At 42.4% G+C, this 72,089-nt stretch overlaps 1 protein-coding gene across 4 annotated transcripts; it reads right to left on the reverse strand.

The window, feature by feature from the left end:
* Positions 1-6,119: 6,119 nt before the first annotated feature.
* Positions 6,120-43,124, reverse strand: Vldlr (very low density lipoprotein receptor). 4 transcript variants are annotated; one of them, XM_085834179.1, is made up of 20 exons: positions 43,025-43,124; positions 42,461-42,614; positions 29,886-30,005; positions 25,293-25,415; positions 23,840-23,962; positions 21,798-22,169; positions 21,590-21,712; positions 21,376-21,498; positions 20,494-20,613; positions 20,265-20,390; positions 19,599-19,770; positions 18,786-19,004; positions 17,140-17,258; positions 16,439-16,578; positions 15,996-16,137; positions 14,654-14,800; positions 13,657-13,740; positions 13,243-13,323; positions 12,321-12,490; positions 6,120-11,221 (listed from the first exon to the last, which is right to left on the reverse strand). In XM_085834179.1, the coding sequence occupies exons 2-20, from the start codon at positions 42,540-42,542 to the stop codon at positions 11,186-11,188; spliced, it is 2,622 nt and encodes an 873-aa protein (XP_085690305.1). In that variant the 5' UTR covers positions 42,543-42,614; positions 43,025-43,124; the 3' UTR covers positions 6,120-11,185. The 4 variants fall into 4 exon arrangements, with proteins under 4 accessions (XP_085690305.1, XP_085690306.1, XP_021006980.1 ...); XM_085834180.1 differs by lacking the exons at positions 23,840-23,962; positions 43,025-43,124 and having other exon boundaries at positions 42,461-42,783; XM_021151321.3 differs by lacking the exons at positions 13,657-13,740; positions 43,025-43,124 and having other exon boundaries at positions 42,461-42,778.
* Positions 43,125-72,089: the final 28,965 nt, after the last annotated feature.

The raw sequence follows: 72,089 nt of genomic DNA on the forward strand, positions 1-72,089 counted from the left end.
AAGGTGGAGAAATGGAGAGTCAGTAAGCGAAAGGAATTTACCAGAATTGTAAGGCAAGTAGGAAGCAGCTAAGATCAAAACTCGCAGCTTTCAGCCCAGACTCTCATGGTCGTACCAGTGTGGTAATTTCTTCACAATGAAAACAGACATTATAGTTAAGGGTTCAGTTTGAAAGATCAAAATACACCCCAACCCCTAAGCCACAGTGAAAGCCAACATTTCACTGCTGGAGCTAGATTTGTTAATTTCTCTCACCAGCCAGAGGGATCTGGGTGGGTTTCCTGTAGCAGGGATGTGTCCCCTCCTGTGGAATGGTCCTCAAATCCAATCAGAAGGCAGTTAGTGACCTTTCCCCCAACCCCCGCCTGCAAAGCACTCATACCACCAATGGCACGGTAGGCATATCTTGCTGGTACGTTAATGCTATTGCACAAAAGCTTCAAAGCTGAATAAGATGCGAAGATTCTCCTCCAGCATCCTGCACAGCCCCTTCTGATTCTATGGACAATGATCGCCACGGAGGATGCTTAACAGCTCAGCTCCACCCTGATTTCTGTGTCCTTTAACGAAAGTATGTTGTTTTGTCAATGTAGAATTGGAGGTTTTGTGAAATCTTCAATTGTTACACCTATATACAGGACCCCCCCACACACACACACAGTATGCGTCACAAAAGGTACTGATTCTATGGTTGGCTCTATCCATTTTGGCCATCTCAGGACTTATATATTGTATCTTAGGAGTATGGAAACACTAAAAGAAAATATGGAGGTATTGAGATGGATGAATCCCAACTCATATATTCATTCTAGCCTGAGGTGTGCACATCCTTAGACTTCATAGGGAGACAGCAGGAGATCCCAAGTCACTGACATTAAATGTGAGAATTTGTGTTTCAGTCATCCCTCAGTATACACCAAGCATATGTCCCAGGATCCCTGTCTGTTGAGGGCTTTTGGTGCTGTTTCTAGGAATTTGGCATTTGTCACAGGGCTTGGACAGGAAGTAGGCTCAGATAAGAATATTAGAAGCAGTGTCCATGGGGCTTTGCTTACTATTTTGCTTACTATTTATGTGATCTCTTTGCTTACCACTTTACTTAATTATGACCTTGTGTGACTCTTTGGCTTTCTACTTTGCTTAATTACTATCTTGGGTGATCGCCTTGATTTCTACTTTGCTTGACTACCTTGTCTTTGCTCTAAGAACTGACCGTGGTTTTTTGGATGTACCTAGAATGATATAAAAGCAGGCTAGAGAGACATAGAGCTGTTCCTGCCTCAGCACTGGCTGGAGCCATGTTCTAGTGTCGTCTAATTGTTTTCCTTCTTTTTCAATCCTCACTCCCTCCCTTGAGACCCTGTTGACTGACTGAGCTGGCTTGGTCACCTGTCAACCAAATTTCATGGACGCCAGAGTTTCTCCTATGTTTCCTTGAATGGTGGTACTTGCACACAACCTCTGCCTTTCCTCCCATGTACTTCATCATGTCAAGATTGCAGGTTGCGCACCCATAACTCACAAACACGAAATAGAAACATCTTGATCTCTAACATGATACCAGAAGAAGAACACTTCACATCACGAACCTTGCTTCATATATAACATGATTGAACTCTTTGTGTGACATCACCTTCAAGCTACATGTATAAGGGCTCTTGAACCATAAATGAACAAACCTTCTTGGACTGCACGCTCTCTTGGGCTCTATGCTTCTCTATAGATGAAAGTTGTTCAGTTAATGTGTTGCCTGGGAACAGCACATCCCTTGATGTGCTGACACATGTGCCCAGCTCTAGGACTGCTGTTTTCTTGTACTTTTCATCAAAAGCCATTAAAGTAAATTTTAATGAAGGAACACACACACACACACACACACACACACACACACTCAAACCTGTGTATTTCACATTCTTATTGTTTATTCAAGGCACAAATTTCTACTACCTACACTTTGGTTCCACCTTACTCTCTGCCTGATTTTTTTTTAAAATAGATTTTTGGATCAATGGATTAGCCCAATCCCCTGACTCAACTCAGGGACATTCTCCAGTAAGTATTAAGATTTCCCATCTCTACAGCAATATAGAAATCTCCTTTCCCAGGGACATTATGTTCCCAGGCCTTCTGCCAAGGCAAGAGCAGATACAGTTCCACCCCAATTTTACTGGGTTTCCAAGAGTCTGAGATTGCACACAAACTAGTATGCCACTTCTGATGAATTGATGCTATTAATTAGGCATTGAAATCTTTATCTGTTTCCTAATGGAAACAGTTCAGAGTGTTGGGAACATCGTGTCTGCTGCTGGGGAGAGGCTTCGAGGAGAACTGCACGAAGTCTCTATTCTCAGTCCTGCACTTTCTTCCTGGAGGTCACCAGATCCAGAGATACTGCGAGGCAGGCTTGCTTTTCTGAGTGAGACTGGTACTGGACTGATGTGTGGAAAGTGGCCTTCTCTTTCATAAGCTGTTAACACTTGGATTCTAGCAGAGGGGCAGTTTGGAAACTCAGTTCCTATATTAGCATATTTAAATAAAATCCTTCAAATCTTAGATCTTAGGAAGGCCTTATTTTCTGAGACAATTATACTCTCTTTCTGTTTCTGTCTTTCTTTTTGTTTCTGTCTTCCTCCTTCTTCCTTTCTTGCATTTCTTTCTTTCTCTCTGTCTCTGACTCTCTTCCTCCTCCTCCTTTTTTTTTTTTTTTTTTTTTTTTTTTTGTATCACAAGGGCATGAGCTGTCAGTGACTTTGTGGCTTATGATAAGAATTGTTACATTGTGGGTGGCTAGAAGCCAGTCTGCCGAGTGGGTTCTTTGCTCTACCAGGGCTCTGTCACGTCCTCCTTTATCAGGTATAAGGCTCAGTGACTTAGGGTCCTCCTTAACTCAGAAGAGCAAGGATTCTAACATTTCATCAAGGAAATAGTTCCGATGGTTCTCTGAAGCTTTTAAAAACCGAAGTGGCTAGCAGAGACATGAAAAGCAGCTGGTGTAGAGAAAAGAGTGTCTAAAGCTACTGTGTTATTAAAGAGAAAAAATTGCCCATATACAGGTGGGTGCCCAGGAGCTCGGCTATGGCTCTGTTCTCCAAAAAAAACCTCATCCAAATGTGTCCCTAGAACGACTTCACCTGGAAGATAGAAAAGGACAGACTGACATGTTGAGGCCTCTGAGCTGCAGGCAATGATCTCTGCTCCTAGTGCAACTAGATTCTTCTAGATTCCAACATCCTTGGCTCAGGAGCAGCGCCATTCATGTTCTTCCCACACTGCCTGCAGAATTGCTAGCTTTTCCATGGATGTGGTTTATGCATTGTAGACAGTTAGGGGAGTCAGGTTGGTATCTTCAGGCAGAGGACACAGCTGAGCTAGGAGCCTGCATGCAGGGGCGTGTTACACTCCATCATCCATTCAGGGAGGTATCCAGTACATATATCTTCCTCATGTAATAAACGTGAAGAGTAGCTTTCTACCAGCCCCACCCAACCTATGAACTTGGTCCAGATCTATTGTCATAGTCCTCTAACTCACACCCTGTTTGTGTGTTTGCTTCCTAAACGAAGCATTCGGTGGAAACGTTTTAAAATTGGGTGTGTTTCTGCTGTGTCATCCCATCTCGCGTTATTCCATCGCTTAGACATTCCTGAGTTCTAACCACCATCCTTGAAGTTGACAACACTTGGTCCCTGTTGCTCTCTCTCCTCCCATCCTCTGCCTTTGCCTCTGTGGCAACAAAGCCACCTTGCTTTGTCTGTGATAAGTCATGCATGCTTTTCACTCAGAACCTGGCCCTTACCCTAATAGACTTGCCCCACACTTCATCTGTTTTTGTTTTTTGCTTTTTGTTTTTTGTTTTTTGTTTTTTTTTTTTTTTTTTTTTGCTCCAGTCACCTCCCTGGAGCGTGTCCTAGAAATGTTATCTAAATTAGATCACTCTGTGTTCCATGGTTTATTTTATTTTCCTTCATAGTTCTTGTCTCCACCTGTGTTGGATCAGTTCCTGGCTCCCAACTAGAATGAGCACCATGAAGGGTGTGGCTTTGTCTGCCATGGTCTTATTGGGTCCCCAGCATCAAGAACAGTGCCTGACCCATAGGACATGCTGAGCAAATGAAATAAGGATAATGCATGTGATGTGGTGTGTGAGTGTGTGTGTGTGTGTGTGTGTGTGTGTGTGTGTGTGTAGATGAGAATAAGTAACTTATGAGGTGTAGGTCTGTACATCTTAGCTTAATTTCAAGTTTTGCATTTTGTCCTAATTTATGTTCCATCCAGAATCTGCCCATCTTGAAACTGTCCTAGAACCTCTGAAAGACTGTCACTACTATTCCCCTGAGGCCCGAGGGAGAAACACTGTGCTGTCTAACTACCTTACACTATCCTCCACTGAGAATTTTTTCTCTGAAAACCACAGTCCTATTCATTTAAAGAACTAGACCTCAGAAAACATCACACAGGGGGCTAGAGTGATGACTCAGCAAACAAAAGCACAAACTGCTATTGCAGAGGACCCAACCTTGCTTCCTATCACCCATGCCGGGTGGCTCACAACTGCCTATAACTCCAGCTCCAGTGGAATCTAACACCACTGGCTTTGATGGGTACCTGTACTTCCACGGACATACTCACACATAGACATACACACCTACTCATAATTGAACATCATCTTTTAAAATAAAGAAAACAAATATAAGGACTGAAGGCTTAAAACACATTCTGCCCCAGAATTCAACATCCCAGCCTTAGTTATCCAGACTTAACTCTCTTTTTCTTACCCTGAGGACCAGACTTGTCTACTGAGCATAGTCACTCCAGAGAGTGTGTTAAGTTCTCCTTCCCAAGTGGTGTTAAGGTATAAGCTACCTTTCCCAACTGATTAAAAAGACCTTGCTGTATAACTGGTGAACTCTAGCCAGGCACTTGCATTTTTTAATCAGCACAATGTCACATGTGAGACCTTCTGCAAAGCCAATAAGTACAGGACAATTAATCTTCTTGGTTTTTTTTTAGTAAAGGTCACTAATGCTAGTGTTTCAAGGACAGAATTAGGAAGGCACACTCATATGGGTGATTAATTCAAAGAGGCAGATCAGAAACCAGGTCCCCAGGTGAACATGAGTAAAAGATTTTAACTTTACTGAAAAACAAGCAAACAAACAAAACACCAGCTAACCAACCAAAACAACATCAAGCCCCACCCCCAAACCAAACCAAAACCGGACAACGACAATGATGATGATGTAGGGAATGCTGTAAGAAAAGCTATAGTCATTATCAGATCAGTCTAGATCTACTTGCCTCTATCTGAGACACGCATGGTGGTGGCTGTGATACTTTTCAGAAGAATGTATTAGTATGACCGTGACCAAAGGTAGTCATGTGGTGGGAGGGCGGTCCCATGTGTTGTGCCTCTGCATTCATTACGAACTCACCAGAGTGAGTGAACTTCAAAATTTCAAAGAGTCCTTCCCTCCTCTTTTTCATTTTCTTCCCTCCCTTCCCCAGCTGTGTCCCCTTCCCTTTCTTCCTCCTTTCCTGTCTTCTGTTTTTGAGTTTCCCTATCTTCCAATTAGCTCCTTCTGAACTCAGTTTACACCCAGGATAATTCAAACACTCAAGGCCCATTTCTTAGAAATGTCCCATGTGGATTTAGCTTTATCACGAACCAATTCCAATAGACCTTGGGAGAACTGATGAAAGCTCAGAATTCAAGAGCAATTCCCTGCTTCTCAATGTCTGTTTTATCTCTCATCTCGGAGCATCATCCCTTCAGTCGAGTGTGGTCTGATCTGTGAGGAAGAGCTGGTCTAACAGTCTTTCTGGAAGACAGCACTGACTTTGTTTCATTCAAGGGAAGAGGAATAGGGATGGGGGATTGTGAGGAGGTGAATAAGACACTGTTTCTCATGGTGAGACCCTAACTGTCCTTTTTAGGGTGGCAAGACAGGGGTCATCTTAGCCTGACCAGCTCAGATCTGGACGATTCTTGTTGTTTTCTTTAAAGGCCAACTGTGTCATCTTTAGTTATTCAGCTGAGAAAAGATGGAAGATTTGAGCCAATGTTTCCCCAAGAAGGTCTCTAGAAAAAGTAGACTTTGCAACAGTTATCTCAAAAATAAATTTTTATTTAAGATAAATGTACAGTTCATTTAGAGAAAAATAATTATCTACAGGTCAGCAGGACTGGATGTGTTCCAACATGTGCCTTTACAACAGTGACAGTACTAAGACAGCGGTCTGGTGTGCGCCTGGGCCTTCTGAGACATCATGTGTTCTTAAGCCATATTTCTAGTATCAAGTGTAACGTTTAAAAGAGGCAAGACAGTTTTGTGAAAGTTAGCCATTTTTTTTTTCAAAGACATTCTTTTCTCTCCAAGTATACACAAGTTGAGAAACAGCCCAATGTCCCAGCAGATTCTAGAATACTGGGATCACTTTTGAAGTCACAGTAGCATCATTCTGTGAACAAGCCATATTTCCTGTCTCCTGTGATGTGTTCTCCACTTAGTTGCCTTGGAAACTGAAGATTATTGTATGACAGTTTGCTTTCTCCTAATATGCTCTGCTCAGGAGTGATGCCGTATCTCCAAATTCCTTTAGAGAATCTGCCTTTTTCTTAAAGCTACTCCTATTTCTACTCAGATGGCCAAGTAAAAGGATTCTACCAAGTCTCGAGTCTTGAAGTCATGGCTCAACTGAGTTATACTGTGCTATTCTGATGCCACACTACTGGCTTTAGAGTTCTGTGCATCATCATCCTGGTTAGGTAGGAAATCTATAACAACTGAGAAACTGCAGACAGGCTCTGCAAACCTATAGGAAAAGACACTCAGCAAATATACAATGTGATATCCAACTTAACATTTGCACAGGACAGCACCCTCTCCCTAGACCATGGCAGCAAGCTTATTTGGTTTGGAATCTCACATGGTTCATGGTCTTAGCTTTCGCATCTGCAAAATCTAGATAATACTTGCCTATTAGGGTTTCTGAGAAGCTCTAATAAAAGGCAGAAAAGCACTTATTTAGCACAATATTAAGCATATAGTAAGAATTGAAGGACCATTAAAAATTTCAATAGCCATTTAAACACTCTGGAGGTTCCAATACTTGTTTCCATGTCTTAGCAGGAGCAAAGACAGACACACACTAGCTATGACTCCAGAGTTTAAATCATAGAGTCCTTTAAGGATTTTCACCTGTATGAATTGAGATCCTCAGAGCTGAGTACCCTTGCTACTCACTGAGTGAAGCTACCTGCCATGCTCGCTGGTGAGGGCACTTACCAGTTCCTGGGCTGTATAACAGCACACACTGACAGTCATAGTCAGTACATTTGCCCATACACACCAGATGCCAGACACTGTGCTGAGCTCTTGGATGCCACTGCTATATCATGCCATTGTCTCAGAGAATTCCTATCATCTCCATCCTACAGAGATGCTTAGTAATTTGCCCTCTCTAGGACACCTGGGACAGAGAAGCATGTGTTATTGACAATTCGTAGAGCTCTAAACACACACCCAGCTGCCCATCTGACTTTGCTCCCAAGCACAGCCAAAAAGAAAGCCATCCTTGAAATATCCCAGAGTTACTACCGAGCCCATACTCCCCACACTCTTCCTGTCTCACACTTGTCCCAGGGTCAACACATACACACAACAGGGAAACTTAAATGGATTCTAAGTCTGTGGCCCCACTTCATTCCTGTGTCTTGGAGGAACCAGGCTCAGAAACACTAAACAGATTGAAGTGACACTGTAAAGAGATGGGACCTCTGATCACAACCCTCAACTTAGGATTCCCTAGTCCTTAGGGCAAAAGACTTACAATCAGCTCTCCATCGGTAAAGGTCGATGGGAATAAGATTCCTACAAACATGATTATTATCCTTCCCAGGAAGCTCTTGTGAGCTGGAGACCTCTGTGCTGGACATGAGAAAACCAAGTAAACAAACAAAAACCAACGACAAAACCCACAAAGACTGTCTCATCTTCAAAGCCATTTTCCTTTCTCCTTGAAAGCAAAACACTCTTGCAGAGTTTTTTCCATTTCTGGAATTTGACAAGCTTAAGAGTCTACACTATGGACGAAATCAGGCCACAGTTCTCAGTCTTTCCAAAGAGGGCAAAACATTGGCTTTAGAAATGAAGGGCACAACATCTGAACCAGGAGTAGCATTTTGTTGTTGTTGTTGTTTGTTTTGTTCTTGAAATTAGGTAAGCAAAAGGGTGTATGATTTTTTTAAAAATTTGTTTGCTTTGCCACAGGTAAAAGAAAGTAGTGTGATGTTCATTTGGGTTTAAGGGAACATACTGTTCTTTGGGGAAAGATTTTACTAGGGAAGAATGCTTAGAAATCAGTTCTCTTTAGCAATGCGATGCACAGGAAGCCCACTAGCAACTTTGAGGGTGGAGCGAAGACAGTTAAAAGCTAGGATATGGGTGGGTCTCAGATTTCTGCAGGATCCATGACAGAAAAGTGAGTCTTATAACTGGTCAGTAGTTAAGCTATCTAAAACCTGCCTGCTCACTTTGGAGAGGGGATATCTGACTTCCAATAATAAAAGGAATAAGGCAAGTGCCCAAGTTAAAGCCTCAAAGAATTAGTTTTGTCCTCTATTTACCCAGAGCCAAAGGCTCACAAATCATGACACATCTTCAGAGTAACTGGTAGAATATCCTAAGTGACCTGGTGATATGCAAAGCCTGCATCTTAACAAGGAGCATGCAGCTTGCATCAACTTCTTAACCTTTTTCACTGAGACTTGGCTGAATTTCTTTACCAGGGTCCATAAATCTGTTGATTTTTCTATACTCTGCAGATACTTCTCAAGTTTCCAGATGTTCCACTCACAGTTGCCTCATGACAGGCTGTTTTAATTATAAATATCCTTTTTAGGATTTGATATTTCATATTTTACCCCTTAATGAGTTATCTAATACATTGAGCCCTAGAGCAGTGGTTCTCAACCTTCCTAATGCCACAAGTCTTTAATATAGTTCCTCAGGTTGTGGTGACCCTCAACCATATGATTATTTCATTACTATTTCATAACTATACATTTGATATTGTTATAAATCATAATGACAATCTCTGTTAGCATATCTGTTATGTGACCTACCCACCCCCAAAGGGGTTGCAGTCCAGAAGTTGAAAACTGATGCTCCAGAGACTCAACCAACTCACGTCAACCAATCTCATAGAGAGTTCTTGTTTGGGTGATAAAGGCCAGGGTTCTCATTCTGTGTGAACTATTATACACTGAATCAATTAGCAGTCTCACCAGATAACTAGCTACTCTAGCAATACTCAACAATACTCGGTCAATATTTAATCACTTCATTTTTTTATAAATGACTTTGTGACTTTTAAATTACAGTAAGTTCTACCTAATGTTGGGTTTTTACAGAAGAGATAAGGTTTTTTGTTTTTGTTTTTAAATGAAATGATCTTGACTGTTTCAGATGCTGGCTCAGTTCTTTCATCCCAAGAAACCAGCAACTTTTCTTCAGTGACCACTTCACGATGGAGTCAGAGCATCTCATCTGAGTTTTAAGCTTTGTGTCTTCCTTCACTTCCAGGAATCTTGAGACTTCAGTCAGGATGTGATGGCCAACATGATGGAAAACTCACAAAAATCTTCCCTTGACACAGTACCACTTTTTCATCTCCAACTCCTTCTTTGTTCTCCACACTACAGTTCCACAAATTCTCCACAGAAAGACCATCTCTACATATTTGATGCCACCACACTGACAATTTTGAATACATTACAGTTACACCTTCCATAAAAGCCACATTAGAATAGCTTTTGTCGAACTTTATGTTATATTCAAAGTACATGAGGAATTTGTGAAAACTGTTTCTGGTCTGTATTACTGGGGTTTCTGATTAAGTAGGTTTGGGGTGAGAACCAAGAATCCTCATTTCTGTTAAGTTCCTAGCCTCCCATGCTGCTGTTCCTGGGACAGGCTAAGAACCACAACTTAGATTGTTCAGCAACGCTGCCTACCTAGTATCCTTCCTACCCATCTTCATAGTTAAGACAGGCCTGACTCTTATAAGAATAAAGCCCTTTCCCATGCCATAGAAGGCACTTGTCTTTGACCTACAAATAAAAAAAGAACATGGATGACAAAGTAAGAAAACTCATGAGAATCTTGGCATGTGTTTCTAGATCATGGGAAAAAAAGTAAGAAAAAGAAATCTGTTAAAGAAAGGAATTCTTGGAAGACAGTGTCATTTATAAAATAAAAGTACATAGGCTGGGTGAAGTGGTGCAGCCATGTAATTCTAGAAGTTGAGAGGCTGAGGCAGGAGCATTGCAAGCTTGAGGCCAGCAAGGAAAGAAAGGAAGGAAGGAAAGAAGGAAGGAAGTGATAGATTTGGGGGAACAAATATTAAACGGTACCTAATTGTTTAGCTAGTTCTTGGTTGTATACCAACCAAGATACTAGCTCGATTATGGGCTTAGGTATACAACATCAAGAACTAACTATAGCTTAAATGTTTGGGACATTTGGTGCTCCTGTTCCCAGAAGCTCATCTTAGAGGAATAATCAAAACCATGGTTAAACTGCTTGGTTTAATTTTTTTAGCACTTGAAAAAAATGTACAGTAGTTTGAAGTCAGTCTTTGCAAACCTCGACAGAGGTCAAAGATTTCATTCATACGTACAAAATTAGTTACAAATTTTTTTTTTTGGCAATTTCATCTTAGTAACCCGTTTTATCCTATTGCCATTGTCCCAACCATTGAAAAAGTTTACAATAATTTACATAGAAATATCTTCAAAGTGCTTAAGAATAGTGATTGTTCTCTGGGATATGTACAGGTGGCCTATACAATGTATGTACAGGTGGGAGTCACTATAGCACAAGGTTCATTGCTGGAATATGGCTTTCTAGGGAAAGTGCATATTTGGCCAGAGATGGCAATACTGTCTAGGGGCTCAAGGGTTACAGATACTTGGTAACCACATCCAGAGCTGAAGTAGAATGTGGCCAAGAATATTTACAAAAGTAATATAAAAATGATCAAGTACTCAAACTTGATCCACAAAAAGATATCTTGATGTTCTTCCAGATGGGAGGAAGAAAGGAGACTTCAGAGCTGGCTCTGTTACCATTCCAGAGTAGGGTGTTATTGGTGTAGACCTCATAGACCAAGATTTGTTCAGAACTCAAGCCAGATCATCATCTGTGCTTACAACTGATATCTGCAGAGAAGAAAAAGGTTCAGGTGAGCTTGGGGGTTATTCTACGGAGTGGACTTTGCTTTTGAGTAGGCCATTTAAAGACCAAAAGAGTTGGAGGTCAGAAACATAACATTATTATTATTATTTTATGTCCCCAAGCTGAAAATCTAAAATTCAAAAGGGGATTCCAAGCCTAAAATTTTCCGAGTATAACCATGACACTACAAAAGAAAAATTCCACATCTAACCTTATATTATTGGTTGTGGTCAAAATGAACATACATCAAAATATCGTGTAAAGTATATATAAAATAAATGGATTGTGTGTTCAAACTTCTTATGTATGCAGAAACTTCAAAATCCATGTCCCTCTTTAGAAAAATTTACAAGTCTGAACACTCCTAGCACCAAGTATTTTAAATAAGGGATATTTAACCTGTACCTACTTGGTTGGAAAAAAACTTTGACTGATTCTGTTTACGTACTATAAATCTTAAAGACAAATGTGAAAAGATATATGATATGCACTGAACCTTATTCCCTGTTCCACCAGAGATCATGCAAGGACACTGTTCATGTTCATCATGGTTCAGTCAGCATGGTCCTGAAGTGGAGGTCAAATATGTACTTGGGTTTTTAGTGGAAGAACAAGTGATTGCTGTTTTTGCTCTTGTAGAAAGCTGTCTCTCTGGGTGGGATGGAGCACCTCTCCAAGGAAAGCACTTATTACTTTTGGCTAATTGAATCTTACTCAAGCTATTGACTTTCAGTCAACTCCTCTATCCACAGTTCTCATATGTCCACACTGATTTACCTTTAGGTATTAGTATGCAAGGAATCAAAGTTTACAAAGGAGCTAGTTGGTTCATACACTATTCATATGTCATTTCTATAATCAAAAGTAAGGCCAGGTAGGACTTACCTCCCCTTCCTCTGTGGGTTAAATGCTTATTAACTGACTGCTCTCATGGACCAGACATTTAGTATTTCACAAGCAGTCATTGGATAAAATGTCTGGGATTTAATGCTTCTCCCCAGCCCAGGTAGCCATAGCTAGTGATTCTAGTCTCCTTGGAAGCAACTGATGTCAGGCCAGTGAATACAGACAAAGTATACTTACTGCTGGGTATGTGTGTCCTACAGAAGCGCTGTGTCTACCAATGTCTATCGACAGGTCCTCTTCAGTGGTCTTCAAGTACACAGGATTGTCAAAGTTCATGCTTTTCATGTTTTTATGTTGCCAATTCCTCCACATCAAGTAGCCACCTACTGCTGCCATCACTAAGAGCACTGATAAATAAATCAGAGGTGACTAAGTGGAGTCTAATGTTTATGGATCTATGGGAATTAACACTAACAACAGTTAGTGTTTAGGGAGCTTGGACAACTAGAAGTTGTAATACAGATGAGACAAAGTTTTGAAATAAATTCAGCCCAGTGGTTGTGTGAATCTTTGCACTGGGGTGGGGGGAAGTACACCCAGGGAAGTACAGAGTCCTGAGCCCCAACCTTAGGCCAGCTACATAAAAAATTACAGAAGCCTTTGGCATGCTAGTCAAGTGGTTCTGGTGTGTTAGGTCAACCAGTAAGCTCAGTCAAAGAGGACAGTAAAGCAAAGTGCCTTCAAATTCACATGCTTGACAGTGGCTTTAGAGATTCTTTTCTCTGAGTTTGAAAATACTTAACTACTTTTAATTTACTCTTCATGAATTCTACAGCTCATTCAAAAGGCATTTGACCTTTTGCTTCTCTCCTCTTTGTGAATGACTGTATACAATAAATGGGACTAGAAGGAAACCCTTATTAGAGATACTTCCTCTAAGTAGGGATAAGCAAGGTTAACGTGTTCAACAGCCCATAAGATCTTGTAGATAACTGATGGATATTCACCATCAAGGGAAAGATGACACTGAAGAGTAGGTGAGGAGGTAAATGGAATTCAGTGTCTCATGTGTTAGGACAGCAAAAGAGACCACTGGAAGGTGGCTGTAGATGAACGAAAACTGTCCATAAAAATCTATATGAGAAGCAAATTTACTTACAGAGAGGAAGGATGGCCCAGGCAGCTGAAGTCCCTTTTGGGGGAACACTGACTTCTGATACTGCTGTGGTCACATTGATCCCTACAAGGGCATACAAGTAATCAGTCTATAAGGATTTGAATTAAGACTTAGACATCTACTAATTAGGTAAAGATCCTTATACCTTTGTACTTAATATTGATTTCTAGTATCCATTATAATTAGATATCAGAAGAACTTAGGATTATAATTATTTGAGTTACATTAAACCTATAGGTTTAAATAAGTCAAGAGAAATCCAGGATGTGCAGGGTCTAAATCTTTGGGCTTTAGGCACAAGTAGCCAGTTGGGACAGAACCAGTAGTTAAAAGCTGCACTAATTATTTAAGCGGCAGTTAGTTGAGATTAACAGTTTGCAGTGCTGGACCCAATACCTCCAGGAACCAGTCCACTAGTTCGTAGAATGTCTGTTGTGTTGATATCTTTTGTCTCACTGTAAGTCACAGGAGTTGAAGTACCTGGATTATAAAAACCAAGAACCTGGTTAAGGCCAAGGTTCCTGAGTTGCTGACTGTGTAGACCAGAGAAGTAATGCTGAAAGGTTATTTTAATTCCAGGTTATAAAGACAACCCACTGCAGAATTAACTGGTAAAGTGGACATATCTGAATGGACAGAAATAGCCAGCTTTGTGCAAAGAATCCAGAAATGTAGGAAACGTTGGGCAGGGCTGTCAGCATGTGGAATTTGACAACTCAGAAAGATTCAGACAAATGGATTCCTCTCAAGAAAGCCCCAAGCTCCTGAAATTTCCACAAATTTTCTCAAAATTACTCTAGCATGCAGTGCACACCAGGGGGGTCTTGTACCTATTTTCTAAGAACACTAAGTGCTTATTATGGTACTACATAATGAAGCTAATTAAGACATCACTATGTGAGCTACTTGCTTACAATCAGGAAGTTCAGTTTGCTCCTTAATCAAAAGCTGAGAACAAACTATTAAAATTCAAGTTCAGGCTATCCGTGAGTTTAAACTTGTGTCATCTACTGAGGCTAGTAGCATCCTGGAACCATGGCCTCCTTACTCAAGTGCCTTCATATACTGGTTTAGCTCTCTATGGAAGACTTTAATTAGCTAAAAATTGACTAGCTCAGGGGGTGTTATAGAGCAATGGGGACAAGTTACCATGTGGTACATTGATATTTTTGTCCCCTCTAAACTCAACTGGTGTTGAAATGGGTCACAAGTGAGCCCCAAGGCACAGATAGAATGAATGCCTGCTATACAACCGTAATACCTAATCACTTATTTTAAAATCAATTTTAAAGGTTAGCCACAACAGAGTCTCTAAAATCCAGGTAAGTTGTAGCTGGTGTCTTGCAGTGCTCGTTCTATATCTTGCTTGTGGTTGAAATGCTGAAAGCCTTACTTTGACACTCTCGTCCATTTTCTTCGAGATTGTACCCATTGGGACAGGAACAGGTATATTTTGGAGAGTGGTCATTGATCTGTGGTGCTGGCAGGCAGAGATATTCACATCCTCCATTCTCCATATCATCTTCACACCAATTTTTACCTAGTTGGGAAAAAAAAAGTCCTTTAAAATAAGCACTGTCGTGTTAACTACCTGTAGTCTCTGTGGAGCTTACGTTTGTCTACTCTATCATTTCTTCAAGTGAGCCGAACATCAAAGAAGAATGGGTATCACTGGTGTTGAATGGGTATCAATCAATGTACTGGAAATACACTCTGAAGATACCTGATTCAAGAGGCTTCTTGGCAGTAGAGTAAGAAAGAGTTATGTCTTCCATGAGTAGGTGTGAAGAGACCCAGACCTGGCTCATACTGTTTATCCAAAGCTCAGAGCAAAGACTCAGAAGAAGGAGACAAATCATAATTTCCTGGCTTTATATTGACTTACTCCTACAAAGTGTAAGGGAACTCAGCCACAGAGAGGTGTGAGGGTCTCATTAGATAGACAAGCTGGTGTTCTGGGCAAGAGAAAAACATGACTAGATACAATTGATAACTTGTTAAATCCTATATAAGATGTGTCATGGTGAAGAAAAGGTGTTACAGAGTAAGCTGTGTCCCTCCATAAAATTTGCACATTGAAGTCCTAACTGACAATATCTTAGAATGTGGCCTTAGTTTCAGATATGGTATTGACAGAGGTCACTAGAGTAGGTCTAAACCCCAAGTGCCCAGTATCCTTCACAGAAGATGAACTATGGGTACACACATGTACCAAAAGGAGATGTGAATGGATACTGTAGGGAAATGGCCATTTTCTAGTAAAGAAGAGAGGGATAGAGCCTTCCCTCAAGTCTCCAAAAGGAACCAAATTACCAACACCTTGACTTTATACTCTTAGTTTCCAGACCCTGAGGCAGCAAATTTCTGTTGTTGAAGGCATCCAATTTGTGTTATTTTGCTTCAGCAAACCTAGAAAACTAATCCTGAGGAGTATCTGTGGCCTGAAGGTTACCATGGAAACTGGTACAGCAGGTACAGCAAGGAAGACCCAAAAGATGTAGATGAAAGCTATGCCACTAGGGGTTGGAAGGAGCTAAGAGCTGACTCTCAAGCCATTTCTTTAAGATGGCTGAAAGGAGATATCAGGCATCAAGTGTGGAGTTGGGCCTAGGGTTCAAGAGGACAAAGGTTCCATTTTAAAGGGAGTTGAATTGCTGAGGAGGCAGTAAGTAGTAAGTTCAGGATCATAATACTCCTTTAGGATGGTCTTTAGGGAGTAGGCACCTCCATGTTACCTGACGGCTGGACGAGTTCATGGTAGACAATGATGTCTTGGGCATCATTGAGATTGTTCACTAGAGTGGCCAGCTCTGACCCAGTGAATTTATTGGCACCATACACTGCTTCATTTTCTCCATCTATCCAGTAGACGCGATCCTAAAACAGAACCCTAAAATTAGCATGTAGACCCAAGACTGGCACAAATCACAAGCTAAGATTATCATGATTTACTTGACATTTAACGGTGCAAGGTTACTAAATGATTCTTTGGAATACTGCGTACAAGGGGTAAGAGATGCAAGTTCTTTGTGGACTTAGCATCTAGTACATACCAGGCTTTAAGCACTTAGTGTCTAATGTATTCCAGGCTTTAGGTAAAGGTTTTTCAGTTGTCTACTGCTCTTTTCTCTAGAACTGTTTCACAAGTGTCCACATAGACATGAGGCACAAGTCTTACCTCAAATATGGTGAGTGCAAGAGGATGAGCTAGGAACTCCAGAGACTTGAGCACTATCCTACGATCTTGACCATTTAGGTCCACACTAGAGAGCATGTGCAACTTGGAATCCAGCCAGTAGAGACGGCTTTTGACAAGGTCTAGGCAGGAAAAGAATTGACATGATATGAGCTATTGCTGCTCTGGTTTCTATTTAAAATACCCAAAGAATCTATTCTACTTTATGGTTTCCTCTCTATCAGGAGCTCTTAATGAGGACACTATAAATACTTGTGAAGCCACCAAAAGAATATGTGTCTGCATTCCCTCTGTGGGGGTCAATGGGATTTCTAAGACTCTCAAAGTCACTCAGGATCTACTACATTAGAGAGAGGAGGCTTGTATTGTGTATTTCTTCCAAGATAATTCAGAAGGAAACAGTTACAAATTACCACCCAGGAAAGACAAAGGCATAGTGTTCCATATGAGAGCCCCAAAGATCCAAGATTCCCTGAGTTTCTGTTGCATATTACATCAACTAGATGACAAGCCAGCGATCTGGCACCCATAATTTGTTAAGTCTGCCATTTTTGTTTAGCTACTTTCTTTTAAAATTTCTGCTATAGGTGGGACTAGAAGAATCATTTCAAATTTATATCAGGCATGCATTTAAAAACTATGAAGGTAGTTAACTAGTCAGTGATGGGGAAGGACATACATACCGAGTGTAATTCCATTAGGCCATTGGATGTCCTCCGTCACCAGAGGACGTCTATCAAATCCATTCATTCCTGCTTTTTCTATTTTAGCTGGCTCGCCCCAGTCTGACCAGTAAACAAAGCTGGGAAGAGTGAAATCAGAGAAGTGTCTTAATGGATTAGAAGGAATAAAGTTTTACCTTAGAACAAAAGCTTAAAGAATGAGCAGGAAACTCTTAAGCTTGAGGCTCTTTAGATAAATACTGATGCTTAAGACTCTAATTATGTTTTGAGTGAATTAAACTTAACAGTCGGAATTCACAAGTGTTGGAGACACAGCTCAGTGGTAGAACATTTGGCCCACCATGTGTGAGGCTCTGGGTCTACTCCTCAGGACTATAGGAGACAATAATATAATTTCCAAGTCATAGCCATGTTATTCTGCGTTGATCTGATATGTAACTATCAGCCCAAGGTACCATTTCCTTTTCAAAGGCACATTCTTTCAGAACCACAAAGGAGATATTTTACTGTAAGCTCTATAAGAAGAGCTTGGGGATTATGTCCTAATGATATTCATAGGGACCAATTGTGATCACTGCAGTCAACTATCTAAGCAGCCTGCCTCAGTGAAACATTTTGACAAAAATCTGTTCCTCTTAATTGAACTTTCACATAATCTGCATTTTTAAATAGAAGCCTTTGAGGGGACAGGGTTATGCAAATCCCATTTCCTGCAAGTCCTAGATCTGAGCACCCAGAGCTAACTAACCCAGTAAAGTGTCTCTCTCTCTGTCTCTCCACCCTCTAACTCCCCCCACTCTACACACACACACACACAGAGAGAGAGAGAGAGAGAGAGAGAGAGAGAGAGAGAGAGAGAGAGAGGAGAGAGAGAAGTTGGGTGGACAAAGGGTTCAGATATGGATTTAGGTTTATGTATTACATGAAGTCTAAAGCATTGCTAATGCTACCAAACAGCTGGCTTAAGAAGGAGTGAGACTGGGAGGGCCCATCACACACAAGAGTTGCTCAGGGAGGCTCCATAGTTTGTCACTCACAGCATTATTTTTATTAGTACACATTCATTATGTACCATGATTGGTTTCAAGAGAATATTTTCATTCAAATTCATCAGGTACACAATGGAATTTTTTTTAGCCATAGAGAAGAAGAAGAAAATTATGTAATTTTCAGGAAAATGGAGGCAACTGTAGGTGATCATATTAAGCACAGAAAGATGCCAACAACAAATATCATACCTTTTCTCCTATTTATAGATCCTAGACTTTGTAAAGATAAATTGTGTGTGTGTGTGTGAGAGAGAGAGAGAGACAGAGAGAGACAGAGACAGAGACAGAGAGACAGAGAGAGAGACAGAGAGAGAGAGAGGGACAGAGACAGAGACAGAGACAGAGAGAGAGACAGAGACAGAGAGAGAGACAGAGAGAGAGGCGAATAGAGATGAGATCAGGGAAGAAAGAGAATTAATGGGGGGTATAAAGGAGAAAAGTGGGGGACCAGGCACTGAACACTGTCATTGATGTCTTGAACCAGCTAATTCTGTTTCTGGGAATTTTTATGATGAGTGACCTCTTTTTGAGAAAAGCTCTCGACCTCTGTGGCTTGTACCCAAAAAGGCTAAGTGAAGGAAAACATAGAATACAAACCCTGACAACGGATCCACAGCTATGGAGGCAGGCTCTCGCAAGTCAGAATTAAACAGGAACTTCCTCTTGGCTCCGTCTAGGGTAGCTACTGAAATAGTCTTAGAAGCCGCATCAGTCCAGTAGATGGTCTTGTACACCCAATCAACAGCAATGGCTGCAGGATTATAGACATTGTCGATCATTTTAAAATGTCTACCAACCTTGTCATCAATTGAGGCACTGAAACAGAATAGGTCACAAGAGATTTAAAAGTTGTCACCATTGGACCCTGAAAAATGGACTTTTCTGCTTACAAAATGTTCAAGGACTTTACTCTGAAAAGACTCTATGAATCCCATCGCTCAGCACAGAAATTATTCAGCCATGTTGCTTGGGGATGGAAAATTAGTAATACTTTAGCTTATCTAGTTGTGGATATGAATTCTAGATACGAGCTCAAAGCCCAGCAAAATTTGGAAAGAGATATTCAACTCAGTAGCCATCATCCCGGGTCTACGGTGTCGACTGAGGGAAAGCTGCTGCTGCTATCATTTCTGTTTGTAGCAAGACAATTCAGTTCACAACCACAAAAGGGGAGAAATTCTGACGTCCTATTCAGGCATAGGCACCTTTTACATCATGATTATCAAAGTAACCACTAATGATCATTTAATAGCTAAAAATAAATCAGTGTTGAATTTAAAACTCCCAACTAAGTAGATGGTAGATAGGAGCCAGAGACAAGAGAAAACCCAAGCATACTCCAATCCTTTCCACAGACCTAATGACAGTGACGTAGATTCCCAGACGTCATGGGGTGCAAGAGGAAGTTACCTGAAGATGGCCTTCTGGCTTAGATCAGCCCAAAACAGCTTCTGAGCTGCGATGTCCGCATCGAGAGCCACCGTGTTCCTTAGTTGTTCTACAAGTTGGATGTATTCCTTTCGCTCTAGGCCAATCTTCCTGATGTCTCTTCGATTAGTGAAGATCAGACTTGGCTCTTTGCCTGTAAGACATAAGCCAGGTTGATTTAGTTTTGCTCGAAGGCAAGATCCTCTAAGTCATCTCCTCTCCACAGCGGACCACTTATAAAGATACTGCTGAACATCTCAGTAGTATCCAGCCTGGATTTCCAGGCACCGCCCCCCCCCCCAGGACCTGCAAGTATTTCCAACCTGTTTAGGAAGGCAGTCTTGGGGTTACAGCATTCGAAAGTAGGGTGGCTGATAAACAAGTTACTTGTTTGACTTGTGCTCAGTTTTAGAAGCAGAAAGGAAGAAACTATGGTGACTATCCATAGTATCCTATGCAAAAGGAAAGACCAAGGTAGATGTGTGGGAGGATGGTTTATTTTCAGCTCTCCTGCTGCACTAGGAGTTTAATAGCATTGCTCTGGGGTGTGACTTTATGTGTAGGTTGACTGTTGCAGTCACCGACTGTACCTTTTAGAATCACTAACTCGAAAAGGTACCAGAGCAACACCAGCCCAAGTCCATTTACCTACTGCCTTGCACACGCCAGTGGCAAGATCCATTTGATAGCCACGACTACATTCACACTTGTAACCGCCTTTTAAGTTGATACAAATTTGACTGCAGATCCCCGGGTTTTGGCATTCATCAATATCTAGGAGGGAAATTAGAATTAGTCTTTTTCTTCCTATGCCTCACTAGATGTATGTTGCCCTTTCCCATGTCCGCCAGGGGCCAGGCTCTTTGCTTCAACTCACCTCCACAGGTTTTCCTATCTATCAGTTCAAACCCAGCTGCACAGTCACACTCATAGCCTATAAGTAGGTCTTTGCAGATATGGGAACAGCCACCGTTATTGACCAAGCATTCGTTGATATCTGGAATAAAAGGGTAGCAGAGTCATCTGATAGCTTATTTATTTGCTTTAAATATAATGCTTTAGATTTATTCTTTGAGACTTCCACATACAGATACAATGTATTTTGATCATATCCAACACTTGACACTCCACCCAACTCTCTGAAGATGCTGCACAAACATCTCCCTCCCAATTTCCTAGTGTTCATTTTGTTTTCTGTTTTGTAAACCCAGAGTCCAAATTAGTATGACATCTTATTCTTTGTTTTGTTTTTGTTTGTTTGTTTGTTTGAGACAGGGTTTCTCTGTATAGCCCTGGCTGTCCTGGAACTCACTCTGTAGACCAGACTGGCCTCGAACTCAGAAATCCGCCTGCCTCTGCCTCCCAAGTGCTGGGGTTAAAGGTGTGCGCCACCACCGCCCGGCGACATCTTATTCTTAATTGTTAGTTGTCTTATTCACATTCAGTCTCCGGCTATTGGTGATGGCCTTTCTAAGATTTTATTATGTGTTTGGGAGATATACATTTCAGGCTGGATGGTAGTTAGTTATTAAGGATTTACTCAAGTTTTGCTATGACTTTTAGCTATCTTAAGGGGTTTCTCAACCCTGAGTTAGTTTGTCACTGGCTAGAGTTCCCCTTTGAAACACTTTATCTTCAAGCTTAAGTATTAAAAATTAGCTCATTCTGAGTTCAACAGAGAACTAAGCTGGGTCCAAAACAGCATTAGGGCTGAATGGAACCTCTCAGCTCTGGCCCTGAGCAAGCCTCTCTCACTTACGGCATTCCTTCAGGGGCTCATCACTCCAGTCTCTGCAGTCTTGTTCCTGGTCACATACTTTGCTCATGTCTATGCATTCCCCACTTCTGCACTTGAATTTTCCAGGGCCCAGGCACTGATTGACTATAAAACCAAACACAGGAGAAAAGTTCCACTGTTGTTCTGACAGGAGTAGCCAATGGCCTCACCGAACACAATGGAGAAAGAACCTCACCGTTTTTGCAGTTGACTTCATCAGAGCCATCAACACAGTCTCGGATGCCATTGCATTGCCTGCTGCCATGGATACAGCTACCATCTTCACATTCAAACTGGTCAGGTCTGCAGGTTCGAGAAGCTACGAAAGGAGGCAACAATGATGGAATGACGCCAGCCAAATGGCTTCTGGTCAGCGCATGAAAGAGAACTGGGAAGTTACTTACGGCAGTTGACCTCATCGCTGCCGTCCTTGCAGTCAGGGTCTCCATCACACCTCCATTTTTTGTGAATGCACTCGCCAGAGCCACACTGGATCTCACTGGTAGGACATTTGGTATGTATCACAGGCTGACGGCCACACTGCTCAAGAGACTCATCTGATTGGTCCGAACAGTCTGCATCATCATCACACACCCAGCTGAGGGGAATGCAGGAAGAGGTGCTGCACTGGAACTCATGGGCTCCGCAAGTTGGTGGAGCACAGTCCAGCTCATCACTGCCATCGTCACAGTCATCCTGGCCATTGCACACAAAGTTTCTGGAGACGCAGCGGCCACTGGAGCAAGTGAACTCATCTGCACTACACGTTATGTTGCCTGTTAGAGGGAGGATGCCCATTGAAAGTACATCAGCACTTATAAAAAAAAACATACAAGCCTCTCATCACCAAATCAAATATATTCATCTTCAATGAGTAACTTTAGCTTTCTAGTTGTAAAGCTACAGTGCTGTTATATTGAGAACGAGTTTCTGAAATATGACAAAAAAGTTTCACAGTATAAAATAAGATGCAGCCATACTATGTGTAAGAGCAGAAATAAAGGACCAAGAAAACAGTAGAAGGCTCGAAACTTAATTCAAGATGAGACCCACAACTGACACTTAAAGGGACAGTGTTCAAAAGCTTAAGCTGGTATTGGGTATTTCATTTTGGAAGGCAGAGTTTATACCTAGACCAACCTATTGCATGTCAGCTGAAGTCATATCACTAGCTGAGAATATACATCAGCTATATGGGCAAGGTATAATGGAAATTAAGGCACTCTCCAAAAAGAAACAAACCAAAGAACACTCTACATGGCTCCTTCCTTTTGAGTCTTTTCAATAAACATTAGGAATACCATCTTAATAATTTTTTTTTTTTTTTTTTTTAGGAAATGTTCCTGCTAGGACTAGAATCGTAGCCTAGCAACCCCGCATGCTATTGATGACAAGGTATTCACAGTAGCCAGTTTAGATTTTGATTTAAATTCCTGCCAAACATACCAAGGTTATAATTTGGTGGTAATTGGACAGGAGACCACGACTCTCTTGGGAAGCAAAGTGTAGATTTTCGAGGGAAATGTTTGGCAGCTCCAGGGCTCACCATGGAAAAGTATGAAGCTCAGGTCTGTGACTGAATGTGAAACTCCTTGGACTAGGTGCAGTGGTATTACACTCACAAAGCAACTTGAACCTGCCAGACTAGTGTTTGACCTGCAAGGACCCTGAGCTCCCTTGGATACTACTGCAGCCTGTCGTCCTTAAACTCATCAAACTCAGGTTGGGGGGGAGGGGTTTAAAGGGGTAGTAGTTTGAAAGACGTCAGGGCAATGTTTATTTAACCCGCAGATTTTCTCCAGGGCCTCACCTTTAACATGGAACACTTCATTATAGACTTTCCAAGAATATAAGCATGAAAGAATAGGAAGCAGGGCTAGCATTCAAAGATAGGCATCGTAATAGAACACAAAGGTTGGGTAGGCTTTGTATTTGCTGGCAACATGCTAGGTCATGTTTCTCAGATAACTTAGCCATAGATTCTAGTTGGTGGAAATGTTTGTCTCATACTCATGTACCTTATTCCAAGAAGCTAATCTAACTAAACCTAGGAATGTGTCTGTTGGTCCCAACACTTTCTAGTTTTATTGAGCCACTGTAAGAAAGGCCCATGAGTTACTGTAATAAAAGATAAAAGCCCACATTGCTGCAACCTTACTAGGCTGTGCTAAATGTACTATGCTGAACTATGCTGAATGTAAGCACCAAGATGACTTCTCTGCTTGCTTCTATCTGCCTGGAAGACATACCAGGCAATGGCCAATCACCAGGAAAAGGCCTTTCACAGTTTTATGGTGGTTAGGAAGGACAAATATTGAGCAGACAGCGAAGCCACTGCAAAGTGGACCAGCGGCACTGGGTCTTCAGGCTTACGTTAGCATCCCTTGCCCACCTTTCTTTAGGAAAAGGGTCTCTGGGGTATGCCACTGCACACTGGTCTTCTTACCACAGTTTTCTTCATCTTCTCCATTGTCACAATCATTTTCACCATCGCATCTCCAGGACACGGGGATACACTGAGTAGAACGGGCGCCACAGCTGATTTCATTTATGCGGCATGTTCTCATATCTGTTGATGACATACAGTCTCAAAAGAGCCTCCAAACTGGTCAGTGCAAAGTTGCTGCTCCCGTGCTGCCTGGAAGTGCAACACCTGGGGCTCAGTGGTCAGGTACACAGGCACACTGGGTAGTGGAAGCCAGGCAGATCCTTCGCCAGCTCCGTCCTTAGAAGCTACGCCAAGCAAGGCCACCTGGCAGCGTACCTGAGAACCTTGACTGGGTTATTCTTTCAAGGTTCTGCCGCACGCTTAGTTCTGGCTTTTGTTTTACTTGGCACCGTTAAGTTGATTTGTTAGCCTACTCCTAGTCCCTTACTTATGTTTGGATATCAGTGGGCATACCAGATATTGTCACCTAATCCTGATTCCATTAAAGGTCAGATGCGTTACTACTGTGACACCTACTATGGAACAGTTTCCTTCCTAAGTCCCCTTTTCACATCTTTCATTGTATACATAAAGCAGGGATATGCCTTGACTATTGATTTTACCATGTCATTCACCACTGAAACATGGGGCTGAAGATTCTGTCTAGGACCCTAACTCATTGACAAACTAGTTCACTTCTTTGCTAGACAATGAAAGTGCAATCTTAGGTATTTTCATAATCATACCCTAAACCTAAGCTTGGTTTATGTCAATCCTATTTATTTGTGTGAGCAGGCCTCTACTGCAGTGAATCATCAGACTTGCCCTCATTTTAGCATCCAAATGATCCCAGTGTGATTCCAACACACCTTTCTCTGAGGCTTTGGAGCTTGCTCCTGAATATCAGCCTATGAGAAGAGAAATTTATTTGTGCCTTTATGAAGTTTTTCTTACTCAGTAACAAACTCTATGGCCCCTGCTTTTGGCTACACATTTGTTTAAAAAAAAACACGAAATTATCCCATTACTAATCATCTTTCTGTTTTAATAATAGCATATTTTCATAATATAAAAAAAAATCTGGTCATTTCAAAGCTTATGTGTGTCTCTTAGGAAACCTTCACATCTCGATTTTACTTCCAGGATCAGGGAACCATCTATCCAGTTCCTGTCAGACATTTGAGATCTATGCACCTAGTCAAGGAGTTCTTAATTGAATCTGCTGGCTTCAGTCTTAAGTATTCAATGAGGAAGCTACCCAAGAGAATGTCAGTCTTGTTAGACTAGGGAGAGCAGTCTTTAAAGGAGAGGGAGTAACTGTTAATAGCTGGAATGACCTTCAAGTCAGTTGGCCTCAAGTTTCAGGCAGGCAAAGAAAAATGAATGCCAAGCAATCGATAAAGCATCACTTAGAACGGAGACAGAACAGCACAAAGGAGGTCTAGTCCAAAGCAAGTCAAGGCACACTCACGGCACTGTTCGGGGCTTTCATCAGAACCATCTTCGCAATCAGGATCCCCGTCACACTGCCATCTGTTAGGAACACACTGGCCATTTTTGCACACGAAGTCAGACTCAGCACACGTCTTCTTTACTATAAACGTTTATTCTCAGAGTTAGAATTAAGGTCATTTGCCCCAGACCTCAGTTTTCTGATTAAGGTAAAAACCATATTTAAGTATATTTCCCTTTAAAAATAATGCTGAATCAACTGACTGATATTCAAATGGTTGGCATCTCTAGGGGTGAGCTCTAGGGAGCTCATCTTTTCTTCATAGGTTTCAGAGGAGGGGGCTATTCATTAGAGGGACTTAGAGGATGAGAAAGTCAAGAAAAGACAAAGGTTGTCCATTGTCTTATGACCCAGGGTCATCTTAAAATGATCTGATCTGGGTACAATGTTAGCACCATGGATTTCTCCCAACGCATTCACACACTCTGAGGTGCTTTTCCCTCCAAGACCATTTTCTGTCCCTGTAACAGAACATTTGAGAGTGGACAATTTATAAAGGAAAGAAACTTATTTCAGCTCAAGGTTCTGAGCTGGGAATCCCTAGAGCATTCCACTAACACCTGCTTGCTTTGGAGCGAGTGGCTTGCTTCCTAGGCGACTCTCTTAGTGATCAATCAGGGCCAGGGAAAAAGGATTTATTCCCTCTCACTGATCTTATCACTTCCTAAGTACCCTACCATCTCTCAACGCAATACTATTAAAAAATCAGACTTCAACGTGAACTCCAGAAGAGACAAACCATAGAAAAGATTTCCTACCGGATCCTAGGATAACTGTTTGCTATGAAGTATGTGTGTCTTCATATACTTCACATCTTGAAATCCCTACAGCTCTGTGGTAGGAGGGAGGACCTGAGGGAGGCGAGGCTGGAACCTTCTCCAATGGGATCAGTGCCCTTATTAGAAACATGAGTGCTTGTTTGCCACCCTCCCATCTCTCCTTCTCCTTTCTCTCCTACCATGGGAGGACACGGGAAGAAAACAGCCTTCTGCATTTCAGAAGAGAGGGCTTTTATCAGACACTCTATTTGTCTCTTTGTTTTGGGTCTTCCTAACACCCAGAATCCTAAAATCAAATTCCTATCATTTAAGCCTCCTTACCTATAGTATTTGTGTCCCAGCAGTGAAAACCAAGGCTGTTTCAGAGACAATTGTCACAATGCATGCATTTAGTGTAGTGGTGCATAGAGGTATGCTCTAGAACTGGATATTGCCACGCTTGCTGGTCTACTGAGGTAGAGGAACTCACACACCAGACAAGCTTAAGCCAATTATAACACTTGTAAGAAGTGGTAGGACTTGGAATTCAAAGAGATTTTAGGCTTTCAGCCAAAGTTTGGTTTAACATCAACCAACCGAAAGTCACTGGAGCTGCCAGGACTAAGTCCCATAATTCACAGCTCCCATCAAATAGCCTAAGGCAAAATATCAATTCTACTACTAGAGACTTAGAGTTACGCTACAACTTGCCACCAATTAATTAGACTAGGAAAATAAATATAAACAAAGCAGGCAGCTTGATCACCGTACCCACGAAGGAGTCCCACAATCTGGAAGAGTTTTGCCAAAGTAGCTAGATGAGATACCAACACACTGTGGTTGTCTTTTTAGACTAGATTCCTCCATCCCTTTGTGTCTATACTTTCTACTCAAAAGTCCATTTAAAAAACCCCTCTCATCAATTTTTTTTGTGTTTGCAAATCAGCCAAAGCCAACAATACTTTGCAAATTTCTAAGAGATCACTGGGCACAAGAGGTTTAAGCTGGGTAGAGGCCTTGAAGGCTATGGCTTATTCTTATGCCTTTCTTGTTAAGCCTATACACTTGGAAGACAGTCACTTTGTAACACTCAGCATGGGCTGATAAATTATGATGAATCCTAAGGGCTTATTCATATCCTTGAACATAGCTAAGGAACCATGCAAAGCCATGCCAACTCATAAATTGACCCATTTTAAAAATCATAATACAACGTTAACACAGCAAATACTATACAAGGCCTGTGTTCTCCTGGGCCCAGATGGAAACCAAGGCCAGGCTATGGGGCTTGATGCTATAATTCAACCTGGGATCAGCTCTGTTAGTTGCAAAAGTGAGAACAGGATAAATGGGCATAAAGAAAGCAGATGATTTTGCAAGTAGAAAATGTCATGATATGAAAGATCAACTGTGCAACAAAGAGTTAGAGCAAAGATAAATATGGACACATCTTCATAGAGATCATCTTTCTCAATTCTGAGCATACACCGTAGGGGCAAAGAAAAGCCATTCAAATTAACACTGACATGCAGGTAGAAAGCGTTCCACAGGGGAGGAAAGCCATCGGATACATACTCTGCCCGCAGAAGTAAGTGGCATGAGAAATCCACACTTAAACTGATCATAGTAGCTGTCAAGTGCAAAAAGGATCCTGCCGAAAACTGCAACTACAGTCACGTCAAAGGTTACATGGGGAAGTTGGAAGGAGGTTTCAGAAGTTTTAAGTAAGTGTGTAGTTTTTCCATTTCAGACACACATTTCAGGCTGCTTTTGATAATGTTTACCCCTTTCCTGTTTACCTCCTGGGAGCCAGCAACAAATCTACCTATTGATATATTTAATTTATGCCACCACAAGAGATCTTGATTCGCTATGCTGTTTGTCTACCGATTTCCACCACCCAAATCCTCTACCATGTGGCTGGTCGAGAGTATTCATGCAGAAAAGACTTAAAAAAGTCCAGTCACTGCTCCTATGATGACCCGGGTGTCTCTGGTGAGCTAGATGATAAAACCTCCTATAATAGGAAGCATAAAAATAGGTGTAAGATGTCCTTTGCTCAATACATGACTTTTTGGTAGTCTCACACCTTACAACCACAAAACAGCTAAAAGTCCCCTTAGTGAGAGATAAGTTGAGAGAACTATAGACTTTAAACAACCTAGAAGTAGCAGGGAACTCAGAGTTCCATGGAGCAGAGTGAAATCTTTACATTAAAAGCCCACAATGGAGAAGGATAGCACAGGAGAACTAGTCTTGGTCTTGAGACTGGGGACAAGTTTCCCCAGCTGTAGAATGGACTTTCAGAGCTGGCACTGGCACAGAAGCACCCGGGGTCTTGCTGCCTTGACATTTCAAGATCTCTTGAGGTGGGATAAATTAAACACATCTGTCTGCAGCTTTGTTGCTGGCTCCCAGGAGGTAAACAGGGAAGGGATAAGAATGTGTGTCTGAAACGCAAAAACTACACACTTACCTAAAACTTCTGAAGCCGCCTTCCAACTTCCCCATGTAACCTTTGACCGGTAGGTACATGGCTGCAATTTTGGGGAGGGCTCATTTTGGCACTTGACAACTACTATGGTCAATTTGAGAGTGGATCATGTCCGAGACAATTTAATGCTGATAAATAAAGAAGCGCCAAAGGGATAATCAACAAGACAGTCAATAAAAGCCCACATGGCCTTTATTTTTCTTCTGTTCCCCATGTGCTGGGATACACATGCTCCTCCAGCAGTGTCTACACCATCTTTCAAAAGGCAAACGACAATGGTCACACTTCCCTTGCAACACTGTGCTGGGATTGTTTTTTTTTTTCATCACAGAACAGAGTAAATAAATAAACTTCAACAAAATATCCAGGTCCGTGTGATGCTGGCATTCAGTTCTTAGTTATTCTTTATGGCATGAGGTTATGGGGCCAATGCACACAGGCTTTTCTCACCATGACCTTTTTGATAGATTCTGATCAATGGTATGCTGTTTATAGTCACATTCATCTGGGAAGGGAATAGTTTCTACCCTGCCTCATGGTTTTGTAGAAGCAAGTATTGTAAACAGAAAAATAGAATCCTTTTCTGATCTTTGATGCCTGTGGCTGTCTTGTCATTTTTTTATAGCAGTTAATTAACCTCTGGTATGTTAGGGGATGTTGTAATGTCCATAGCTTTCTACATTCTTGGATCAGAGCCATTTGTGAATTTAACGATGTATTTATTTTATTTATATGCATACGTGTGAATTTCTGCATAGTTGTATACCATCTGTGTGTCCTCACGTGGATACACAGGGGGTGCCCATGGATGTCAAATAAGGGCGTCAGATCCTCTAAAGCAGGGCGATTATGAGCTGTCCAATCTGGATGGCAGGAAACTCAGGCCTTCTGAAAAAGCTGTACACAGTCTTAACCACTAAGTCACCCCTCCACCAATTTTCCCCACTTGTATATTTATAAAGTTACTTTATGCAGTCTGGTCCTCTCTGTCCTTTCTCAGTTTCCCATAGCACATTTTTCTGAGGTATGATTAATCAGATCTCGTCATTTGAAAGAAATCCCTCTTGGTAGTCAACATTCTATATTCAAGTTGATTTCCTCATGTCAAGTATTCAATTATATTCCTCTAGACCAGTCTAGATTCATTGGACTCTGATTTACAGTCATACTCCAGTGAGTTTTACTTACAGAATCTCAATATATTTGCAGAAACTAGAAGAACATGTGCACATTAAGTCAGATGCATAAGTCCAATCTAGACCTGAAGCTTGGTGACAAACAAGACTGCCAAAGACTTACCGCAGTTCTTCTCATCGCTGCCATCCGCACAGTCTTCATCTCCATCACATTTCCACAGCAGGGTAATGCAGCGGCCATTTGTGCACTGAAACTGGGAGCTATCACATTTGCCTTTCTTCCCTAGGAGGAGGAAGGGACATTGATCAATGCATGCATAGATGGTAATTTAGAGATACAAGTTCCCCAAGAACGATGGATAGGAACAGCTGCAGACTCAGCAAGCTGTATCTTTCTAGGGGGCCAGACTGGGATGAGTTTGGGGACAGTGGAAAACAGTTGCAGACTCCTTCACTGGGCAACAAACTAAAATTGAACATTCGAGTTCTATCCTTTCCCCCAGAGAGCCACAGCTGAGATAGCAGGTTCTAACTGGTGACATACAAGCAGACAGGAATTACGTAGCTTCTAAGAAATCCAGACACTTGTTGGCTGGTGATATTTTGGCTAATATGTCTCCATCTCCAATGGTAACCATAAAACTGCAATGGAGCAACATACTTGTGAGCGTCTAGAGAACACCCAGCTGAAGAACTAGCTGAAGAACTAGCAGAACTAGCAGAAGAAAAGAAACCACCTCTGAGAAAATTCAAGGGTTAGGAGAAGATTACGGGCTTTAAGTAGCTTGGGGATGTATCAGCAAACATGGACACCCAACACAAATGTGTTCACTGACAGGGAGGTATGTTCATAGGGATTTTTCTGATTGAAAAGAAGATACAAAGCACCATGGACATAAGCGAGAGTTCCCGTCACCTCCTTTAGGAGAGAATCCAGAAGGCCTTACTGTTGTAGAGGATAGTTTCAAGCACACAGGGGGCGATACTAACAGGCTTGACACTCAATAGGCTCGGGAGAAGGTGTATGACCATGGCTTTGCTCTTAGGAAACGTTTGAAACACAAAAAGGTAAATACAGAAAAGCTTGTAGAATGAGCATGTAGAGACAATTTTTTGCATAGTTGTGCACCATGTGTTTTAAGCTGTTATTAGAGTTTAATTTTTTTTTAAGGTGAGGTAGATAGCTCAGTGGGTAAAGGCACTTGCTATCCAAGTCTGATCACCTGGGGTCAAGCTCTTGAACCTACAGTGGAATGACTCCTGAAATTTGTCTACCAACTTTCACACTGGTGCTGTGCACCCTGAATAAACATTTTTTTAATGTTGAAAAAAGAAAAACGAATATTCATTATTGAAAGCAGAAATATTTTTATAAACTTATTTGTAAATCAAAGGCCCACTAAGGATACAGTGTTTCTGAATGTCTTAGGCCTTGGATCTCACTTTTTATTCACTCACAGGCTCACCCAGAGCAACTGCCAACTCTGCCAAGTCCACCCACGCTAAGCATCCTGAACAGAGATACCATGTTAACCTTGTACAGATATATTTGCGTGTGCCTTTTCAATGTTTTAATATATTTGGCTACACACATACCTGCCGTTGCGTTATGGATGTCTGCAAAATTTAGTGCAAGTACTATGCTGTATGCAGGGAGCCTAGAAGCAATAGACTAGACCCTATAGCCCAGGTATGAAGTCAAACCATTGTGTTTTGAGTGAGAATGGCCTCCCATAGGCTAATACATTTTAATGTTTGTTTCCCAGTTGGTGGAACTGTGTGGTGATTAGGAAGTTTTAAAAGCCCACAGTAAGTGCTCTCTCTGTCTCTCTCTGTCTCTGTCTCTGTCTCTGTCTCTGTCTCTGTCTCTCTCTCTCTCTCTCTCTCCTTCTCTCTCAGTTCTCAGCTTTTGTTCTAGTGTCATGCCTGCCTACCTGTGGCTATGCTCTCCATGATGATGGCCATAGACTAAGCCTATGTAAGCAGTACTCAGTGAAGTACTTTCTCTTATAAGTTGCCTTGCTCATGGTGTCTCATCACAGCAATAGGATAGGAACCCAGACAACCACTGCTGTGTGTTTAAGTAAAGGAACAATGAATTGTACAATGAACTGTAGAGTGTAGGACTTATCTCTATCATTAGGTGATGCATGGCTGTCTCTCTAAAAGAACAGGGAGTTCATTTGCCTTCCCTTTAGTTTTTGCTTCCATGATCTAGAGGTGAGATGGCTCAGCAGGAAATGCCACTTGCTCCCAAGATTGAGATATACGTTTTATTCCTACAGAGTTGGAGAGAACTGCTTCCTGTAAGTTGCCCTTTGACCTCTCATCTATGCTATGGCACATGTGTACACATATATACACATAAATACATATATGAATAAATATAATATAAATGTAATTAAAAATCCCTTTTATGTCTAAAAAATAGGACATGGTGGCTGGAATAATGATCTTAGGCCAATGGAATCAGATCAAGATTAATGAACCTAGCTAGGTCAGAGACACAAGGGGCCATCGAATGGCCTCTGGACTCTTCTTTGCATAAACTGTCTGTGTGTGTGGGGGGGGGGCAACAACATGCAGACCACCCTAATCCTTTCATAGCATTTCCTGGCCACAGGCACTGTTTTACTCAAGAGTGACTCTGCTATCACCAGCTAAGAGTAAACAACTTGTGAGGGTGGCAAGCAGAAACCACAGACAGATAATGGTCATGCATCTTAAAAACTGAGGCCTCCGTTGGAAAGCATACATTTACAAACCAGCTCCAAAACAAATCAAAAGCATCAAAAAAGCATGGTTAGGAGACAATGGGGTGCCACGAAAGAAAAGGAGAGCAAGCCATAGAGCTGACTCTGCTTGCCTGGGCTCATTATGGACATGTCCTTTAGAGAGGTGTGAACTAAGATTTTCATGGCGGTACTCCATGGCCAGGACAGTGACTGTTCAGGTGCTTTAGCCATTAGCACTTCTATCCTTCTGCAAGACCAGATTGCAGATTGCCATAAAAGATGTAGCTCTTGTCCCTTAAAGGCCTCTCTTCAATACACTGCCTGGACTTGCAGAACCCAGCATTCGTCCCAGGGTGCATGCAGATTTGCTGGGGGAGGGTGGTTCCAAGCAGAAAGCCTTCCGATTTCCTACCACCTCTCAGCACTTGCAGCTGGGGCATGCTGGCATAGAAACAGAGAGGGCAGAGGCAAGCACAGACTGGAACACTTGTGTGAAATGCACAATGCTCTAGTTGGTCTCCCTGGTGTCAACTCCGCCCTGCTGTCAGGAAGAATGCTGCACTTGTGGCTAATTCCCAAAGAGTTTAAAATTGGCCCAGGACAAGATTAACACCAAGGTGTGACTACCTCCCAGTATGGCTTTTTAAATCTATATGGAGCTTTCTGCTCTTACACGTTTAGCAAGCTAGAACTTGGCTACCAAGCAATATAACTTGATGATATTTTCTACCACCATTTCATAATGTTTATTCGTTCTACAAATATTTTAGCAAATAAAAAAATACTAGGGAGTTACAAAGGGAACAAGAGGTGAGCATCAGTTGTTTGTTTTAAAGCTGAGAAGCCAAGTGTGAGGCACCTGGCTGCCTTCTCCCTCTCTCTCGCCCCACCCTCCCTCCTCCTGCCACCATGCGACCTTGGAATGTTCTCCACGGTCTCAGAGCTGGAGGTCTATGTTCCTGAGACCATTTGCTACAGCTCTATAACCTTTCAGCTTTGAGGACTACAGGAATGGCAGGAATCCACTCAGAGGACTTCATTAGGAAAAAGGATCTACACTCAGAGAACATAGAATGAAACAAACAAATGTAGAAGGGATAGCTCCCTGCAGTTAGGATACAGGAAAGGCGAAAAGAGTGACATCTAAGGCTTTACTTTGAAGAGCCAGTCAAAATGAGCCCAAACCATTAACATTGAAATCTATATAGCGAGGATGATAACCATGCCATCAGACTTCCAGAGAGACTCAGGGAGAAATGATAACATGCCATCAGACTTCCAGAGAGACTTGGAAAAAATATTTTTTAGCCCCAGGATTAGGCTTGTGGGAGAGGACATCCTCAAAAATGAGGCTCATGTGATGGATTTTGTAGACCCTCAAGCTGTCTTGGAGTTAAAAGTCCAACATATAACCTGATAAAGCTAATATACTGTTCCTGGTCGTTCTGGACTCTGGATCCAGTTGTAATACACAAGCTATCAACAGAAATAGGTTATGTTAAAATCCCCTGATGGAATGTCACATGTGTCCATTGCCAAAGAGGAAACATGTACATGAGGAAGACAATGGTTACCGAAACATCTCTGCTTGTCTAAAAGATGATGGAGAAAAGGATGGACGAAAAGCCAGCTGGCTTGATAAAGGTCCTCTAAAGAGAATCAACAGCACTGGTGCAGCTCAGATTTCCAGTTCCCTGAGCACTTTAAGAGGCTGCTGCTAGGTAGGAAGTGTTCCCTGCTTCTGTTCACTTCTGTGTTCCATGCACAGCAGGGAGAGCTCAGCCACTAAATTGAACACAGAGACCCCAGCTACCACCCTGGAATACTACAGGATTTTCTCCGCAGGTCCCAAAAAGATTCTACCTTTCCATTCGGATGTTCCACTGAGACCACTGCTGCTCAGAGGTCCAGAACCAAAAGCGCCATATGAGTTAAGAAGCTTTTGGTTCTCAAAGCTTTGGGGATTATAGGATTGTAGACCTGTAGTCTATTTTCATCCACAGGCGTTAAATCTCAAGTTCACTTTTACAGTACATAGAGGGAACAATTGGCATGAAATCATCCATCACCAGGTTTCTTTTAATTGTTAAGCTGATCTAAAGCCCCTGTACACCATAAAGAACCTTGGGAGTGGAAATGCTAGGGACTCTATACCCCTGCATCTGTCTGTTCTGAAAGGTGGGAAGCTGGAAGTAAAATACAGTTTTCAGTGGATTCCTTAAAGCTTCAGTGTTCTTAGGAAGTAGCTTGAGGCTAAAGGAATGGGGGTGGGGGCAGGCTAGAGGGGAGAGGCGTGGAGCCTGGAGCTCTGCCTCCACTGCAATGAGAAAGACTCTTGGTATTAGTTTAGGAATATGAAAAGGCTCCTCTTCTGTGAAGAGATCAAACTTTCTAAGTTTCCTCTACCTCTAATATTGAGTAGGAATACCTTTGTCCTTTTGAGCCCAGAGATTTGGATTGGCTTGTGTCTATCCACTCATGTGGCTATTAGAGTTAGTAATAGCTACACTCCCCAAAATGCTTCTGTTGTTGCTTGAATAGGTGACACCAGGCTTCAGAAAATATCTATGTTCCAGGAGGTTTGCTCACCTACGTACTTTACATTCACTCTGCGATCTGCGACCTGCGGCCTGCTGTTTATGGGCCTTGGGGGGTGTTAGGGTTTGAGTGCACAGAGAAGTCAGCTCGCCATTGTCTAATTGGTTCTGCAAGGGTTAACATGGAAAATCAGCATGTGAGCTTCAGTGAAACACTGCATAGGCCTTACAGTGAATAGCCTAGCTGGCTTTCAGGATGGGCCACAGATTTCCCTGTAGGCTTTGAGTAATGTTGGCAGGAGTCCTCTTGCTTGAATGTCTGGAATATTGAGTATTCCAGACATCAGAGTATTAGGCTCAGCAAGAACTTGAATCTGTGAGGGGTAGAAGGTTGCCACACTCTGCCAGGCCCAGCATTCACTTCACTGGCTAACATGGTAAGGGTGCTATCATCTACTGTTTTTTTTGTTTTTTTTTTGTTTTTTTTTTTTCAGTCCATTCCCTTTGGCACATCTAGGGCCACCAAGGGCATTTATTTTTAGTCTACTTCGTCTTTCGTCTCTACTGCTTGCTAGTTTAATGCCAATCCTATTCATAGGCTAAAACTCCTTTTAGGACAAGTAGACTTCTGAGTCAGCAAAAAAAAGAAAAAGTTTTCCTACAGGAATGAGAGGCTGTCAGCAGCAAAGTCTATAGCAAGGTGCCCAGGAAGAGGCTCTGAGATGCAGAGTAATGAATTTTACAGTTCAGTTGTCACAGTTGTTCCATTTATACTGGATAAGGATTATCTTAGAATCCTAAATACAACAAATAAATGCTTTTTATTGTTGGCCAGTTGCTGCTCTAAAGACTTCTCATGTCTTTACTCATTGGTTCTATGTGACCCTTCCCCTTTTCCTCTCCACAGTTTTGGAAAAGAAAAATATGGTGACTTGCCCAAGATTACCCTGGGCTTACCAAAGATCTGAACTCAGGTACTCTGGCTCTAAATCCCATTCTACCTACCAAGCACAAACAAAACAAAACAAACAAACAAACAAAAAACCCCCAAAACCAGTAACCCATACAGGACTGCATAATTCTAGAATATTCCATTTGCTTAGAATTTGCCTAGTACAGTCTGCTTAAATCCATCAAGAATGAAGTAGTTTTCCTTCTCAAGAACGACACTCCACAGCATAGCTTTATAGTTGAGATAGGGCCTGTTTTTCCTCTTTCCATCGTAGCCTTTTAAATATGTTGCTAGATTTCCCCTAGTAGCTTTTCCTAGAAGGACTAAGTCTCTTGATTTTCTTGATGAGGGTACATTGACCAAGTCATTGTAAAGGCTTTGTACCTTATCTGCCTGGAGATGGAGAGTAGCCCAAGGGGCATCAGCATGAAGACCAAGAAGTTACAGAGGCAACATATATCATGGAAGAGACTTTGTTTACAAGGTTGTAATTGAAATTGAACACTAAATACACTGTTAATCCCCCATAAGCCAGCCCTCATGTCTGTCACTGGGTTCAGAAAGGAGAGAAATGAAAGTGTTTTATAACAGACATGTAGATGACATCCCGAATACAGCTTTTGAACACATGATATAGGTAACATTCATCTAGATGGCTTACCAGGCATGCAACATAAAGCAGTTTGATCTAAAACCCACCCTCTTCTCTTTGAGTCTTATCCTCAGTTGGCTTGCCTCTTATTCTAACTCAGTAGCCCAGAGGGAGCCGGGATCCTTCTCCCGTGCCATTGGGCCATCAAATCTTGGCCATGGGTAACCCCTCATTTCTCACTCCGTCTAAATTTAAGTCACCCTTCCCTTTGCCTCCAGGCTGTCGCTGTCTCTATCCAAATTAAGAGAGTGATTTAAGCCACTTAGAATATCCAGAAGGGCCGAGGATAGGATCATTTCCTGGCTTCCCACTGCCTCTAGAATTGAGTCTCAGTTTCCTACCAGCTTGCCCTGACTTCTTCCTCTCAGTGATCACCCACCATCTGTTCTGGCTACAACAGCAGAGCTAACGAGCTATCGGCTCTAAGGGGCTTTCCTTATGTCCCCTGCCTTCGACCACCCTCACTGATGTTTTGGTTACATTTGTCCATCTGATTCCATCCTCTTACCCCCCAGGGGCAGGTTCAGATTGCACTTCTCCATGGAGGCCCTCTGTGCCTCTCTGGGTCTTTAAATTCTTTCCCCAGAACCAAGGAAGATCTGGCTTACGTCCCAAAAGTTCTCATATGTTTCCCAGAGCCAGTGCACTGAGGATTTATCACCCAGAATCCAAAGACTTGCTAAGTCCCAGTCGATAGCCCTGAATGTATCAGTTGGTTAATGAATTAACCTGTAAAGCTGTTCTGCATTATAGACTTTTGTCAAAATATTTTCTCAGCTTTTCTAAACTTCAAGTGAAGTGTGACCTGCTACACGAAGTTTGCCTGGTAGAATCTTTGAAAGGTAAAGTTATAAAGGTTCCTGCTTTCTGAGCCCACGAGAGTACTTTTGTCCCATCTGTGTGGCAAGTTATTAAAAAGCAAGGCATGTTGTACACCTGTCTGCCACAGTGAGTGTGTCAGCCACATTCCCATACAAGAGAGATTCTAAAACCCATGAAAGATCTGGGCAAGTTAGGAGGTTGGTGTGTCAGACCCAGGTCTTACTTTTGACATACTACTGCTCTTTGGGGATGCTGGCCATAGCCACTATGGTTGTTTGAATCCTTACCTTCATAAGACCATTTGGCAGAGATAAAATCCCTTCTGGCTTTGGCGTATTAAAGTCTAAGTTGCTGGTGATTTTAGGGAAACATTATGAGTGACGATCAAAGCAGCATTTGGGAGCTCACGGGACATCTTCAGCTGATGTCAGTGGCTTTTGTGATTACGAAGCACCAGGTCTGCTCACTCCCCTCACAGCTTCTATGCTCACCTCTATTTGCATCTTGACTTTCCTGGTTTGACTTCTTACAAAAACATGGCACCAAGTGGGCAGCTTTCTGGCTTCTATGCTGACCTGTTATCACGTGGTCTTGAGCAGATATACAAAGGAGACTGACTTCAAGTTCACTAGCAACTTAGACTTTAATATGCTAAAGCCAGGAGGGATTTTATATCCTGCCTGGTAAACCTCCTGGCCAGTTAATAACTTAGATCTTGAGAAAGCATTCTTAGGACAATTCAAGATCAGAGGCAGGTATAGAGAATAGGACAGTATACACTAAATTCTTTGCAGGAAATGTGGTTATAACATATGAACTCTCAAATGTCAATCATCACTTCCTGGCAAACTGAACCCCACCCCCCACTCCCTCCCCTCCATGGCAAGACTTTTTTAAACACCCAAAGACTACTGGCCAATTGCCAACCCAGATGCCCCAAGTTGGTGGTGGCAGAATTGGCCATTCTAGTGAGTGCCTGACCCTTCCAAGTTGTAGCTTCTTGCCCTAAATGTACTTCTTAAGTGCTGGCTCAGGCACACCCTCTCTCCTCCACACAGCTCATCTCTACCGTACAAAGTCGAGCATTTCTACCACACAAAGCTGAGCATCTCTACTAGACAAAGTTAGTGCAAGGCCCTTGCACAAACACTGATCTAATTTAGAACATAAAAATGACTAACAGGCCCAAATCATCCAGGGTTCTTTCTCCACCTGAAGGCAAAGCAGGTCCAGTTTAAGGTGCTTTCTCACATAGCTACACCACAGTTAGCATATCTAACTAGCTGGAATTAACCGTGTTTAGGGCCATGATTGCAAACCAACCCTGGAGCTAAGCAGAGAAATACGGATTTGTATTAAAAAACAAATAGAGTAAAATTGAGCCAGTTTTACTTACAAGTAGGTTCTCCAAGAACTGGGTTAGAGTATGCCTTGGAGACCTCAGAAAAAGCTACCAGTCCTCAGATTATCCCCTCCTCAGCTAGAAGGGGATAGAGTCTTACATTCTTCCTTTTTAATAAGTACATTTCAGTCATAACCTCCCAAGAAGAGCTTCTGTTTTTCTTGAAAGCCATCTGCTGGCTGTGGTCTGGGGATCGTCCTGGGTGATCATCTCTTGAGATTATCTCAAGTTAGATGACTCTATCACCTGCCTTGAAAAGGGCAGCTGTCTTAGTCAGTGAGACTCTCTGTTGTAAGCCAGGTCTTTATGTGACAAGCACCACTTCAGGCCTGTTTGGGCTCTGTGATGTCCTTCATGTCTCATAGGCTGGCACCTGCCAGTGGCTTTCCAAAACAAGGTCAAGTTAAGCCAATCAAGACCAGGACCTGAAATGAGAACAGCCCCATCTCCATCTTACCTCCACTGAGAACCACTTGACACTCTGTGAGAGACTAGAAAATAGTTACTACACGTTTTCTCTTTCTATGCCATTTGGTAACTGTCAGAGTTTGGGGATCTAAACCTGAAGCCATATGCCTGGGGCCCTGTCTGTGCTCTTCATCTTAAGGCACACCTTTTATGGCTCTGACACTGTTCAGGGAACAGAAAGGGGTCACAACAGCTCTTTAGCTCTTCTAGAACCTTCACAAGAAACTCTACCGTGAAGTCCTCTCTGAGGTTACTCATATTTTAGGAAGCAGGAATGGGATGATCAGGTTTGCCACTGTTTAGAAGATGGAGAGAGCCACCTTTACAAGTATGGCGTAGTGTTTGCAAGTGCAGTTGGTCAGCCTGAAGTCTTCACCTATGTCAGCTCTAATGAACATGAACTTTATATACACAGTGTAGGTCTCTAGAGACTCAAGCATTAAAAGCAGAATTGTGTCGAGATGACACAGCACTAGAGTTACTGGTAAGAGAATGAACCTGGGCAAGAAGCTGCTTCGGGCTTTGGGAAATGGCGCTGCCCGTGAAGCGTGGGTTGTGACTCTCTTTTTTAAAAAGAAAGCCTTCATCTGCATGGATTGCTACGGCCTCTGCCTTTTCTTGGTGCTCTGGTAATTATCTGGAATTCTCTCTCCTGGTCTTTCAGATTCCTACCTGCAGGGACTCTGGTATTTCTCAGTCCCAGGGGAAGAGAAGTGATAGTCACTGGTCAGAACTCTTGCAGAACTCTGGCTTTGAAGACTGTACAACACATCGTATCTTAATCTCTACCCAGGCTGGAGGCAAGAGTCCTAGAACCCCCATGTGTTCTGCCATCAGTCCTTGCGATCTCTCGTTTGTTAATGTTCCTGCACTTCAGTTCCTTGCAGAAACTCTATGCACACATGCCTCCCCTGTGTCAGGTAGTTTAGTGTGTGTGTGTGTGTGTGTGTGTGTGTGTGTGTGTGTGTGTGTGTTTGGGGGGGGGGCCGAGGGAAGGGTTGGAGAGAAAGAGTAATCACAGAAGGTCTGGGGCAGAAAAATCAGTCTGCATGTTTTGGGACTTTGAACTTAGGACACTACTGTCTGGGTTCACTTATGGTCAATACCTGCTTCAACCAACTCCAAGTCAGCTGCAGTTCAGAAAGAACTGCTTCTCCCACTCTGACTACCTAGGTTTGTGCCTGCTTCTCTCTTCCACTTTTTACAGCACCACCATATCCCACTTGTAGTAAAGGAGAAACAAAGGTTATCCCCACTTTCCTGATCCCAGCTCAACAACTTCTGGTGTTTGACTAGCTCTTTGAAGCAGACTGGATGCTTTCCTACCACTCCGTAAAAAACAGCGCCTGATGGAAAGTTAGCACTTTAAACATTCCAAGAATCCAAAAGGTTCTGCAGCTAAAGAGACTCCTTTCTCCCAACTCCCTGGATCACAGTCAGTAATGGATTTTATGCATTCGTGTTTTGAAATACTACAAAATATATAGCGCGAGTCAAGTCACTCTTCTGAGAGATGGTTTAATAAGTTAACATTACTCATCCATTAATGATTAATGTCCGCGTCTGAAATGTTCTGTTAAGCAGGGCTTCTCTGGGCACATAGGTTTGTCACAGGAAGGATTCTAGCGTCACTATACCTGGGCCCTTTTCAGAGTGCAGCTGGAGAAAGTGCCAGAGGGAAAGGCCCCTCTGAGCCTGGCTGATCTTAAAGGTAACCCAGCTGGGGCAGCTCAATTAACTCCGCGTAGACACGTGACCAAGCTAAACGCAATCCAGCTACCAGCCAATCGCATGGGGCAGAAAAGCCCTGCCCAGCTTCTCACGCTCGGGACAGCGGAACCAAAGGCCCAGGGGCGTTGGGAGACTTAAACACCCCAGCATAGCTCGACAGACAGCTTGACCACACACTTGAAAGTTCGCTCTCACTCCAGGACACACGTGACCGCACGCAGGCGGGCCTTCTAAGCTAACCGGCGACAGGAGATGTGGATTGTGAACTATTTAGAGCTGGGACAGCGTTCTGCCCTAATTACCTAGAGCTGGTTGGCAAGCAAGCACTTTGGTGTCACCTCTTAAGACCTCTAAGACCTCTTCAGTGGCCCGCCAAGGATCAGACCGGACCTTGTTAGGAAGGCATCTTATCACCTGCTCTGGAAAGTTGTGTGACCCAAGATGGGGTGCTGGAAACACACAGGGCTCCAAAGCCAGTGTGCCGACCCCCGGGGACTCGACAGTAGTCACCCCCGCCCTCCCCAAGCTCCAGCCACACGCTCCAGCTCCACACCTTCGGGTCGTATTGTGCAGAATAAAGGCTAATTACAGTCACTACACTGGGACTCAGTTTCTCTGGGGGAAAGTGTTGCCCAGAATGAGGCTCGGCAAAGTAACCTGATTAAGTCTTGATCCCACTCCCCTCCCCCGTTCAGTTATCTCAGAGACCCCAGAGGTTTTTAAAAGCCGCAGTAGCTGCGGAATCCCCGGGGATGGGAGAAAGAAAAGCACTCGGAGGACAGTCCAGTTGAAAGCCACTCTTGGAGCCTGAGAGACGGCCGGGCGCCTGGGGAGTCGCAGTCCCGGGCGCAGGCTGCGTACTTGTCATGGCTCGGCCTCCAGGCTGCCGCCCACCGAACGTGCGCTTGCTCACGGCAGCGCGAGGACTCCCGGCTCGGCCCGCACCTGGCGCCCGGTGTCCTCGGAGACGCCCACCTTCACCCACTGTGCACTCTCAACCCTGCTTAAGTCTGAGGGGCGCACCCGGGCTTCCAGGCCCCGTGCTCTGCCACGGTCCTAACAGCCCGCCTGGCAGAGGAGGCAGAACCATTGTTCAGTGGCTCCAAAGCCCACATCCCCTAGCCCTTGTCAATGGGGGGTGAAAACCATGTAAAACAGAGGTTCTGGAAAGAAGGGGGACACAGAAGAATGACAACAAGTTCAAGGGACGCTTTAGGACACCCTAAACCCCACCGTCCCCCGGGCCTGGCTCCCAGTAACCTCGGCTCTGACAGCTCAGAGGCGCCACCCGGGTGGGGAGGGGAGGCAGGAGAGGAGCGTGGAGAGGCGCCTGCTAGGAGGGGATGGGCAAGAGGAGCCCCGGGGTCCCCCAGAACGCAGCGATCGCGGACGCCTCGGCTTGTTACGGGCCGAGTGCGGAGGGGCGCGTCCCCACTCACCGCTTGCAGTGGCGCCGCTGTCCCGGGGCGCCCAGCACAGCGCGAGCAGCAGCCACAGCGCCCAGCGCGCGGACGTGCCCATGCTGCCCGCCCGGATGGTGCCTCCGTCGCGCCGTCGTTGTCGCCGTTCGCTCCGCACAACAAGTTACCAGCCCTTCGGAGAGGAGGAAGGAGGTGGGGGCGGGGAGGGAGGAGGCGAGGAGGAGGGGGAAGGAGTGAAGAGCCGGGAGCACGGAGAGCACGCAAGGAGCGGGCACCCTTTCCCTGCAACTTGCACACTCTACTCCCCGCCAGCCACCCACCCAACCACCCACCCGGTCACCTCCCCCGCCGCGGCCGCGGTGTGCGCGCGGACCCTGCGGGCGGAAAATAATGCAGGCGTTGCAGAGAAGGGGAGGGAGAGGGGAGGGAGCGGCGCGGGAGGAGGGGGCGGGGAGCCCGTTCGCCACCGAGGACAGCTCAAGTGAGCGCTTTGGGGGCAACCACCCGGGCGGCTGCAGGAGCGCGGCCGAGCGGCGCGGGGACCCCAGCGGGGGAGCTCAGCCCAGCAGCTCAGGCACGCACCGCTCTCCCGCGCGCAGTGAGGAGGGTGCGGGGGCAAGTGGCAGCGTGCGTGCGTGAGTGGCTGGGGCTGGGGCTGTCGCCGCCGCCATCCGGATGGCTCCTGGGGCTCGACTGATCCGCGCGTTGGCCCGGGGCTCACGGGGGACCCGGGGCGGCCGCTGGTTGGCTCGCGCACCGTCCTCACCTCCAATCCCGGGTGCCTGTCCTAATTTCCTGATCCAGGGAACCTGCGGCCGCAGCAGCTGTGCGCTCCCTAGCTCCCTACAGTCGCTACTGTACCCTCCTGGCGCCGTGGCTAGGAGCGCTGATGCAACTATTGCTGCTCTTGCCACCGCATCCAGGCTTGATGGGGCTGGCAGTTGAGGGGTCTGGGGGGCAGCAAGGAACCCTTTTCCTCCCTCTCCTGAGCCCCTAGAAGGGCTGATGTTGTGAGGTCGGTAGGTAGCATCTTCCGGGGGACTCTTCTTTCCAACCTGAAAGTGATGAAGAGGCGGGGTGCGAAAGCTCCGCTGTTCTGCTGTGGGGTTCGGAGTCCCATCTCAATGGCAAGCTGAGATGCCATTTTGTTAAAAATTAAATGTGGCTTTAAGTAAGAGTGTGTGAAAGAGAGAGAGAGAGAAAGAACAAGAGCGCTCCCGCGGTTGTGGCTTGTCCTCTGTAATAGAACAAGACTAAAATAACCGAGTCTGGGATGGGGAGGAGGGAAATTGCCAGCGCAGCTCTGCATTCTCTCATCAACGATTAGAGTTAATTGCTAATTGCACAAAATGATAGTTTGAGGGCCTGTAATTAAAAGCTTAACCTTTTTCTGGTTGGAGGAAGGGGACCCCGGTAGATTTATTCTTGGTATAGTTTGTAACGTTCAATTATAAGCATTGTGGAGGGAAAGAAGGAAGTAAAGTGAACCCTCCCAGAGAGGACAGATTGGAGGGAGGTGGGTGCCAGACAGGACCTAAGTCTATGGTTTGTTCTTAGTGTACTTCAGTTTTCTTGAACACATCGCCTTGGTTGAGATGCTTTCTGTGGTATGGTCTAAGCAGAGGAGGCCACAGATTTTTTTCCAAATTATTTCACCTGTTAATATGTGTGTATATGCTTCTGTTTTATAAGTTGCTGTACCTCGAATGAATCAAAGTTGACAGAAGTCAGATTCCATGTCCTAGCTTCCTTCTGGCATTGCAATGTCACCTTGGTTCTCTTGTGTAGTTCTCTGGGGGCAGTCTACTAGGAGAGATGTTCTCCTGTACCCAGGAGACCCTGGGGGTAATTCTCAGCCAGGATACATTGTGATCCGTGTAATTTAGCCTCATTGTGATGGATAATCTCACGTGCAGATGGGGTCTTTCAAAGCTGCTCACTGTGGATACGGTTGTGTATAATCAGAGGGTAGGAGATGGGCGGAAACTGCATGGTGAACACGTGATCACAGCCAGTACCAGTCCACAGACCAAGTTTGAGGGGGATGGTCTAACTTTCGCATCCCTGGGGCTTGAAAAGCTCACAGTCACTTTACACCTGATGAAATGGGTGGGGGACATAGGTGAAGCCAATAGTCAACATGAACAGGCTCAATAGTTAACTGAGACATCACAAGCTTGTTTTTAATGTTTTACTTGAGAGAGAAATGTACACAAGGGAAACATTGATATGGCACAATAAGACTTAACTTTGACAAACATGTATTATGCTTTCTAGCATAAATAAACTGTTGGTAAGCCAAGTTATGGCTCTACACGCAACCTGGTGGCTTTTTTTGGTCTATCATTCGACTGCCTCTGCCTCTGTGCAACTTCAAAGGATAAAAACAAACCACTCCCTTTTCTGTGCCTGCCATCTGACCTGTAAACTGAAATCAGAAACAACCCACATGAGACTCAAAGCCATCTGTGGCCTCAGGAACCAGCTCTCTTTCAGACCAACCTATTAGAGGCCGAAAGAAGTTCCAAAGGAGGAATGCATGTGATTAACATAGAGAGTAACTGATAACTAAGAGAATAAATTAATCTCGTAGATAACGTGGGCAAACGAACAGAGGCCTTCAGGTAACTATGTGAGTAGTGCTATTTACTTCCACAAGCCACCAACAGTGAATTAGTGTGTCCAAACAACACACACACTGAGCAGTGCTGGGTTCTATGCTATGCAAGGCAATGGCCATGGGTCAATACTTGAGGAGGCCATGGGAGCTGGTCAAGGTAAGAGAGACATGTTGAAAATTACAGCACTGTTTTACATGCAGCACTGTGTTCCAAAGTTGTTTCAGATGCTGTAGAATACAGAGATGGGGCTGTGGCTGTTACTCACTGGTGGATTTCTTGCCTAGCATGCAAAAGGTTGTGCATTCCATCTGAACCATCACAATGATGAATGAATGAATGAATGAATGAATGAATGAATAGGATTACAGGGGAAACCCAGCTGACTTGGTCGCAGGATGAGGATGTAAGAAAAGGCTTTCCCAGGTGCTTGACTTGAGCTGATCTAGTCAGCATTTTTCACTCAGTAAGTCACAGCCTGCGTCAGCCTCTTTATCATGGGCTGGGTTAAGATATTAACTTTTACTAATTAAGGGACAGAAGTTGCATGGGCATCACTTACAGACCATGACTTTTCATTGTTTGTGTGAGGCTCTTTTTGTCTCCTTGGCAACAGGAGGTATTCAAGAGGTGGCTGTGCTATTAACCAAGGTTTCTGATCGACCTCATGAGTAGCAATACACACATCCCTGAAAATGTCTATGAATAAAAGAGCTTTTAAATACAGTTTAAAGGCTTGGATACATATACTCATGTATCAGAGACTATGTTACCCATAAAGCCCAAAGTATTTACCTTTTGTCCCGTGAGGGACAGACTTGCCAGCCAGTGACACAGAAGAAGGACACAACCCATGTTGACCTAATCTACCGAGAGTTTGTACACAACCTGGTATTAGCTTAACTGCTACACTGGGACAACCGAAGGAAGGGCTTACATTGTTGAGGAAACCAAGACATAAGAGCCCTGCCTTAGTTAGGGTTTTACTGCTGTGAACAGACACCATGACCAAGGAAACTCTTATAAGGACAACATTTAATTGGCGCTGGCTTACAGGTTCAGAGGTTCAGTCCATTATTATCAAGGTAGGAACATGGCAGCATCCAGGCAGGCATGGTGTAGGAGGAACTGAGAGTTTTACATCTTCATCTGAAGGCTGCTGAGAGAATACTGGCTTCTGGGCAGCTAGGATGAGGATTTTAAAGTCCACATCTGCAGTGACATATCTACTCGAACAAGGCCACACCTCCTAATAGTGCCACTCTCTGGACCAAGCAAATATAAACCATCACAAGCCCCGTGTGTCCAAGACAGTGTGAGGGATTCAGAATGGGCTCAGGGATGAAGCGGTGGGAAACAGGGCTGAAGAAAGAAAGTGGCAGGAACTGGATTAGTGTGGCTCAGGGACTCACCCTAAAGCTTTGGAGTTTACTATGGAGCACAGGGAGGCTTGGAGATAGAATTTGAGCAGAGGTCTGGCAACCAGATTCTTTTCCAGAGATGACTCTCCAGTGATGCAAGGTAGGTTTGAATAACATCAGAGAAGGAAACCCTAGAGACACTGGTGGTGAAGGAGTATATTAAAGAACAGTAAGAAAAGTTGTTCTCAGTGCAGAGACTCCAGCTTCTTCCTCAGAAACCCTGTTATAATAGGGCTTTAAAAGACATCTATATATGTACCCCTATTCCAGTGATCGGGGAGGCAGAAATTATCATATTTCAATATGTATACTTATGAGATTCTAAAAAAACCAAATTACTCTACATCTAAAAATATACAAAAGAAATATTTTTTAGAGAACGGCTCCAGTGTATTTTGTTTGAGAAGTGGGACTCTTTTTTTCCTCCTTCAAAAATTATGTAAATTTTTTTTACTCAATTTCTGAAATCAGGGCAGGGCCTACAGAAAACTTGAAAGTTCATGTTCTTCTGTCATGTCCCTCTCTTCAAAGGCCTAGATGGGTACATATAGGGCTCAGGAGTCATCTTCTGACCAATTGGCTAATTGTCCTGCTGGTCACTGAAGCCTCAGCAAGTCAGAAGTGAGCAGAGCTGACTCTTCCTGATGTATTCTGGTACTCACACCCAGGCCTCCCCTGCTATCCTTTTTTAATTGTGTGAGAGGCCAGCAAACCCCACAGGTTTCATCTTCTCTCTAGGCTGTGTGTATGGGGCCTGATGATTTATAATAATGTATTATACACTTCAACTTCTACCAGAGTCACTTGAAAAGCCAGTCTCAATAGTATGCCAGGCTCTGTCCTGAGAGTTTGTGCTTCAACAGGTTCAGGGTGCTGCTGAAGGTTCTGAGTTTTTTCCCTGAGTTGGTCAGGGAAAGTGCTTTGAGAATCACTCCTGAAGCCACCTGCAGAATATCCTCCCTTAACTACATGGCTGGTTCAGGGTCTCAACCCGTTAGCCCAAAGCATTCTCCCAGTGCATCATTCAAGGCTTAAGCCCTAAGCACATTCCCCAAGCTGCTTGAATTGTGCAGAGGCTTAAGAACTTAGTTTCTAGCTCTCTCTTGGTTAGAGAGATGTTTACTTCTAACTAATGTGATAAGTAGGCAAAGGCTAGAACCACTTTTGTCATTGTGCCAACCTGTATGTGGTTTGATCATGATAACTCCATTTTGTGAGCTTTTACAAGATTTGCACATGGGCATCCATGCCATACCTGATGTTTCTTTACATGGTTATGTGTATGGTTTGTGTGGCATCACAGCTAGTGCTCTGTGAAGAACAGACCTGCCTCCTCCCATGCTCTTTGGGAAGGTGTTATCCAAACAGCTTTATTGTTTTTAAAAGTCTATTTACTGGCATTCATGTAACGAACATAAGTGGCTTATCTAGGGACTAAAGGAGAGGCAAGATCTGAAAACTGGTTTGATTTAGGAACAGCAGATATAGTTTGGAATGGTAGGAAAATAGGTTAATTTAAATTGAGAGGAGAGACCAGAGAAATGGATGAATACAGATGGGGAAGGGATTGGTATCTTCTCTATTTATTCAGAGAGTCTAGGACACCATTAAAAATTTATCGTCATGAGTTGATGAGAGCTGATATGCATATTTGTAAATATGATCAAGAAGGTGATTTTCTTTGCACAGGATCTGGAGGCCACCCACTAGGTATCTGAAAATCATTGGCACTGAATGAATATGGAGAGGTAGTGTAAGTCAGTTGTTAAACCATAGGAGGGTGGATGCAGGCTTTTGGGGATTCTAAGTCTGATTCTGATGCTAACTAACTAGTGCATTATTTAAACTCTCTTTTATATCAGTTCTCCACCCCAAATCTGAAAGTGGGCTATCAAGCCTACCCATTTCTTACAAGGATTTAAACTATTTCTTACAATAGCATCTAGCATATTACAAGTGGTCAATTAAAAACTTCCAATTGGTGATAAGTGTGATGTTTGTTGTTCTGATGTTGTGAAAGGAATAACAGACCTTACAAAAATATAAAGCAAGATATTTTGATCCTCGATGCACACTAGCCCTTCCCTACAAGGATTTAAACTATTTCTTACAATAGCATCTAGCATATAACAAGTGGTCAATTAAAAACTTCCAATTGGCGATAAGTGTGATGTTTGTTGTTCTGATGTTGTGAAAGGAATAACAGACCTTACAAAAATATAAAGCAAGATATTTTGATCCTCGCTGCACACTAGCCCTTTCCGTTGGTTTATGGGAATGTCAACACAGATGCCCTTCTTAAGAATAGCAGTGATTATAAACAGGGTCTGCCCATCAGCAGCTTCAGGCTTCCCAGCTAAGTCTGATGTATGGTCTAATTCTGAATCTCTCCTGTCCAGTCTGAAGCTCAGGCCTAGATTCTTATAGAGGACATTTTGGGATAAAGTTTGAAGGCGATATCATCCATAGAGAGGATGAGGGTCTTGCAAATGCAAATCTCCCAACAGAGTTCCAGAGCAGCCTTCCAGTTCCTGCTCTGGGAATCCTGCTCTTAGCCTGGCATCTCACACTAGCTAAATTTGTCAGCTGTAAGAGAGCCAAAGACCACAGGAGGTCAAAGACTGGCACAGCCAGCCTGTGAGAAACCCAGCTGGCGCCCACCTATCAGGTGATGGATTACATATCACCAGTCCTGTGCCTTTCTGAATCGATCTGACAACAAGGACTTGTTGAGCTCTTTCTGTGTGACCAGCAGTGTGCCAGGTGACTGGAGGCAGCAACCATATAGCCATGTGGCTGCTGTTGGGGAGCAAGTTGCTATTATTCTGCTTGTTCTTTCTATGGGAGCCAACTCAGGCTTGTTAAGTAGTAACTGACAGTCCTTTCTTCTAAGGAAGTTTCCCTTGGATTTGCTGCCAATAGGAAGTGTATTATTTTGCAGAGCACTATAGCATTCATTTATCGAGTGCCCACTCAATTATGAGGCATGACAGAGTTTGCCATCTGAGAAAGGAAAGAACACTTAAGGATTCTTAGAGTCAGAAGTCTGGAATAAATAGACAGACAGATCAAAGAGTTAGGGGTTGGATTTCATTACAACTGGGGAAGCCCTGTTTGCAAGAGCTGGGGTTTCCATTGTAGTTTTAAAGATCTTTCAAGTTAGTTTTATAGAAAAGAAATTATGACTTGGAGAATAAAGAAATGATGAATTTAGTTGACATTATGGCAATGTGGTTATTTTGCTAAATCATAACGAGAACCTAGGTGTGGTGATGCAACCTTACAATGCCAGCCCTTGGGAGGCAGAAGCAGGATCATGAATTCTAGGCAAGACTGAGCTACATAGCATTCTCAAGGGTTGTCCCTTGCTTCTGACACTTGCTTTCATTCTTTCCACCACACTGTCCTAACAACATCAAAAGATTTCCTTGCAATCAAAACATACTACTTTGCTATCTGTGTAGGAAGTGTGCATGTTAAGAGCAGAACTTATGGTTTAAACCCTTGTTTGGTAGAATAGCAAATGAAAGTATGGGAGATATCATTCAATCAGGTTCTTTCTGTGAATTCCAGAACAGCCCCTTTCAATGAGTGTGTCTATGAGGAGGGTGGATTATTGCTTGGTTTTCTTTGTATTTCTTTTTTCTCTTTTTCCCCTTTGCCAAGACAAACTACACACACAACACAAACAAGCAAACAAACAAACAAAAAACAAAAACAAAACAAAAAACCCAGAAATAAAGAAAGGGATGAAGGCAGAGAATAGGGAGGAGAGAAGGGTGGAAAATGAAGAAGAGGAGGAAAGAGTATGTAAAGAACTCAATTTGGGAGAGTCACAAAGGATCTATGTTCCTTTATGCAATGACTCCATAGAGCTGGCTAAGCAAGAGGGACAGCTTTCCATATGCAGAACAGAAATATGATAGCTATGTCTTGTATAGTGTGAGAAGAATGTCTTCGACTTGTGTGTTGCCTTTCTTCTGTGTGGGTTCAAAGAACTCAGCAAACATGACATCATTACCCACTCAAGTCTTGGGAAAATAATCCCCCTTTGGGAGCTTATAGAGCTAGATTAGAGCCCATGTTGAGTTTATCCAAAGTGTCCTCCAAGGATTTGACTCCTAGCCCTCACTTATGAATGGTCACTACTACTCATTGGTGGTCTAAGTAAAGCCTCTTAGTAAACTCATATTTTAAAGAGTCAAACTATGAGGTTTTATCACTTTTTGCTTGTCTCACCATATTGATCAGTCTTAGTACATAGAGATACGTATCAGACATCTTTGCTTTAAGCAAGGCGAGAGAGAGAGAGAGAGAGAGAGAGAGAGAGAGGGAGAGGGAGAGGGAGAGGGAGAGGGAGAGGGAGAGGGAGAGGGAGAGGGAGAGGGAGAGGGAGAGGGAGAGGGAGAGAGAGAGAGAGAGAGAGAGAGAGAGAGAGAGAGAGAGAGAGAGAGAGAGAACAAATCAAGATATCAAGTAGCATCACACCAAGCCAGATCCCCTTGGATAGAGTTTGGAGTCTCAGCATCCCCAGAAGAGGAGAGTAAAAATACCGTGCTCTGGTGTCTAGTGCCATCATGTAGCAAGCACAGTTGCTAAAACCTAAACAAGTTGAAGTACAGAATGTAAGCAGGAGTTATAGTTTTATATACACATACACAAACATATATATATATATAATTTATATACATATAATTTATATATATATATATATATGTTTGTGTATGTGTATATAATATATACACATAATATAATATATAAAAATATATATATATAATTTTTCTATGTTGTAGGAAAATATCAGTCATATTTAATCAAGTTGCTTATATTTTCCATTTCTTGATTCCTTCCTGTCCCCCAACCCTTTTCTCTCTTCTGCTTGCCTTTCTGGTCATTGGAAGAAGTTCATAGGATATGAAGAAAAATGGAGCTGTCCCTCCTGGATCTAATAACATTTCCTCAAGTCTAGTTGATTTCAGGAGACATTCATTGGAGAAATTATCGGAACTGTTGCAGCAAGGGTTATTTGGAAATTGAAGGTGAAAACAGGAACTATTTATCAGGTCAAATTCTATTCTGGTTTCCTTTGTTCCTGTCCTGAACTGTCTGGAGTTTATTTTTACAAACGGGTCTTCTAGTCTGTCAGACAGAGTTATTATTCCATTAGTGTCTTATTTTTCTTTCACTTTTTTCTTTTGTTATTTTTTAAATAAAATTTAATTTTAAATTATTTTAATGCTGTGTTTGATAAACAGATCATGATTGCCCATCTATGGGGTATAATGTGTTGTCTTGGTATAAATGTTGAATGATCAAATCAAGCTAATTGACCCATCACTTCATTTACTTATCAGTTTTTGTGGTAGGACATTTGAAATGACCTCTCCTAGTTGTAAAATATAAAATGCATTATTTTTGCTTATGTTCAATTGACTGTGCAATGGATGGCAAAGTGTTTCCATTCCATGTGTACCCTTTGACCACCTGCTTCCACTCCCTGCTTCTCACTTCTCCAGGGCTCTTGGTAACCACTAGATTCATTGTTTCCTAATTACCAAGGAATCTTGTGTAGGGAGCAGTACCATCCAGGTAAATCTCTTCCAGCCACAAACAATCATCCTGTATTTAGATTTGGCCCCATGTCTACTGGGTTTTTCATGGAACAGATGTTTGACAGTGGTTTTCTACTTGATGGCTAGATTTCCAGAGGACTCGTGTCTTTTTCTTCCTAAATACTAACAATTAAAAAGAAAAAAGAAAAGAAAAAAACAAAACAAGTCCTATGAGGCTGTGGTAGAGGTTTTGGATTTATTAGGACTGAATATGAAAAGTGCTGGGACAGCATGGTTATTTAGAATTGCACTGTTCAATTTATCTTCTCACCCGTTCTTGCTCTACACAATTATTCTTGCTGAGAAAGGGTCTCATGTCTCCTTCCAAAGGTTTAGTAAACACTTTCATTTGGCCCTTGGAGCCTCCTCCCACCCATTGTGATGAGTTCCTATCCTCTCTTCCCAGACAGAACTTCACGATACAATCCCATGTTTTCTCATACTTATCTTTGCTCTTCATCCCTAGTTTCATGTGGGAAGGGCTTATGATACTTGTCATTTCAGACACGTCCTCCGATTTGGTAAAGTTGGGATCACAAAGCATTTCTCTATTTATATTTTTATCTATTTTCTGTGTTGATATTCCCATAATAATCAGGGCCCATCCTAGGAGGTACTTCAAAGGTCCTTTAGTGACCAATAAGGGTAGCGTGTACTTGAGTTATATTTACTGTCTTCTTTAGCTACCTAAATCCCTCCAAGGACCAAGACTCATACCCAATGTGTTGAAAGCATCTGTGGTACCGATTTCCCTGAATGACAGCAGTATAGTCCTGGACTCCATTCAAGCCATGTCTGTCTTCAACAAATGTTGTTTTTTGGAAAGAAATTAGTGCTAATATTTCATTGTATGTTATAACCATTGAAAGGGATTCTGTGTGTGTTCATTGATGGAGATGTGGATCAGGCACCAGTCTTAACTTTATACTCTGATGGCTAAGATTAGAGGTTCCTTTTCTGTTATATGCCTTCTGCCCAGAGACACACCACTAGAGGTGGCAAGCACTGATTTTCTATGGACCACGAGCCATTGCCATCCTCCTTGAGATCTGCACGTGGCCCTCAGAGTAGTTCTGTCTGGATTAATGCCGAGAAATGCTTGGAGAGCCATCCTACTAGGGTCTGGTATGTTATCTGTGGATTCTGAGATGGTCCTAGACCAGAGTAATCTCAGGCCCAGTGTCATCTGTGGGAGAAAGAATCATGGCCTTGTCAGAGCAGTATAAGTTTCTTTTGTGTATATGTGTGTATATGCATGTGTATATACACATGTATATGTAGATGCACATGTATGCACGTGTATGTGGAGGTCAGAAGTTGACATTAGGTGGCCTCCTCTATAACCCCCCACCTTTTCATTTTCTTAGGGGATAAAGTGTTTATCTTGCTTTCTAATTCCAGGGCAAACAGTCCATCATAGTGAGGAAGACATAACAGCAGGGCATGAAGCCGTCCTGCTGTCAGGATGCACAGACCACCATGTTATTTATGTATTTAAACTTTAGATTTTTCTCTATGTTTATTTTTTCTTTTTACAAGTAGGTATTCTTTTTTCTTTCCATAACTTATTATTTTTAATTTATGTTATCCCCAATTGCAGCCTCTCCCCCCTTCTCCCAGTTCTGCCCTTACAAATCCCTCCTCCCATTACCCACTCTCGTTCTGGGAAGCCCACCTTGGGTACCACCCCACCCTGGTATATCTAGTCCCAGTAGAACTAAGCACCTCCTCTCCCACTGATGCCCAACCAGGCAGTCTAGGTAGGGGAATGAGATCCAATGGCAGGGACAGCCTCTGCTCCAATTGTTAGGGGATCCACATGAAGAAGAATAAGCTGCATAACTGATATAAATACATATGGGGCCTAGTTCCAGTCCCTGTGTGCTCTCTGGTTGGTGGGTCAGTTTCTTTGAGTCCCAGTGTGCTCAGGTTAGTTGATACTGTAGATCTTTTGGTACCATTGACCTCCCTAGCTGATCAGTTCTATGCTCCACTCTTGAACAAGACTCTCCCAGTTCTGCCTGATGTTTGGCTATGGATCTCTTCAACTATTTCCATCTACTGCTGGATGAAGTCTCTCAGGAGACAATTATGCTAGGTTTCTGTCTTCAAACATAGCAGAGTATCATTAATAGCATCAGGAATTGGCACTCTCCCATGGGATGGGTCTCAAGTTGGACCAGTCATTGGTTGTTTGTCCCCTCCATCTCTGTTCATCTTTTCTATGTTTTTAATTGCTTTGTGAATTTTATATATAAGATCTCTATTTATGTTATTGCTATCCTTCTCTCCTTACTCTGACTCCCCCATGTCTTAATGTCTTATTGTTATTGCTGTCTATCTATCTATCTATCTATCTATCTATCTATCTATCATCCATCCATCCATCTGTCCATCCATCCATCTATCCATCTATTTATCTATCTTTTCCTGTACATCTCAGGCTAGCCTCAATCCAGCTCCTCCAACCTCAGTTAGATTACAGACACACTACCATTCCTAGCATTAAGTGAATTCACCCTTAATGCTTCATTCTGAGTTCCAATGGAACCTACGAGCCACTCCAGCACACAGTAATATTTATCCAGTGGTTCTCAACCTTCCTAATATTATGATCTTTTAATACATTTCCTCGTGTTGTGGTGACCCCCAATGATAAAATTTTTTTTGTTACTACTTCATAGCTATAGTTTTGCTACTGTTATGAATAATAATGTAGAAATCTGTGTTTTCTGAAGGTAAGCATGTGAAAGGGTTTTTCTACCTCTCCAAGGGGTCACAACCCACAGGTTGACAACTATTGCTTTATACCATGGAGGCTGTCCACAAGACCTTCATGGAGCTACAGGTTTGCTATTCAGGGCTTAGGGCCCCTGGAATCCACTGCTGTGCTAAGGAAGGCATTTGGAATAGGAATTCTTGTGACTCGCCCTACAATAATCTTTTCCTAAAACAAATGTATGAGTATTAACGCATGCTTATGGTTATTGAAAGCAGGGGACCAACACTCTTCTATGCACATATGTTCCTGTGCACAGTACAAAGCACAGACAATCTCTCTTTGAGTGTGTTCTATGAAAGCATTTGCAAGCTCAGAATTTAGCAAAGAGGTTGAGATTGCAATGGAAAGCAGCCTGGGGTTCTTGGAGAACACATTGCAGGTGGGGCACGAATTCTTTCTTCTTATCAGTTTTGTTCCACCAAAGAAGATGCAGGCTGTGCCCTTTCTGAAGACTGAAGTGACGTTCTGGTGACATGGGGCTCTCATTCCATAGGTCATTTTCTATTTTTCTTTCCCTTTCTAGCAGTAATCACTTCTCTTCTAACTGCTGCTCTAGTTACAGACTCTTGCTGTGATAAGCCACCCACCAAAAACAACTCAGAGAGGAAGGATTTTGGCTTACTTATACTTTGGGTCATGATCCATTCCTGTGGTTTCCAGGCTGGGAACTCAAGACAGGAACCTGGAGATGAGAGCCATGGAAGCATGCTGCTTACCGGATTGCTACCCTCTGGCTTTCTTATATAGCCTAGGTTCACCTTTGTAGGAATGGCCCACAGTGGACTGGAGCCTGCCACATCAACCCTTAATCCAGACAATTAATTCCTCGCTGATGTGGCCACAGGTCAGTCTGGTTGACAAAAATTTTCACAGAGCTCGTGTCTCTAGCTGCATATGTAGCAGAAGATGGACTAGTCGGACATCATTGTGAAGAGAGGCCCCTTGGTCTTGCAAACTTTATATGCCTAGTACAGAGGAAGGCCAGGGCCAAGAAGTGGGAGTGGGTGGGTAGGGGAGCAAAGTGGGGGGGGGGTATAGAGGACTTTCAGGGTAGCATTTGAAATGTAAATGAAGAAAATATCTAATAAAAATTGAAAAAAATTTTCACTTGAGGTTCTTTCTTCTCTGGTGACTCTAGGTTGTATAAAGTCAACAAGAAAAACCAGCAAGGGTGCTCACATTGATCCTCAAATACTTAAGGGTGATTTTTAAAAGGATACAATATAGCTGGGTGTGTTGGTACATATCTATAATCCCAGGACTTGGGAGACCGAAGAGGTAAGATTGAGACTTCAATTCCAGCGTGGGCTAAAATAATGAATTCAAGGCTACTTTAGGTTATATAAGACTCTCTGTCTCTCTCTGTCTCTGTTTCTCTCTCTCAAAAAAATGATAACTGTAGACAAAAAAAGTAAAAGCAATAACGTGGAGTTAGCTATAGAAAATGTATTTCCATGGAATAAAAGTTTTGTCTGTGACTATCCTAGTGACCATGACTAAAAAATAAATGAATCTCAAATGGTTACCTGCTTGAAAAGAAAAATGAAGTTTCTCAGGAACAGCTCCTTTCTCCCCCATACTCAGAACAGGATTGAATTTCGTTGCTCCTCATAAAAAAGGCTGTTTGCAACTCTGATGATTCAGATTCCCTATACTGACTGCCACCAAATTATACAGGGCTGCTCTGTATAATGGTCTTTGTTGGTATGTTGCCAAAGTGAAGCTCCATAAAGGAAAAGAAATAAGTTCCAGGCAGTCGTGCGTGTTCACTGTTTATTGTCACTGAATATATGTGAAGCATGGAGCCCACGGAGCTAGAGTAGCCACAAGGGCAGCTCTGCTTAGCAGGTGCCCAAGAGCAAAGCCATAGACTTCAGCCTAGTCCTTTTAGCTGGGCATAGGCACCATTCCCTTATCCACAGAAAAAGGAAGCCAAAAGCATGGAACAGAAGAAGGCCACCCGTGCCTCTGTGTGGAAAGTGACAAGGATCTCAAAGGAGAGGCGGAAAATCTGAGGGAGGGGAAGAAAAGAATTAATGGTGATTTTACTACTTTAACGGCTTGCCACACTTCTGCATATTCCAATCTTTTAAAAAAAAATCTTCTCACGGGTAAAGTTAGCACCATGAGGGTGTGCATACAAATTCTTTCCATTTTTCACTTAACTAGGCAGCATAAAATAGGTTATTACATTTTATATTACCATAGTGTGTGGGGTTCTGTGATATAATCTTCACTGTGCATCAGACCTTCCATAAAGTATGTCATATGCCACTTGTCACAGGTGAGTGATGCCTTAGGAAATTAGGCAAAGAGGCTGCTTAAAGAGATTAGAATCAGGGCAGTGGGAGAACGATAGGGGGTGAGACCTGGGTATGGCAGAGATTCCAGCAAATCAGAATCTGAAGGGAAAGTGACTGTAGGAATTTATACCAGTGGCGATTACAGGAGCTTTGGGGTCTGAGGACTCAGTTATGTGGGTCTCAAGACAGAGCAAGTGTGCCTCATGAGACAAGTTTCAAAAGTTTAAGTGTGTATAAGATCTGTCCTTTCATCCAACCTAAAAACAGAGCAGCCACTGGCTGTATCAAGGGGTAATGAGATTTTTTTGTAACTCCCCTCCCCTCTTTTCAAAGCAGATTTTTAGAAGCCACTTTTGTCCATTGTCAAGTACTTGGCCTCTTATCTCTTTCTTTGGAAAAGAGGGTTCAAAACAGAATCTTAATTATAGAAGGAAATACAGCGTTTGCTTTTGAACTAGTTCTCCCATGTAAGTGCCTAATTATCTGATCTCATTTTGTTCCATTTACTAACCAGACTTTCCAGAAATCAAGAATTTCTGATTATTGAATACAACAAGTTCATTAAAAGCCTGCCTTGAAAAAAATGTTCATTTCATTTTTGTGTGTTTGAGTGCCTGCATGTATGTATGTATACCATACACGTGCTGATACCCATGGATGCCAGAAGAAGACATTGGATCCCCTGGAACTGAAGTTACAGACATGGGTAACCTACCTGAGATGGATGTTAAGTCATCTTTCCAGCCTCAGATATCAGAATTATTAAGTGGTGTGTGTGTGTGTGTGTGTGTGTGTGTGATACTGACACTGAACTCTGAATCTTTTGCATGAGAGGCAAGCAAGCACTCTACTGAGCTTTGTCCTCAGCCATGAAAGCACGTCTTAGATGACCTCTACCTAGGATCTGATACCCCTGCTATGCTCTTGCACAGATGGCTTTATTACACTGAAGCAAGTAGCCACACCCCCTTTGAAACAAGTAGCCCCACCCCCTTTGAAACAAGTAGCCCCACCCCCTTGGCTTCTCTGTACTACTTCTGTTCCAGAAAGGGATGGGAGATGTATCTTCTTAACTTCTGGTAGTTCTTTGCTGGCCAGAAGATGAAGCTTGCAGAAATCAGGTCTTAATACATGATCCTTTTCTTCTCTGATAACCTTAAGAAGTAGAGGAAGGGAAGGAACCTGTCTCTAACTTGCCCCTGATAATCCCTTTGCTAAGGAGGCCATATTCACAGAAATTCAACCAGTGTGAGTTTTAACCATCTAAAAACCTTCCTTTCCCAATGAGTGAGTGAATGAGTGAATGAATGAATGAATGAATGAAGGCAGGTATCTGAAAAGACGCAATGAAATGAGGAGCTTTTGGTTGATGTAATTAAGCGGCTGGGATTGAAAGGTTGGATTCTGCCCGCAGTGGTGGCGCCTTCTCCATTTTCTAGTATTCAGTTAATGAATGGAAATAATCAATGGATGCTTCTCTTCCTGTAGCCAACACAGCAAGCCACAGAAGTTGTTAGCTTTACCACTAAATACCGAAATATTTAATGGTAAATATTCAATGGAACTATAAGACAATCCCCTCTTCTATCTAAATGGATGTGCATTTTGTGTGTCAGGCATAGTAGGTTGATGAGCACCTGGTCCTCAACTTCTTCAAAGCCCTCACTGGTGTTTCAGAAGTATGAATGTACCCCACCATACAGACCAGACTGCCAGTTGCTTGACAAATTGATTCAGAATTTGATTGTGAAATGAATCCTCTGTGCACAAAGCTTTAATTACAAATGCAGAGAAACACTTGTGTGGTGAGTGATATGAATCCTTTGAAAGTATCAATGGGACAGGATTTTGAGACTGCTGGTGAGTGGAACACAGCTTCTGCTCCAATCCAATCACGCGGGACCTGAGACTGCATTAGTTAGGGAAGCAGAAAACCGGCCTGAGCAGGACCACAGGCCTCTTCCGGCCGGACCAGCACCCGGGTAGCTAGAGCACAGGGTTGGCTGACACCCGCCAACTACCCACGACCCCCGCCACAGGATTTTGAGACTGCTGGTGAGTGGAACACAGCTTCTGCTCCAGTCCAATCACGCGGGACCTGAGACTGCTTTGGTTGGGGAGGCAGAAATTCGGCCTGAGTAGGGCCACAAGCCTCTTCCGGTCAGAAAAGCGCCGGGGTAGCTAGGACGCAGGGTCGGCTGACACTCGCCAGCTACCCACAACACCCGCCACAGCATCTTAAGACTTCTGGTGAGTGGAACACAGCTTCTGCTCCAATCCAATTGCGCGCGGGACCTGAGACTGCATTAGTTAGGGAAGCAGAAAACCGGCCTGAGCAGGACCACAGGCCTCTTCCGGCCGGACCAGCACCAGGGTAGCTAGAGCGCAGGGTCGGCTGACACCCACCAGCTACCCACGACCCCCGCCACAGGATTTTGAGACTGCTGGTGAGTGGAACACAGCTTCTGCTCCAATCTTTAAATAGTGACAACGACAACAACTAACCCCAGAGATTACCAGATGGCGAAAGGTAAACGTAATAATCTTACTAACAGAAACCAAGACCACTCACCATCATCAGAACCCAACACTCCCACTTCGCCCAGTCCAGGGCACCCCAACACAGCGGAAAAGCTAGACACGGATCTAAAAGCATATCTCAGGATGATGGTAGAGGACTTCAAGAAGGACTTTAATAACACACTTAAAGAAATACAAAGGAACACTGGTAAACAGGTAGAAGACAGTAAAGAGGAAGCACAAAAATCCCTTAAAGAATTGCAGGAGAACACTGCTAAAGAGTTACAAATCCTTAAGGAAAAAAAGGATAACGTAATCAAACAGGTAGAAGTCCTTACAGAAAAACAGGAAAACACATCCAAACAGATGATGGAAATGAACAAAACCATACTAGACCTAAAAAGGGAAGTAGACACAATAAAGAAAACCCAAAATGAGGCAACACAGGAGATAGAAACCCTAGGAAAGAAATCTGGAACCATAGATACCAGCATCAGCAACAGAATACAAGAGATGGAAGAGAGAATCTCAGGTGCAGAAGATTCCATAGAGAACATCGGCACAACAATCAATGAAAATGTAAAATGCAAAAAGATCCTAACTCAAAACATCCAAGAAATACAGGACACAATGAGAAGACCAAACCTACGGATAATAGGAGTGGATGAGAATGAAGATTTTCAACTCAAAGGACCAGCAAACATCTTCAACAAAATTATAGAAGAAAACTTCCCAAATCTAAAGAAAGAGATGCCCATGAACATACAAGAAGCCTACAGAACTCCAAATAGACTGGACCAGAAAAGAAATACCTCCCGACACATAATAATCAGAACAACAAATGCTCTAAATAAAGATAGAATACTAAAAGCAGTAAGAGAAAAAGGCCAAGTAATATATAAAGGCAAGCCTATCAGAATTACACCAGATTTTTCACCAGAGACTATGAAAGCCAGAAGATCCTGGACGGATGTTATACAGACACTAAAAGAACACAAACTCCAGCCCAGGCTACTATACCCAGCCAAACTCTCAATTAACATAGATGGAGAAACCAAAGTATTCCACGACAAAACCAAATTCACACATTATCTCTCCACGAATCCAGCCCTTCAAAGGATAATAACAGAAAAAAACCAATACAAGGACAGGAACCACGCCCTAGAAACAACAAGAAGGTAATCCCTCAACAAACCTAAAAGAAGACAGCCACAAGAACAGAATGCCAACTTTAACAACAAAAATAACAGGAAACAACAATTACTTTTCCTTAATATCTCTTAATATCAATGGACTCAACTCCCCGATAAAAAGACATAGACTAACAAACTGGCTACACAAACAAGACCCAACATTTTGCTGCTTACAGGAAACTCATCTCAGAGAAAAAGATAGACACTACCTCAGAATGAAAGGCTGGAAAACAATTTTCCAAGCAAATGGTATGAAGAAACAAGCTGGAGTAGCCATTCTAATATCTGATAAGATTGACTTCCAACCCAAAGTCATTAAAAAAGACAGGGAGGGACACTTCATACTCATCAAAGGTAAAATCCTCCAAGAGGAACTATCAATCCTGAATATCTATGATCCAAATACAAAGGCAGCCACATTCATTAAAGAAACTTTAGTAAATCTCAAAGCACACATTGCACCTCATACAATAATAGTGGGAGACTTCAACACACCACTTTCACCAATGGACAGATCATGGAAACAGAAACTAAACAGGGACACAGTGAAACTAACAGAAATTATGAATCAAATGGATCTGGCAGATATCTACAGAACATTCTATCCTAAAACAAAAGGATATACCTTCTTTTCAGCACCTCATGGTACCTTCTCCAAAATTGACCACATAATTGGTCACAAAACAGGCCTCAACAGATACAAAAATATTGAAATTGTCCCATGCATCCTATCAGATCACCATGGACTAAGGATGATCTTCAATAACAAAATAAATAATAGAAAGCCAACCTTCACGTGGAAACTGAACAACACTCTTCTCAATGATACCTTGGTCAAGGAAGGAATAAAGAAAGAAATTAAGGACTTTTTAGAATTTAATGAAAATGAAGCCACAACATACCCAAACTTATGGGGCACAATGAAAGCATTTCTAAGAGGGAAACTTATAGCTCTGAGTGCCTCCAAAAAGAAACTAGAGAGAGCACACACTAGCAGCTTGACAACACACCTAAAAGCTCTAGAACAAAAGGAAGCAAATTCACCCAAGAGGAGTAGACAGCAGGAAATAATCAAACTCAGGGGTGAAATCAACCAAGTGGAAACAAGAAGAACTATTCAAAAAATCAACCAAACAAGGAGCTGGTTCTTTGAGAAAATCAACAAGATAGATAAACCCTTAGCCAGACTCACTAAAGGGCACAGGGAAAGCATCCTAACTAACAAAATCAGGAATGAAAACGGAGACATAACAACAGATCCTGAAGAAATCCAAAACACCATCAGATCCTTCTACCAAAGGCTATACTCAACAAAACTGGAGAACCTGGATGAAATGGACAAGTTTCTAGACAGATACCAGGTACCAAAGTTGAATCAAGATCAGGTTAATGATCTAAACAGCCCTATATCCCCCAAAGAAATAGAAGCAGTCATTGATAGTCTCCCAACTAAAAAAAGCCCAGGACCAGATGGGTTTAGTGCAGAGTTCCATCAGACCTTCAAAGAAGATCTAATCCCAGTTCTTCACAAACTATTCCACAAAATAGAAACAGAAGGTACTCTACCCAACTCATTCTATGAAGCCACAATTACTCTGATACCTAAACCACAAAAAGACCCAACAAAGATAGAAAACTTCAGACCAATATCCCTTATGAATATTGATGCAAAAATCCTCAATAAAGTTCTTGCTAACCGAATCCAAGAACACATCAAAACAATCATCCATCCTGACCAAGTAGGTTTCATCCCAGGGATGCAGGGATGGTTCAATATACGGAAATCCATCAACGTAATCCAGTATATAAACAAACTCAAAGACAAAAACCACATGGTCATCTCCTTAGATGCGGAAAAAGCATTTGACAAGATCCAACACCCATTCATGATAAAAGTCTTGGAAAGATCAGGAATTCAAGGCCCATACCTAAACATGATAAAAGCAATCTACAGCAAACCAGTAGCCAACATCAAAGTAAATGGTGAGAAGCTTGAAGCAATCCCTCTAAAATCAGGGACTAGACAAGGCTGTCCACTTTCTCCATACCTATTCAACATTGTACTTGAAGTCCTAGCCAGAGCAATTCGACAACAAAAGGAGATCAAAGGGATACAAATTGGAAAAGATGAAGTCAAAATATCACTTTTTGCAGATGATATGATAGTATATATAAGTGACCCTAAAAATTCCACCAGAGAACTCCTAAGCCTGATAAACAGCTTCGGTGAAGTAGCTGGATATAAAATTAACTCAAACAAATCAATGGCCTTTCTCTACACAAAGAATAAACAGGCTGAGAAAGAAATTAGGGAAACAACACCCTTCTCAATAGTCACAAATAATATAAAATATCTTGGCGTGACTCTAACTAAGGAAGTGAAAGATCTGTATAATAAAAACTTCAAGTCTCTGAAGAAAGAAATTCTAGAAGATCTCAGAAGATGGAAAGATCTCCCATGCTCATGGATTGGCAGGATCAACATTGTAAAAATGGCTATCTTGCCAAAAGCAATCTACAGATTCAATGCAATCCCCATCAAAATTCCAAATCAATTCTTCAACGAATTAGAAAGTGCAATCTGCAAATTCATCTGGAATAACAAAAAACCTAGGATAGCAAAAACTCTTCTCAAGGATAAAAGAACCTCTGGTGGAATCACCATGCCGGACCTAAAGCTTTACTACAGAGCAATTGTGATAAAAACTGCATGGTACTGGTATAGTGACAGACAAATAGACCAATGGAATAGAATTGAAGACCCAGAAATGAACCCACACACCTATGGTCACTTGATCTTCGACAAGTGAGCTAAAAACATCCAGTGGAAGAAAGACAGCATTTTCAACAAATGGTGCTGGCACAACTGGTTGTTAACATGTAGAAGAATGGGAATCAATCCATTCCTATCTCCTTGTACTAAGGTCAAGTCTAAGTGGATCACATAAAACCAGAGACACTGAAACTTATAGAGGAGAAAGTGGGGAAAAGCCTTGAAGATATGGGCACAGGGGAAAAATTCTTGAATAGAACAGTAATGGTTTGTGCTGTAAGATCGAGAATTGACAAGTGGGACCTCATGAAACTACAAAGCTTCTGCAAGGCTAAAGACACCATCAATAAGACAAAAAAACCACCAACAGATTGGGAAAGGATCTTCACCTATCCTAAATCAGATAAGGGACTAATATCCAATATATATAAAGAACTCAAGAAGGTGGACTCCAGAAAGTCAAATAAGCCCATTAAAAAATGGGGCTCAGAACTGAACAAAGAATTCTCACCTGAGGAATACCGAATGGCAGAGAAGCACCTGAAAAAATGTTCAACATCCTTAATCGTTAGGGAAATGCAAATCAAAACAACCCTGAGATTCCACCTCACACCAGTCAGAATGGCTAAGATCAAAAATTCAGGTGACAGCAGATGCTGGCAAGGATGTGGAGAAAGAGGAACACTCCTCCATTGTTGGTGGGATTGCAAGCTTGTACAACCACTCTGGAAATCAGTCTGGCGGTTCCTCAGAAAATTGGACATAGTACTACCGGAGGATCCAGCAATACCTCTCCTGGGCATATATCCAGAAGATGTCCCAACCGGTAAAAAGGACACATGCTCCACTATGTTCATAGCAGCCCTATTTATAATAGCCAGAAGCTGGAAAGAACCCAGATGTCCCTCAACAGAGGAATGGATACAGAAATTATGGTACATTTACACAATGGAGTACTACTCAGCTATTAAAAAGAATGAATTTATGAAATTCCTAGCCAAATGGATGGACCTGGAGGGCATCATCTTGAGTGAAGTAACACAATCACAAAAGAACTCACACAATATGTATTCACTGATAAGTGGATATTAGCCCAAAACTTAGGATATAAGATACAATTTGCTAAACGCATGAAACTCAAGAAGAATGAAGACCAAAGTGTGGACACTGTGCCCCTTCTTAGAATTGGGAACAAAACACCCAGGGAAGGAGTTACAGAGACAAAGTTCGTAGCTGTGATGAAAGGATGGACCATTTAGAGACTGCCGTATCTAGGGATCCATCCCATAATCAGCTTCTAAACGCTGACACCATTGCATACACTAGCAAGATTTTGCTGAAAGGACCCAAATATAGCTGTCTCTTGTGAGATGATGCCGGGGCCTAGCAAACACAGGAGTGGATGTTCACAGTCAGCTATTGGATGTATCACAGGGCCCCCATTGGAGGAGCTAGAGAAAGTACCCAAGGAGCTAAAGGGATCTGCAACCCTATTGTTGGAACAACATGATGTACTAACCAGAACCCCGGAGCTCTTGTCTCTAGCTGCATATGTATCGAAAGATGGCCTAGTCGGCCATCAATGGAAAGAGAGGCCCATTGGACTTGCAAACTTTATAGGGGAATGCCAGGGCCAAAAGAATGGGAATGGGTGGGTAGGGAAGTGGGGGGCGCTATGGGGGACTTTTGGGATAGCATTGGAAATGTAACTGAGGAAAATATGTAATAAAAATATTAAAAATTAAAAAAAAGAAAGTATCAATGGGAACGTCTGATGGTGACCAGAGAATTCTGGAGACCAGAGTTTACCTGGTGACTCTGATCTTTTTCCTTGGAGTTCTGAGGGTAACATTCCTTTGAGGGAGTCACTAGGTCTTCCTAGATTAAAGGAATTTCTCTTCTCTATTCATGGTTTTTCAAACCATGGTTTGTCTTGAAGTTGAGGTGCTGTCTGCATGGTTAGGGGTGCTTGCTGCAAAATCAATAATCTGGGTGCCTAGCACTTACTTGCCACCGCAGCTCCAAGGCAAGGAGAGATGGGAGGGATGCTGGGACTTTCTGACTTCCAGTTTAGTGGAGAAAACATGTCCGGAGAAAGCCTCAAAGGAACAGGCAAAGGTTGATTGAGAAAGGTACCCTATGTCCTTTTCTGATCCCCACATGCACACACAGTGGCAAACAAATGCACACAGGTGCACATAAGCTCTCACACACAGACACATACAAATACATAAGCAAATAAATCTCTTTCAGAGCCTTTATCTTTATTCTTCCTTTATATTGGGCACTTACACCATTGATGGAGGGATTCCTTGTCATCTTACCCCCAGGGCTCACTAGTAGCTGTGCAAATGGTATCCTCTTCTTATTCTCTCCCCTTATTTCCTGTTGGACCTTCCTCCATCTACCTTCTGTGCCCATCGTTTTTCTTTTTATACACAAAAAATAGAGCCAAAGCACATATAACTTATAATTAACATTTTAAACTTTAATTTACTTTGTGATGATAAAATGCCATAAATAAAATCAAAAGTTAAAAAATAGTTTTATTACACACACACACACACACACACACACACACACACACTGTGTGTGTGTGTGTTCATTGTCAGGCTTGGAAGGCAGGTATTTTCCCTTCAGAGCCATCCATCCCTGAAAATATTTTTTGATGTTTTGATTCTACTCTCTACCATCTTTCTCTTTATAGAGGTGACTACCTATCAAAACGATCAGAAAGCTACATGATTCTTTCTATATCTTATCTGTCACCATAGATACAGTAGAATCTGCTTCACAAAAGGATTCTTGCTCTGAGTCATTAGACCAAGAGATAATTTGAGTATCCCTGACCTAAAATACTCTGAAACCTACAGTAGTTTTTGCTCCAAGCATTTTAGGCAAGGGGTACTTAATCCATGTTCTATGTGGTTCAGAAATAAATGTAATAAATGCCTCTTATAGAAATAGTCTGGAGAATAAGTACATTGGCTGCCTGTGGGGAAAATTGAACTTTCGGAGATTTAAACAATGCAGTCAGGGTCTTCTAAGCCTGAGTCTATGTTTCTTGCTTGGGGTTCTATCACGGAGAACTCCTCAGTTTGAAAAGCCAGAGTTCTAGTGACTGCTCTGAATTCCTTCAGATTTCATGAACGAGCTGATTTGGATCTGCAGTGGTCCAGATACTGTAGCTTTATTTCTTGCTTGTTTGGTTGGTTGGTTGGCTTTTGTCCTTATTGCTGTTGTTGCTTTCCACAGATTTTAGTATCTATAGCGGGGTCATTGGTCTTGTGGCTGTTTCCTAGTTCCCTGACCACATCATGGTTTGGCTCTTGTGTTCCTAAGTTTGTACCATCACCTGTCTCTTCCTGTCTAATTGAAGAGCCTAAACGGTGGCTTCTTATAGAGTCCTCAGCCTAATCCAACAGAGCAGGCTTGGCCCTAGGTTGAGGCTGCTACTCATCTGCCTAATATTTGGCCACCTTAGTTCATCCCTGTTCCTTTATTGCCACCTTTCACCTCTCTGTGAATAAATGCATTCCCTAGATAGAGGCAAGGCCCAAACAACATGACAGGGAACCTGAAGCCTGAAATGTCAGCATCAACTCCAATGACTGACCTGTTGCCTACAAGGCAATTCTTAGAATAAATTATGCAAATGGATGCAGGTCCTGGTTCTATGTTCCTTTGAAGTTCCTACTTTCCATGGCTTTGGGTACTCTTGACACGGTATGAGATGGATACTTCCGGGCTAACATTAATGATGTGAGGGATGCTCTCATGAGTCCATCATCTACTCTGTGACATGTGCACAGTGCTTGGTCTATAGACTCCTTTGTGAGCATCACATTGCTTTGCTCCCTCCAACTCCTCAGCTTCCTTCATCACTCTTTTCTTTCTCTTCCCCTTGACTTATGGGTCTGCTGGATTTTTTCATATAGCATCTGGTCAATGTGTTCTCGTAGCTAGTGAATTGTAGGGATACATAAATGGAGAAATGGAAAATATTGATCAGCTTCGTATAAAGCCTGCCAAAATTGTCTTCAGCCCTTCTCACTTTCCTCAAATTCCAGGGACATAAACTGATGAATCATGGATTCTAACAGGAATCTGAAATCCCGGACTCGTGCCCCACTTAATGTCTGCTGTCAGTGGGGAGGGTCTCAACTTCTATAAAAAGGCAACATTCCCAAAGAAAAAAATGCTATTTTTGCATATTCCATTTTTAGCTTTCTTGGTCTTATGTCCCCCAGTGATTAACTTGTGCTTTGTAAGAAAGAGTAATTGATCTATTTTCTCTCTTTGCCATGGAGCCGTCTTTTCTCAAGGTTAAGTTACAGCTTTCAAACATTCTCTTACCTGTCCCCCTTTCTAGGCCTTTGAAGGAAAAGAAATGAAATGACATCACATGTCAGGCAGAGAAAAACCAAGTGAAATTATTTCCAACCCTCTAAACAAAACAAACAAACAAACAAACAAAACAACACCCCCACCCCTGATACTCAAAGTGTATATTTCCAGCCAGATTTCTCAGTAAGTGCCTCTTGTTGGTAGGAATATTGGGCCAAATGTCACTGGGGCATCTGGCTATGTGGGTTCTGTGTTGATTCCAGAAATTACAGCTTAGGGGCCTTAGGTCACTCATTGAACCCCTTTTGAATCTTGGTGTTGTCACATGCAATATGGGGTATAGAGTGTGAGGAAACAAAGCTATCTGATGTTGTTGGGCTGCACACAGGAAATGCCTGACAAGTGCTTAGCACAGAAAGTAGTGGAGAATTAGCATGCAGGCATAACTGGCTGCAATTGGTGCTCCTCTGTCTCCTTCTTCCTTCTATTCTTGTATGCCCCTGGGGCAAACCTTTCCTCATCCCGAGGTTTCTGTATCTCAGACTTAATGATGGTGAGAGTGGTAGTGATGCTTCATCCAAGTTCATTTAAAATTTTAGCTAAATACAAAAATAAATGAAAACCAGACTGTGTCAATTGGTTGTTAGTAGTTTCTCTAAAATCAAAATATTAGAATTTCTCCTTAATCCCAGCACTTGGGAGGCAGAGGAAGGCAGGTCTCTGTCACTTCAAGGCCGTTCTGGTCTGCATAGTGAGTTCCAGAATGGCTAGGGCTACATAGAAACATCCTGTCTCAAAGAAACAATCAAATTATAACAACAAAAAGAACCGTCTTAAAATATTGCTGTATTTATAGGTTGCTGGCAGAGCTATGATGAGATCAGAGGAAAGTGTTTGTAAACATTCGTCATGTATTCAGTGTCTTTCCATGGAAGATGCACGGGTTGCTTATTTTTACATATGTCTTATATACTAGGGCTTTTCCTCCTAGCCTAATCTTCCTTTGCAGGCTCCTAGGATGCTAACAGCGAGATGGATCTCCCTTATTCCTCTCTCAGAAGCTGCATTGGTTGAAAGGAGAGATGCTGGTAGAGACGGGGGATGTTGGTGCCTGTAAGAAGGGATGCTAGCTTCCTTTAAGGAGGTATGCTGCTGGTTGTACCAGATATAAGTAGGTTCTTTGTTCTGAAATTCTAATATCTGCCTCTCTTCTTCTTCCAAAATAGCACACCCAACAAGTATTGCATTTTGGAGTTACTACAACCAACTTTTGATGGTATTAGAGTAACATTAGCTGATATTTGAAAGCAAAAATAGAATCTGAGTTTGGTGCTGAAGAAAAGCCAGTGCATAATGCAGGGGAGAAGTGTCAAAGACAAACTGCTTGTTTTATAGGTTTTCCTGAGCTAATTCCCATGCAGCTCCATCACTAGGTCTGCTTAAGCTACAGTCTATATATAGTACACTGCCTTTGTCCTTAACAAATGTGAACTGTCTAATCACACTGGCTTTTAGTCTGGCTTTTCTCACTAATTGGGATGAACCTAATCCATATAAGCTGCAGTATTCCTCCGAGTGTCCCATAACTACCCTACTGTTCTTGCGGATGGGGAAAAGTCTCCTGACTGGAAAAGTAAAGGCTCAAGGCTGCCTCTCTCTGTCTCTGGAGCAAGAGCCCTTTTCCCTTCTCACAGCCAATGAGTGTCCACAGTGGAAGGGTTTTGCAGAGCCAGCACCCTAGTCAGATCCCCTCCCAAACCTCCACCCAGTGTGGCAATAGAGTTCTCTTTAGCAGGGTGACTCAGTTTGTACTCATGTCCATACCCACCAGAACCACTGCATATTTCCCAAAAAACATTAAATTAGGGGGTTATACAAGCCATTACCCATAGTCATCAAAACAGCAATTAACTCAATAACCGTGACATTAAGCCAGCTGTTTCCCTGGGGAATGCTTGGGTCAGGCATGAACTGCCATGAAATAAAAGTCAATATTGTACATGAAAATATAAATATAATTATAATTATAGGGCAGTGACATGTCAAAGATCAAAGTAGCTCTCTTTCAGAGAGGAAGATCATGAGGATAAAAAAAGGATGGAAGACTATTTCTCCAAATGTGAGTTACTCCCTATGTTGTTTATTATTTCATGGATTACATGATATATTTAACATACTAAACAAACATTTCTGGGGATTGGAGAGATGGTTCAGTGGTTAAGGGCACTGGTTGATCTTCCAGAGGACCCAGGCTCAATTCCCAGCACCCACATGGCAGCTCACAACTGTCTGTAACCCCAGTTACAGGGGATCTGACACTCTCAAACAGATATACATGCAGACAAAACATCAGTACAGATAAAATAAAAATATATAAATATATAAATCAAGAAAAGAAGAAGAAATATTTCTTATTAAGCAAAGGCTAAGACATTTGGAAATGAGAATATAGAAAACAATGCTAATCATGTTATACAAAGTTCTACAAACTTGTCCATACAGTTGTTCTCCTTTAAATTGAATTAAATTGTATTTGACAGAAACACATAAAAAGCTAATTTGTTGCATATCTATATAAACTTAAAAATGTTTTCTGTCCTTCCAGTTCTTTTGATCTGTTCATTTAATGACTAGAACCTATGTTTTATTCCTTCACAGTACAACACCCTTTACTCAATCAATATACAGCAATAAGGCAAGGCTTTTCCAGCCTTGGGGAAATGGGGACCTCAAAGGCTGCTACCACTCAAGAATTTAGAAAGAAGTGTTTGTTTATCTGATCATAAAATTAGAAGTACATAGAATATTTTTATTTGAAAATTCTGAAAAGTAAAGGTGGCCAACACAGTGTGATTCTGCCGACACCGTTACTCGCACACACCGATGGACTTCTTGCTTTTCTTGTACATATGCATTTCTTAAATCATTTGATTCCAACTATGATAGATATTCTTATAGCCAACTTTGGTTTACATGTCATTAGTGGCATCTCAGTTTTAACTTTTCATTGAAAAATCTTCAATACAAGTGCATCAGACTTATAATACTCTTTGGGTTTTGTTTTTGTTTTTGTTTTTTACTAATGATGTTTCAACTAATATTTTAGTATATTAAGCTTTGATTTTATGCTTATTTCTTTTTGAATTCTTAGAAAGGCTGTCAATTTATTTATTTAGACCTCTTACATATTGCCTAATGTGTTTAAACAGATGGTCCTAAACCTTATGTATTGATATTTCTGGGCACCCCAGTACATCTTTCGTTACACCTTTCTTGCTGGGGTACTTCTCAGATTTGGCTTCCTACTAGAACCAATACAGAGCACCAAATATATCTATAGCTGACCTTTGTCCTAAACCAAGGAAGCTGGAATTTCTGAGAAAAGTAGGGGAAGTAAGGAGTTAGTAACTTTGAAAGAACTCAAATGAGATTAGCTGGGTAAAACGGCAATATTAGCCAGGCCTGGTAGCACATGCCTGAAATCCCAACACTCTGGAGACAGAGCCATGAAGACAGTAAGTCAAAGGTCAGTCTAGTTTATGCTGAATGTTCCAGACCTGAAAGAGCTTCAAAGTGAAACATCATCTCCTAAACAAATGAATAAATACATAAATTTATAAATTTCCAATTAGTTCTATTTTAAGTTTTTCTCTTTTCTTTTCTCTCTTTCTTTCTCTCCTCTCTCTCTTTCTTTCTTTCTCTCCTCTCTCTCTCTTTCTTTCTTTCTTTCTTTCTTTCTTTCTTTCTTTCTTTCTTTCTTTCTTTCTTTCTTTCTTTCTTCCTTTCTTCCTTCCTTCCTTCCTTCCTTCCTTCCTTTCTTTCTTTCTTTCTTTCTTTCTTTCTTTTTCTTTCTTTCTTCGACTCTCCCCATTTATTTCAGTGGTAACTGCCCATCGTCGCATCCTGGCCATCATTTGTGGTTGTTTGTTTTTTCAATGACTGCCATTCTGACTGGGGTGAGATGGAATATCAATGAGATTTTAATTTGCATTTCCCTGGTGGCTAAGTAGAACCACTTTGTTAATTGAATAAATAAAAATGCTCTCTTCTAAAGCCCTTATGGTCACAAGGCGAATTA

Source organism: Mus caroli, unplaced genomic scaffold (genome assembly GCF_978045245.1).
Source record: "Mus caroli unplaced genomic scaffold, Mus_caroli_1 scaffold_20, whole genome shotgun sequence".
In the NCBI taxonomy this organism is placed as follows: domain Eukaryota; kingdom Metazoa; phylum Chordata; class Mammalia; order Rodentia; family Muridae; genus Mus; species Mus caroli.

Excerpts from the sequence above, each read along its gene's own strand:
- Vldlr (XM_085834179.1), bottom strand. The coding sequence starts at position 42,542 with ATGGGCACGTCCGCGCGCTGGGCGCTGTGGCTGCTGCTCGCGCTGTGC. Across the intron at positions 23,963-25,292 it reads TGAAAGCCCCGAACAGTGCC|ATATGAGAACATGCCGCATA; the intron begins GTGAGTGTGCCT and ends TGTCATCAACAG. Across the intron at positions 19,771-20,264 it reads TGGCGTGTGCAAGGCAGTAG|GCAAAGAGCCAAGTCTGATC; the intron begins GTAAATGGACTT and ends TATGTCTTACAG.